General features: G+C 39.5%; 6 protein-coding genes across 7 annotated transcripts; 3 read left to right on the top strand and 3 right to left on the bottom strand.

Annotated features, from left to right (window-relative positions):
* Positions 1 to 7,111: 7,111 nt before the first annotated feature.
* Positions 7,112 to 13,515, bottom strand: ppme1 (protein phosphatase methylesterase 1). The gene is made up of 14 exons (XM_078266318.1): positions 13,170 to 13,515; positions 12,020 to 12,113; positions 11,661 to 11,753; positions 11,452 to 11,509; positions 11,088 to 11,139; positions 9,599 to 9,753; positions 9,309 to 9,399; positions 8,954 to 9,019; positions 8,738 to 8,861; positions 8,377 to 8,506; positions 8,162 to 8,206; positions 7,974 to 8,038; positions 7,723 to 7,790; positions 7,112 to 7,463 (listed from the first exon to the last, which is right to left on the bottom strand). Exons 1-14 carry the CDS (start codon positions 13,256 to 13,258, stop codon positions 7,460 to 7,462), a joined length of 1,134 nt encoding a protein of 377 aa, XP_078122444.1. The 5' UTR covers positions 13,259 to 13,515; the 3' UTR covers positions 7,112 to 7,459.
* Positions 13,516 to 17,303: 3,788 nt separating this feature from the next.
* On the top strand, positions 17,304 to 20,584 carry LOC144527605 (dicarboxylate carrier UCP2-like). The gene is made up of 8 exons (XM_078265767.1): positions 17,304 to 17,393; positions 17,722 to 17,852; positions 18,112 to 18,246; positions 18,346 to 18,553; positions 18,647 to 18,844; positions 19,015 to 19,116; positions 19,214 to 19,394; positions 19,486 to 20,584. The coding sequence occupies exons 3-8, from the start codon at positions 18,121 to 18,123 to the stop codon at positions 19,598 to 19,600; spliced, it is 930 nt and encodes a 309-aa protein (XP_078121893.1). The 5' UTR covers positions 17,304 to 17,393; positions 17,722 to 17,852; positions 18,112 to 18,120; the 3' UTR covers positions 19,601 to 20,584.
* Positions 20,585 to 22,746: 2,162 nt separating this feature from the next.
* On the top strand, positions 22,747 to 24,985 carry ucp2 (uncoupling protein 2). Its single transcript, XM_078266554.1, has 8 exons — positions 22,747 to 22,835; positions 22,934 to 23,087; positions 23,364 to 23,564; positions 23,685 to 23,901; positions 23,987 to 24,184; positions 24,280 to 24,381; positions 24,478 to 24,658; positions 24,836 to 24,985. Exons 3-8 carry the CDS (start codon positions 23,439 to 23,441, stop codon positions 24,948 to 24,950), a joined length of 939 nt encoding a protein of 312 aa, XP_078122680.1. The 5' UTR covers positions 22,747 to 22,835; positions 22,934 to 23,087; positions 23,364 to 23,438; the 3' UTR covers positions 24,951 to 24,985.
* Positions 24,986 to 25,196: 211 nt separating this feature from the next.
* On the bottom strand, positions 25,197 to 28,387 carry dnajb13 (DnaJ heat shock protein family (Hsp40) member B13). The gene is made up of 8 exons (XM_078266746.1): positions 28,320 to 28,387; positions 28,105 to 28,208; positions 27,533 to 27,694; positions 27,316 to 27,464; positions 27,113 to 27,226; positions 25,776 to 25,889; positions 25,605 to 25,681; positions 25,197 to 25,347 (listed from the first exon to the last, which is right to left on the bottom strand). The coding sequence occupies exons 1-8, from the start codon at positions 28,385 to 28,387 to the stop codon at positions 25,197 to 25,199; spliced, it is 939 nt and encodes a 312-aa protein (XP_078122872.1).
* Positions 28,388 to 30,001: 1,614 nt separating this feature from the next.
* Positions 30,002 to 39,257, bottom strand: LOC144527597 (ras-related protein Rab-6A). Of its 2 annotated transcripts, none has more exons than XM_078265752.1 (8): positions 38,878 to 39,257; positions 36,287 to 36,345; positions 36,143 to 36,196; positions 35,365 to 35,470; positions 34,935 to 35,046; positions 33,051 to 33,144; positions 32,279 to 32,345; positions 30,002 to 31,544 (listed from the first exon to the last, which is right to left on the bottom strand). In XM_078265752.1, exons 1-8 carry the CDS (start codon positions 38,945 to 38,947, stop codon positions 31,480 to 31,482), a joined length of 627 nt encoding a protein of 208 aa, XP_078121878.1. In that variant the 5' UTR covers positions 38,948 to 39,257; the 3' UTR covers positions 30,002 to 31,479. The 2 variants fall into 2 exon arrangements, with proteins under 2 accessions (XP_078121878.1, XP_078121877.1); XM_078265751.1 differs by lacking the exon at positions 33,051 to 33,144 and adding an exon at positions 33,595 to 33,688 and having other exon boundaries at positions 38,878 to 39,256.
* A 4,645-nt stretch (positions 39,258 to 43,902) lies between these two features.
* LOC144528086 (gap junction delta-2 protein-like) lies at positions 43,903 to 61,348 on the top strand. Its single transcript, XM_078266516.1, has 2 exons — positions 43,903 to 44,240; positions 59,170 to 61,348. The coding sequence occupies exons 1-2, from the start codon at positions 44,170 to 44,172 to the stop codon at positions 60,029 to 60,031; spliced, it is 933 nt and encodes a 310-aa protein (XP_078122642.1). The 5' UTR covers positions 43,903 to 44,169; the 3' UTR covers positions 60,032 to 61,348.
* Positions 61,349 to 63,045: the final 1,697 nt, after the last annotated feature.

Here is a 63,045-nt window from a genome sequence, read left to right as displayed (position 1 = left end):
TACTTCCTGTGTTTGTCCACAACATTTATATCCCTAAGGGGTATAATAATGTGTCTGTATTCAGGAGTTTATGGTAGATATTTTGAATGTCCTATGCTATCACTGAATTATCTCATAGATGGTGTAGTGTTTTCCTGTGATGCTTGTAAACTTAAAAAAAAATGATTAGGCCTATATGGTCTAATTTTCCCAACTCTATTTCTGAGGTGATACGTAAAGGTTGATGACAATTTTAACAGTTGATCTTGCTGGTCACCCATGCTGCGTGGGTCTGTCACATGCAGACATGTGTAGTTGCTGTTCATAGTCAGTCTTTGCAAAGTAATGTGTGAGTGGGATGGGGGTTGGGCGAGGGGGGATTAGTGCTTTAATTTGAGTCTCAGTGCAGTCTTCTGGAGAGCCACAAGGGATACAATTACTCTCCCACTATCCCATTCATCTGCAACTCTATAGTGCAAACATCTGTGTGTGTGTGTGTGTGTGTGTGTGTGTGTGTGTGTGTGTGTGCGCGCGTGTGCGTGCATGCGTGTGCGTGCATGCGTGCATGCTTTATTATCTATCTCAAAGTGGGTCAAATAAGTGCATTGAATATTCCCATTGGTCTTAGGTGCATCAACATGAAAGCTATATGTTGCTGTTGCAAATAATTTATAAGAATTTAAAAGAATTTGGGAGAATGAAGTGCAGAATAAAATTCAATTTAGGGGATTCTTCTAAAATCACAGCCATATTAAAGTTACATCCTAAAGTTTCCCACTGACTTTTCCACAACCCCCTCCTCATGGAGCAGTAGACTTTTCCATTAAACAATATTTAGCTGATGATGAGCCCCACTATTGTTTCACTTTCTTTTGCTCTTTGTTTCATATTTCCTTTTTCTTTCATCAGCAGCTTAAATTGAACTATCATGTCTCTCAATTGACTCATGAAATAGCTGGACATTACCAAATCAACAAACACAGTCACATTTTTTGTAACCATTACTGTTTCAAGATGATACATTTAGGGGTAGTAGGCAATTTAACAGAAACACACGTGCAATCAGTTAAAAAAGCCCTGTAAATTGCACATGTGTTTCTGATAATTACAGGCTGTAATAAATAATGCATTTGTGGAGGTACAGTGAGGTTTTTTAGGTTATGGTGTTATTGTACAAGGATGCATTGTATTGTAATGTGTAGACTACAAGTCAATCCCCTGTATGTATACCATGAGCAACAGAACAGTAAAATTACAAATGACTTCACTCATTTCCTCTCTGACAGACAATCTCAAGAAAATGCAACATTCTAGACACAATCAATAAGTTTTTTTAGTATTTCGTTTAGGCTACTGCACTGGTTTGCATTATATTGTTTATGGATTCTTGGTATATGATCCCTACTTTTTTTTTAAATGTTGGTTTTGTCATTACTTTCAGATTTTCTAATATAAGAGTTGTTTTTTTACTTACATGTAGCCCAAAAGTACACAATAGACATTGCTTAAACAGTTTTGTCTGCAACATTCTTTGGACTTTTCTTTCAAATCACATCTCAGTTAATTAGCAAAGACAGAGATACGCTTTCTGTACCTTCCTTTGTTCATTTATTTGACTCAGAAATAATTGTCTTTTCTGGATGCACAGTAGACTATGGAAACACCACAACACAGTGGAAAGAGTGACACAAACTAGCCATTATTAATAAACCAAAACCATGCAATCCATTTTCTTGGTTGAGGATGTGAAGGATATTGTGATCAACCTTTTCCTTCTGCTCTCGCTCTAAACTAAAGCTGCTCTCTGTCACCAGGTACTTTCTCTCTCTGGAATGTTTTTCAACCCTTCAAGTGCTCTTTCATGAAGGCCAGAGAGGTATTGAGAGGGCTTCAGGATTGTGGCGGAGTAAAGATCGGTTAAATTAGTCCACCTCCCGCTCAGACGCTTCTTTAATTCTGCGGTTCAGCATCTCCCTGCCTGTTTATCCACGTAACTTGGTCTCTCTGTGCTTTCTGTCTCTATCCTTTCTCCTAGACAAGCATCCATCCCGACTGTGAGAAAGAGGAGGGGACAGGAATTTCATCAAAAACATCACAAGTTAATGAAAACTCCTATTTTTCACAGCCTCGTACAAGTTTCCTCAGGTGCCATTTGCTTACATATTAAAGACTCAAATTAAAGGCTGCAGTTACAGCCACAGTGTGCACTGTTGAACTATTTACAAACCAAAGGTGACATCTGCTGGCTGACAGAATGAACTCTTTTCATGCACATTCAGACTTAACATCATGCTTTTAAAATGTTTCTTTTCAACTTATAAAATCACTCTTGTGTCAGTGTCACATTGTAACTTTCAGTCCAATCATTATGAAACATGGAACTTATTTTATGTTTCCATATTTGAGGCTGTTGACATCACAACTAGGCCTACTTTAAAAATGTTGACTTGTCCTGTCAGATTTAATGATATTTGGTGTCTATGTTTTTTACAAGATAAAATATCGTAGCTATTTTTATCAAAAGCTATAGTAATGTGTATATTCCATTCATATTTGTTATTAAACATTAAAACATTAAAACATGTAGACTAATCTACATTGATGGGATGTTCCAGAAATGTTCATAGAAAATTGACATGGGAAAATCATTTGGTATGGTCTTTTCATCAATCAATGAAACATACTAAATATGGAATTTAAAATATGATATATTCATATGTGTGTAAATCTGTTTTGGTCAACTTGTGCCATATTGTGTTGTTGTTGCAAAAAATGTTTTTAATTATTTAAAAAAAAAGAGCAGAAAGTTAATAATATAATTATTTACTATTACTATTATTTATTAATGACAACTGACAACAGCATACTTTGAAGTGTTCTTCATAGAATTCTTTAGATGATGAATGCGCGATTAAATGACAAACAGGGGTGTGTGCATGTTAAAACTGGGATGACAGTGTTGGAAAAACATTGTTCCCCGTCAACTGAGCAACAAATAATGTGAATGAAACGTTAATAAACCTTAACCAAGAAAATATGTCTGTGCTTTTTATTACAAACTATTCACTGTAGGATGATAATGACACAACTTTAAAGGACGTTTTGAGAAACACATTTACAAAACAATACAATCATACTGGACATGGATCATTCATTTTATGTTAGGGTTATATAACTTATATATAGCTAATTGTGTATGAAAGAGAAATAAAAGATACTGTGGCTTGAAACTGTCAATTCTAGGAAATCATACATGATTTGCATCATTGAAGAGTGATTTATTAAAAACAAATATATTTATACGTTAGTATATAATGTAAGACATGGAGGGGAATTATGATTTTTATTTTGTGAAATAGTCTAGATATTTAACACAACAATGTGTCATCATTTCCTACAGTGGAATATCAAATATCTGTCTACACATGTGGTTGATGGCTTTAATAAACACAAACATCACCAAAAAAGGAGTACTGAGGGTGAAATTGATTTGTATGCAATAAGAAAAGAAGTAATTGAAAAGCTGCTGCACTTTGTGTCTTTGTAATCAGTAGATTTCCAGTCCATCCTTCACCACAAAAATACATATGGTTTAGAAATGGTCTTAGACAGTAATCCTCAGACTTTACTTTTTGAGAAAAAGTGGCTCTATATTGTAGTGTCTAAATGTACTTAAAATTGTCATAAAGGCATAAAGAGAAACAGACAAAAAATAATGATTTAAACTACTTTTTATAATTTTGACCTGAAACAATTTATCATACACTTTGACATATATCCTACTAAAGTAAATCACACAAAAAAAAACTTGCCTACTGCAAATTTAAGGTGGCATTTCTACTCAACGTGATTGTGCAAGCAAACAAAAAAAGCATAACACAATTAGCCTACTGTATTTGAATTCAAAATTTAGGAAATGGTTTAACAGTGGTTTTGAAGCCAAAAGTGAAATAATATTTGAAGACATGTCTGAAGGTGTGATTTCTAAGGCCATATATATAAGTGAGCTCAAACACTTAGGGAAAATGTTAAGACCTAACAAGAGCACATACTGAATAAGACTGGCCATAGCAGGATTAGTGTTCAATGTGCTGCTGGGGTTCATATTAAACAGAGTGAAGGTGAGACACAGACATTAAGCAAATGCAACAGCACTGTCTTATGGGTCTTACTGGCATTACGGACATTAGAAGAGAATTATGATAGAATTGTATGTGTAGATAATAATCATGCTCACTAATACAAAATACACAATGCTAAAGGCCATATTTACAGTTGAATACATTTGTAGCTGGAAGACAGTTTGTCTGTGAGATAACCTTGGCACAGTGAAGCCTGTGTTCTCCAGATTGACAAATAGGAAATGCTGGTTGAACGAGTCTAAAGAGGCCACTGTCCACATGAAAGCAATGGCCACGCTGGTTGTCCTGGTGGTGGCAATATCGGCATGCCTCAGTGGAAAACAAATGGCAACATACCGCTCTAAACACATCACAGCGAGGTTGAGGGGTGAGATTTTTAACAGTGATGCCTGCAAACAGTGTGACAATAATACAGACGTAGCTGATCATTCTGACCAATACTAGACACATTTCATAATAAATACAACCTCAAATATATACAAATCTTACATTTGTTAACCTGATTTATTTTGCAACATAGTCACTAGAAGCTGCAGAGAGTCAGTAAGGAGTAAAAGACCAAACAGGACATAACGGGGGGGACTCCAGGAGGAGAGGCTTCCTTAACAAGGAAAACATCATGACGCCGTTTACATACAGAAAGAGAAGACATGGCAGTATAGACAGCAGAACGTTGACAGGTGTCTGAAACAGCATCACTTGGGTTACTGCTGTGTCATTCATGACCACAGCTCCATGCAGCATCTCTAAAGCCACGGCACACAAACACATCCAACTGATCCTTGATCAACATTATAAACAGTCCCCAATCTTGATGCCTGTTCAGAATGATTCTGTCAAATAATATCTTCAATAGGCATGTTGGCCTGAAACAAAGCTACAATTTTTTAGAAGGTAAAAATACTAGACAGGCAGAATAAATAAAAATATTTCAGAAATATATATAATCTATATATCACATTACCTACATGTTACTTGTTTAGTCATTTAATTTGACAATACAACTTTAGTGGACAAATCTGAGGACCTCACATCCTTTTCATATTTTGTCTTGACATCATCACCATCACAACCAGCCAAGGCTCTGCATTGGTTATGGTTTCTTAAAGGAGAGTTTAAGAAGGTGTGTGCTACTAGAGCAATAATATGTACTTTTTCCTTATATACTGTAGCATAAAATATATTGTATCTACTTTGTTACTTCATATTGTCAAACTTAAGTGCACAGTTTGCCAAAATCCATAGAAATCCAATGGCTGGATTTCTAATTGGCCATTGTGACCCCTTTCCTTATTCACAGCATGACACTGAAATAAAGAGAACACTGACTGCATTTTCAACATTTAGCATGCTATATTAGCCTTAAACTCATAGTCCAGCTAGCTGAGGCTGACAGGAGTTTGGTCTTTAGTCTTGAAGGTATGCTGTTATAAACTTAAAGGAGACTATTGTTCAAAACGGACTTTTTCAGTGCTTGTGCACATACATTGGGGGTATCTGCAGTGCCTACCAACCCACAAACTGAAATAAGACAACCCAGTCAGTTTTTGAGGCCTGCCTACATCAGAAAACATGGGATTCTACAAGCCATTCAGAATTGGCTCCCCTTTCACACAGAGATTCCGCTATAGCGCTGCAATAAAGGTCAGCTGTTATGCCGGCTTTGTTTATTCACACAGGACCAACCAAGCAAAGATGGCATAACGCTGACCCAGTGTGCAATTTCCCATATCATGTCGGCATTCTGGGAGCAAAAGAGGCATGAAGTGTAACACAACAGCGTTGGCATCTAGTCATGCAGACTGGGCTTTTGGAGGTGGGCTTAAAGAGACAGGCGCTAAAACAGAGCATTTCAGACAGAGCGGGAATACAGGTAGACAGACAGTTTGAGAAAAAATAATGTTTTTTGACCATTAAAGCATGTTCTAGTAGAAACCCAAAATACAAGTATGAACCTGAAAATGAGCATATGCCTCCTTTAAGTGTTAAATGAGTGGACATTTTGACCTGTTAGTGGCTAGATGAAGTCAGTTTACATCCTTTAGGGACCATGAACGTTTGCGTGAAATTGCATTCAATCCATGTTGTCGAGACAGTATTTCAATTCAGGATTAGTCTGACTCACCAGACGTGGACTGTGGGTATAAGTCTGCCATTGGCAGGCTATTTTGGCTGGCATTCGCCTCCCTTTCCGCTATCTCCCCTATTATAAGGGCACGGCATCCAGGGCTTAGTTAACAAGTTTCATGAAAATCAGGCCATTCATCCATTCTTTCCGTAATCATGCCGATAGACAAACAAACCGAAAACATAACCTATAGGCGGAGGTAATAATCATAAAAGAAATGGTCTCCCCGTTTGACTACCATTTGTTCTTCGTTTAATAATACAATTTTAATAAACACTACAAGTTTACATTCACAACACCAGTTATTTTGTAGCGTGAGAGCTTTTCCTTAATCTGGCTAAATGTTTTCGACCTCGAGGCCTGCATCATTGGTGCAGAACAAAAAGCAAGCACTGTCCAGTCAGGCATACATTGTTCAATGAAGAGGAATTCAAATGTGGATTGGTCATCAGAATTGTATGTAAAACAAACACCTACACCATAAAGTAGGGCTGCAGAAACAACTAAGGGCCCAGTAGATCTGCCCTGTTTGCCTAAACCACTCTGGTGTCAGCTATGGTCATTTTCTTCCAATAAAAAGTGACAAGTAGAACTTCAGCAAATCACTGAAACCTTCATCTTCGCCTTGGAAACAAAAGCCCTGATGTCTAAACACATTCAAATGATTCTAATGTCCAGTGTTGTTTTAGAAGTTATAGTGCGTGTTGTAGTATTTGGGGGATGCAAATGTGAATTTCAACCCAAGACTGTAAGGAGGTGATAGAAAACTATTAATACTCGTATTTCATTTCACTATACATTTATCTTGCTACATGCATGTTAAACAAACTTTTAATGCACATACCAAATATACAAGCATGGGTGACATATTTGCTGCATCCATCTTTAATCATTGTTTGAATTCAAACTTTACAAACACATTAACAATGATACAATCACTCAAAATAAAGCATTAAACAAGGAGACTATTACTTAAAAAATATATATCGTAAAGGAACAGTACAATCAAATCCCAGTATATTAAAATAAAAATAAGGCAAAGCTGAAAGGCAAAGTATCTACATAACAAAAACAACATAATAATAATAATAATAATAATAATAATAATGCTGCCTGTCATAAGTTCCTACATTTGCTGTTAAGTTGTACGAGGATGTGGATGAATCTTTTCTTCTATGGCTGCTGGCTTTATTTAGACAGAAACAGGAACTTAGCTGTGGAAAGAAAATTATTACACAAAAATCAGACAAAGTGAATTATTTTAAAGATTCTTTTTAATTTAATGTAATGCAAATGCTTCAACATTGCGGCCCTATGTTCTGTAATGGTTCAACTTAAACAAGACTGTTAAACCATTTCATGTAATTTTCATTGTTTTTGATCAACATTTCAACAGACAAAAATGGTAAATTATTAACTTGTGTGGCATACAATCGATATGGTGTATACATTCTTTGGTAGTAGTTTGCTTACCACAGGTATCCTTCCTTAAACTCAGTGAATTTATGCCGGACCATAAATGTTGCAAGAGCATCTGCTACCTAGCAACAGATTACAGAGAACAAACAGAATCTGGATCAAACAGAGACAGCTGAACTGAAACTGAATTGAGAAGTGACACCACAGACAGCAATATCACAAAGTGTGCATTAGGTTTGGCAAATCAACAAGCGTCATACAGTAATTCGGAAAACATAGGACATGTTTAGGCAAACACCCCTTACTTTTTCAGGCGCGTCCTCATGGACAGCATGACCGCACTGAGGGAGGACCTGCATCTGAAACTTCCCTGTGTACAAACAGTGAGATTATGGATATTTTGAGGTCTGTGTATTTTACTCTCTAGGACAACAATCAAATGTGGGTGGAGAAAACGGAAACCATGCATAAAATCTCCATTTTTGCTCCTTACCTTGCATCTGCCCAATAGTAAGGTCTTTGTCAAGCCTGTCCACGCCTGTACAATGGATGAAGTCAGGGGTGAAATTGTGCAGTCAATGGCAAAATTTGAATTCATCTAAACTAGCAGGGCCTGCCCCGAAATTCTATCATAACTGCCTACTGAGACACTTTTTTATGTATTTGGAGTACCAAATAATGATGTGCCATCACTGTGAGAGATCTTACCGGCTAGCAGTAGCAGTTTTGGCACAGGGCAAGTGAGAAAGAGGACAGACAAGCCTCTGAACCAGCCCTCCCAGTATTTTTCTGTCTTTGAGAGGTCCACTCGCCAGGTAAAGATGCTTTCCTTTTTGATCTGTTTGGAAGAAAACCCTGTTTTTAGGACATGGACACGCACACGGACACACACAAGGACACACACAAGGACACACACACGGACACACACACGGACACACACACGGACACACACACGGACACACACACGGACACACACACGGACACACACACGGACACACACACGGACACACACACGGACACACACACGGACACACACACGGACACAAATAGAGACGTGTAGAATAGAAACCTCCTGGTCATCCTCCTTCATCCTTTTCTTATTGGATTCTTCCTCCACTTCTTCCTCTTCTTCCTCTTCTAATACACCTTCAATGCTATTAGACACGCCTGGACTGCTGCTGGATTCTTCACATCTGTGAAAGTCAGAACAGACGGAATAAACACACAGTTCACATAAAACTTGCAAAACTATGCAGGACCGAGATGAGAAACAGAACAGACATACTTTTTCACCTGGCCTCCCATTGACACTCGTGCTGACTCAATGTTTCGGATCTGGCCGCTCTTCACACTGTAGGCAAAGGAAAAGAAAAGTTGTGTACAAAAATGATACCAGTTAGATGCCATGCAAACTTGAAAATTCAAACTCTAAGAATGGAGGCCATTAAAACTGGACAATCAAAAGCTGTCCTTTCCAAGCTGAATGTTGTCCAAAACATGGCAAATGTTTTCAACAAGGCTCCTATTGGTTTTTAGTAAATAATGTTTATGACTGTTTGGGAGCAATAACCAAATTGCAGAAGAGTATAATTTGGTCCAATCATATTTCCAAGATGTAGCTATAACTGTTGTATGTTTACCTCCACTCAATGGCATTCTCCAGAGACTTAAATGTCTTTGGCCGACTTCTGAGGAAATTCTGCATACTGTTCAAAGCATCCATTGCTGTACCTGAATGCAATTAACAACATTATTTGCCATTACTACACCCAGTAATACTATACTAAAGGTAATTTGATTTAATTATGAACATTTATGCAACTTAACTGCTAATTTAAAGTAGTAGTAAAATCAACCTTCTATTTGGTCAACTTTGCGTCATAAATTGAAAAATATCGATCTATGATGCTCTGTCCGAGCAAGCACTTACCTTCTACAACGTCAATGACACAGAGGCCAAGCAGGGATGGTATATGATTGGCAGCGGCTGTGTGAACTGCAACAGCCCCACCCATGCTGTGTCCAATAATCATGATCGGAGGCGGGTTCTCTCCATAGAGCCCCTCCACCACTTTGCCAATATCCCTTTTAAAGGAAATGCAAAGAAAACCTGTAAACCTCGTTACATTTCTATCACATGTCAGTGTTTCTAAGTATATAGTAAGAAACCTGAAGACAGAGTGTATGTACTGCAATTATCTTTTTTTTTTATTTTAAAGCACAGTCATTAATCCAAATGTAAACAACTAACTAGAACCCACTAAACTCACAAATCACTCCCCCCCCCTTCCTGGATTGAAATGTGAAAGCAAGACCTGAGGCCTGTACTACGAAGCGAGATCAACATGTCCTGGATTTCTTTCAGTTACCCGGCTTCACCTAACCTAACACCCGCGGTCCCGCATAAGCTGTATCACGACGCTGGTTATCAACTAGTTCAGTCAACCCAGGGTTTCCCAATCCAGCGGCGCGCGCGTTCAGATAAAAGAGGCGGTGTTTGCACAGCACGACCAATCGCAAACATCTACCAGAGCAGCATATTTTACATAAGAAGAGGAAATTATAATTCTACATAAATATGAATAATACAGACACGGTTTTGCAGGCAAAACGCAATACAGTCGCTGCTTCCTAAAACAGGAAGGAAAGCTGGCAAAAAAATAGCCGACGCTGTAGATGCGTAAATCACAACGCTTATTAATATCACTTCCCCATCAGTCAGGACCAAGATCTGACCATAATTACACTTGTGCACTTTCCATAAACTGTCGTTGCTTTAGCCTATTATTTCAGTTGCAACCCTGGCAGTGGGAAGCCATCGTGAGAGCAAATAAAATATATAAAAACAAAATTCAAACTGATGTGCGCCATTACAATCTATATATTTCTTAAATATACACATCAGGGAATGCTAACGGGGTTGTCGGTCTCTAAATGTTTTAACTTTTATGTGCTCTCTCTCTCTCTCTCTGCGCACCGAGCTCCGCCTGATCTTCTAAGAACGGTGACGCCGTTATCAATCGGGTATTGATTGGTCAGTAGGCGGTGCTTTTACATCAGTTGATCTCCAACTTAACCTACTCCCGACCAGGTTAGGCATTCAGCATAAGTTACCACGGCGACTGAACCCGATCACAAGTGATCCACCTTCGTAGTACAGAAAACCCTGGGTTGAACCTGAAGTTAGCTCGTTAACGCCAAATCTTGCTTCGTAGTACAGGCCTCTGGTAAAGATGCAACAAACATTCTCTTTAGCTGGGAAGCTATAGAGAACAAATCTGACTGTGACTCAACTCCTTTAGCTTTTGACTGTCCTCCAAGCCTGCAGGATCATTGCTGCCCCCTCTGGCTTCCCATAGTTTTCTCAACAAAAAAAAAAATCAATACAATCTGTGTTAACTGCACACACAGCAACTTACTTGGCCATTGTGTCCGCAGAGAGATCATCAGGATTTTTCACTTTGGTGTCGCCTGCAGGTGATAACAGAGAAGCAAATTACGTACACTATTAGTTCCACCGGAGCACATGAATATGCAAAGAATGAGCTGCAAAATGATGTAGGGAAAGCGTTAGTACAGCAATTTCACTTGAGCTGCAATATGAACAGCAAAAAACTGATTTAGGACTTAAGTTATTAATATTTTTGCAAAGCATTATTCAAAAGGGGATTGATAATACTACCTAACCAAACTGACAAATCCCCATCAAAATCTCAATTTCCTATACTATATATAAAATATGATTTGTTACTAATTTTGTGTCCTGTGACTACTTATATTTACCATGAGCGCGCAGGTCCATAGCCACCACCCTGCAGTGGATCCTGCTGCATATGACGGCCTGCAAAAACGCATACGAAAAACGTTTGAATCAAATAGTGTACAGCAAGCATGCCGAAAGAAAAGAACAACTTCATGAATATGCCACATTATGTTGGTGTGTATTTTAAACATACGATTCACAGAGTCTCTGTCATAGTTATTATGCTCACAGTGAACACAGCCCAGGAGAGTGCAGAGTGGCCTCCTCCATGGAGCAGAAGCAGCACAGGACCATTGGCACCACTGCAGTAAAGTCTGAAAATGTTCAAGGTAGTCAAGGAAACGCATACCAAAGCTGTGCTAGAGTTAAAAAAAGTAAATGATACTGCTCAAAATAGAATCAAAATAAACTGCTTATCTTCTATACTAAGGTAAAGTTAGATAGAACACTGGTACAAAGAAGTGGCCACATCTGAAACGACCTAGTTGGATTTAAATGCTCTGGGTGATTGCCACACAAAAAGTTTCAATAACTCGTGCTTGTTTTTGTTTTTTTTTCCTGACAAACAAAAGCAGCAGTCAAGGATATATCTTTGCCATTTTCATTTTCCACCTCAACATCTTCCATGGTTTCAAAGTACTGACTCCAGAGCAGGGGGGAGAAATCTCTCTTCCGTCCAGGTCTGTATCAAAAAATAAAAGCACAAGCAAAATGTAAACTAATCTCATATTGCAGCAGGATTATTAAAACACATCTTTGAATGCGTTTCCGTGAAAAGGGAGGCTTTTATAAATTGTGAAATTCAATAAAATATTATTCAGCAAGACCACACAGTGTCATTCCTCCTCAAATCATTATGTCTTTAACTCAAACTTAAAGCATGTAGCTGAGTATTTCTAATGCTCCGTCTGCTGGATATTTAACAGACTGGAAAACTGAGGACTTTTTTTAAGGGTAATGTTTTAGGGTTTGTGCGTTGGTGTAATTTCAGTTTATCGCACACACCCAAGACAGCTTGGATACTGCTCGATACAAACCCCATATATACACACATCACTGTCAATGTATATAATATATATAGTTACATGTCTAACAAAAGCAACAACTTGTTCATACAAGTATTGTAACATGGTGATGTGAACAATCAATAACAAGCCAGAACGAGCACTGGCCTTCACTAAGCTACACAAGCTGTGCTAATGAAAACTGAATGTGGCCCAAACCCTGCAGTTGGACTTGGACCTGTTCACAATAACATCTAACATATCTTTGGAGACTACTCAAGATTATGACAGATTACTATGTTCAGAGACACTGCTTTTCATGTGTCTCGTATGCTCACTGACATATAACGTTATATGGTAATTTTGGTTAAAATCAACAGATACTGCCAGAATGAACTGAGTTTAACCTTATATATATATATATATATTAAGGTTAAACTCAGTTCATTCTGGCAGTATCTGTTATATATATATATAAATGCTTAGGTTGTATTCCAAACATATGAGCTAAATCGCGCTTGATCGAAGCTCTAGTAGCAACAGCTAACGTTAGCTTAATTAACTAGCTACCGCGATCACTTCTGCTATCCTTTCCTTTAACAATCTGTTAAGATACGAGTCCAATGTAACAGAGAGCAACTGATGTGATGGCGGATAATATAAAATGTAACGTTAGACAGCCAGCAGAGTTGAAAGCATTCTATTAAGATACTAACGTTAGCTAGCGAACTCACCCCATTTTCATTTTGGAGCCGCCGGACTGGAAACCACCTGCCATCGGAGGTCTGGATGGTAACAGGTTTAAATGCAACTGTTTCTCCATGTTGTCGAAAGCGGGGTCTGTCTCTGTCAGGAACTGTTTATTAAACAGTGTTTAATACGACCTTCCCTCTATTTCGCAGCATATGATTTCCTACGACACCTGCACGACGCTAGACTGGCATTGGATAGATTCAACTACGTTTCTCTGACAAGCTGCTGCTGCTGCTGCTGCTGCTGCTGCTGCTGCTGCTGCTTCTTCTTCTTCTGCTGCTTCTTCTTCTTCTTCTTCTTCTTCTTCTTCTTCTTCTTCTTCTTCTTCTTCTTCTTCTTCTTCTTCTGCTTCTGCTGCTGCGTTTGGGTGGGCGTCTTCTTCTTTGATTTTCTTTCTTTGTGTGGATCTTTTAAAGCATTACTGCCATCATCTGCTGACTGCGAAATCACATACAACACATCAGTCGTTTACAACAACCTTTTATTGTTTGCCCACTGTTTGAAGACTGGGGACAGCTTGTTCAGCTTGTTCATAGTAAAAATGTATCATTTTTCATTGGTCATCATTTCATCAAAAAACGGAGAGGTGCTTTTCTGTACTGTACTTCCACAAACTTTCTCAGCAGAGAAATGAGAACATTTCAAGAACTAAAAAGTCACATCCAAAATACATTTTGGTTATACATTCATCCAGCTGGAGTTTACACATAAGTAATGAAATGACTACACAAATTGTGTTGCTGTCAAAAGCTACAGCTCATTTTAGGATTACGTTACATGCATATATTCTGGTTGACACTATTTTTAAACACAAGGTGGCACCAGTGCTCTCTTTACAGACAATTTAGTTAAATTGACACTCCATCTATTTTCCACATGAAGTTCAGTTTATCCATCACGGTTAGTCCTACACAGTCTGTGAAAACATTTGTACATTGTCTTCTGTGGCTCTGAAGGAACGTTGTCAGCTTAGACTTGTTTTTGTTCATTTTTTGTAGTGTCTTTTATATTTTCAGCTTGATGCCTGCATTCTATGTCTGTTGTTCTTGTCTTTATTTACTATTTTGTGTTCTGTTGTGAAGCACTTTGTGACATCTGCTCTTTAAATGTACTATTTGAATAATCTTATTATTATCATATTGTCAAGTCTTAAATAATAACTCTGGTGATGTCATAATAGTGAAGTCATCAGGGTTATCTCTCAGCTTGCATTTGGAGACTACACATGTATAACAGAAGACCTGTGTTATAAACTAGAAGTGTGGAGTTTGAAATATGTGAGTGTTTACCAGTCAGGGAGGGTCTAATGAAAGACACTATTGAGTTGTTTCATGGGAAATGTAGTTTTATTGTAGTTTATTTTATATATATATAAAATTTAGTTTTTCTAAAGTCTCTCTTGACTTGTGAGAGTCTCTCACAAGTCCATCAACTTTATGGTTTTGCACTTTAAACCACTGGAGAACCCTTTGAAGAACATGTCAGTATTTTGAAAAGAACAAACATAGCCTAAGTACAGTGCAGAAGAGTGTGTTCGCTGCTAGTGACCTCTTGAGGAATATCTAATAATAGTAGTATGAATAATAATGGTAAGAAAAAAAATCAGCAGGGTTATGGTATGGTTATGGTTGTTATGATTACTGGGAACTGCAGTTTATTGATCACTAACGTTTCAGTTTCAGTCTTGTAATTTGTGTCACTGTTATTCAATAGGAGACATTTGAGAGACTTGTTAATGTGGTTAAATAAAGAGTATGTTGAGACAGCTGATGGTCTACAGTTGCAGAGACTCGTTAATTTGATTGTGAGAAACACAAGATCAGACACGATAAACATTGGGAATAGACATAATCAGTCACATACACTTTTACCTTAAACTTTGGGACAAAGATGCCTTCAGCGATCATTGGGAGGACTCAGGTGATACTTATCTGTGATACTTATCTTATTCAGTCAACACTAACACAAATATGAAGCATGTAGGGCGAAGGTCACAGTGTGCAGATAGTTTGTCTGTCTCCTCCAATGAAGGCTGAAATATAAGCTTTTAGACCAACAATACCAGTAAAAGCTAAGTATGAACAAACAGCAAACAGCTGAGTTATTTCTCAGTGAAATATCTCTCTACGTGATCGTGAAATACTGTATGTCAAAACAAATTTCAAAATCTTTTGATGAGGTTAATTTAAGACCCTAAAATCTTTAAGATGATACAAATAGATCAGATTTGGTACTTATCTAATGTTTAAAAAAAACATCTAATTAAGATTAAAAGCAACAATTGAACTCATTGAAATGAATTGACAGTGAAGCTGGTTCACTATCCTTTCCTTTATCCCTTACTTATAAAATTAGTTGAAATAAAGTTAAGACCGAGGGTCACATGCAAATGGTTCTGTGAATGAAGAAAACAGGCCATATTTGTGTGCTCCACTAACCTTTCCAGTGACACAGTGGCTGAGTTTATTTATTGGCCTTTATTTATAGTGTAATGGAGATTAACTGTTTCAAAGTTCTTGGTATTCAAAGTGGCAGGAGGACAGAGTGGTGACGATAGCCTGCATGCTCAGTTTCCTTTTCAGGGGCTGTCTGTGAGGTCACTGTGAACTGGTTGAAGCTGGACTAGCGAGCTGTTTACTGGTCTCACTGTGCTCAAAGGTTATTCACATAGTGTTCTCATGAGCCTTTTTAGCATAGGTTCATCCTTTTCTGAAGGTCGCTGGTAATAATTTAAATAATTAAATAATGAAACAATTGAAAAAGTAAATATAATAAATACAAAAAAGCAAAAAAGGGCACACACCCATATATGCACCTAAAAACCACCTCATGCTAGTGGAGCCAAAATCCTAACCGGCAGCCCACATGAGGTCCTCGGTCAACACTTATGGCCACTTTAGCTGGAAATACTTTAAATAGTGGAACATGTGTCAAAGGTGAAGATCATTTGCAAAAGCAAGACTTTTCATCAGCATTACTTACAAGAACAACTTCATGTGTGTTGGGAATATGAAATGAATTCTATCAATAGACAGTAATGTCTATACATTATTGAAATACTCAGACACAGTATTAAGACAAACAGATAAAGCAGCAGTAAATGGGAAAAATGCCTGTGTCCATGTCACAATGTAAAGAACTAGCAGTGCAGTTTTGGGAATAGAACAACATGTTCGTACATGAAGCAGCAGGTGAAACATTAGATATGAGAAGACAGCTTTGCACAGTCAACCGCATGGCGTGACGTAAGCTTGCTGCTGCCTTGTCCTGGAGCTGTTATGGAAAGTCACATGCGTAGAGGCATGCAGACACCCATTACTGACAAAGTGTCTCTCTTACACTTTCCATTCAACATCCAGTCCTCTCTTTGGGTGCTGCGAGTTTGCCTGTACATATGCTTACTGTATGGCTTGAATGATAACAGATGCTATGTGCATTCACCCACCCGCCCTCGTTCACCATATGGATTGGCTGAGAAGCATGGCGGTTCCTTTGCCTGGAACATTTTGTAACTTTAATACTTGCAGAGAGGAGGAATAAAGGAAAAATAAGGAAAAATCCACAATTAGTATTGCATTTTGCTGCGGGGCACTAACACTGAGAAAAGGATGTGGAGCAATTGTTATCCACCACAAAGATCTGTCAGCTATTTAAATGCCCCATGAAAACATTTAGAGAATCCAGACAGGCCTCTCTGTCTTATTGGCCACATATATCAACCAATAGAAACATGAGGTATGTTCCTTGATGTTCGTGTAGTAATATGAGCTGGTATCCCCACATGTTGTGTGAATTGTTGTGTAAACTCCAAGCTCTGAGTTTAAAACTTTAATATATTCATGTCAGCAGGTTTTACTGTGAAATTAGCTGTGAAACAACTATAAAATATTCTCAATGTTCTTATGTGCTCATAGAGTGTGAGTCAATGCCAGACTACCATAATAACACTGTTAGGAGCCGATCAACAAGTGCTCAAATATCTTGCTGTGTCTCACAGACTGGTAAACATGAGATATACATAACAGGTGTGTACAACTTGTCAGGCTACCCCGCAGTCATGTGCAAAGGTGTCTATAAATTCAACCGCTGCTTATTCAACAGAAAGCACACAGCACGAGACGGGGACACTGAAGGGACTAACTGCCCAAAGGATTGTATATTCTCTCCACTGTTCTGGATTATAACTTTCCTGGGAACCTATTTAGGTAAACATTTACACAAAGATAACAGTGATTTTTATAAAAAAAGAATCATGCACCTTTTTCATGAGTTTAGACTCAACCTATGTTGCTTGATATTTACGTAGTAGATTAAAAACCAAAGCAATGAAAAATATCATTACTGCATTTTAGATCTTGATATTGATTTTATTATTAATATTTAAATTCATGAATTATTGAAAATGTTGTAGGTCTGAACTTAGGTATAATGTATCACTCAGTTATCATAACGATACCACTATTAATGAAATGCATGTAACCAACAATACAAATTCTCCTTGGATGATAAGTAGATAAATGCTTGTTTTTGCAGTGAGTGGTGGTATGCTGGCCGACTCACTTCGAACAGAGTTTATGGCCCGAGGCATTTCCACAACAGAACCTCTTCCAAAGACTAGTGTACTTCTCGAGGAAACTTGAAGCTTTTCTTTACCATCATTACAGGTACGCACAATGTTTAGCATGGACACAAATGTTAGTAGACTCAGTATTACAAGTACAATCAGGTTTTACCACAGTTACTGTACTGTACAATGAGAACAAACAGAAGTGATTAAATGTGAGAAAATAAGAACAGTTATATTCTGTGTGTCTGTCTTGAGCTGAGTAATGACTTTCTTTAGTGTGTGTGGTTTGATATACACAGAAGTCCTGGGAAATAGCATTAAGAGCAGATTTTTCCATTTGTGTCATCAACCTATAGGTGTAAGAAATGGTTGGCATGAAACCCAAAGACGTGGTGCCCTCTGCGGCAGTTAAGTTCTTTGGCGCAGGCACGGCGGCTTGCATTGCTGACCTAATCACCTTTCCATTGGATACCGCCAAAGTCAGATTACAGGTTAGAAGCAGGAGGCTTGACACATTTTACCTTCAGATTTTGTTCCAAATATGTCTTAACCTGCTGCTAACAATCCTTGCTTATCATTCTATTACCCAGATTCAGGGGGAGTCTCAAAAAGTTGAAGGGGCTAGTACAATGAAGTATCGGGGAGTGTTTGGCACCATCACCACCATGTGGCGTACAGAAGGGCCCAGAAGTCTTTACAGTGGACTGGTGGCAGGACTTCAGAGACAAATGAGCTTCGCCTCTATCCGAATTGGCCTTTATGACTCCATGAAGCAATTCTACACTCGAGGCACTGAGAGTGAGTTGCATAAACCGAGTATCATTGTGTCATACAAACAAGGTGGTTTCTCTCCCACTGCTTCATTGTGACTAATACACTCATGCTGCACAGGTGCTGGGATCGTTACTCGGCTTATGGCGGGCTGTACCACAGGAGCCATGGCTGTGGCTTTAGCACAACCAACAGATGTGGTGAAGGTGCGTTTCCAAGCTCAGGTACGACTAGCTGATGGTGGGAGAAGATACAACAGCACCCTGAACGCCTACAAAATGATTGCCCGAGATGAGGGAGTACGGGGCCTTTGGAAAGGTGCTTGTCAAGTTACTTGTTAATATATATATATATATATATATATATATATATATATATATATATATATATATATATATATATATATAGGAAAATGCATTATATCTATTTCTAATCATGAAAAGCCCCTCCACTGGTTTTGAAGTAACTGTCTCTCTCCTTTCTCTTAGGTTGTATGCCCAACATCACTCGTAATGCCATTGTAAACTGTGCAGAGCTGGTGACCTATGACCTGATTAAAGAACTCATCCTGAAGTATGGCCTAATGACAGGTGAGCTGGTAAAGCAAACACATGATTGCAGAAACTGCAGTTATTACTCCAATTTCCTCCACATATAGGATGTGACTCAGCTTCTGTTCTCCTACAGACAACCTGCCGTGCCACTTCACTGCCGCATTTGGTGCAGGCTTCTGCACAACAGTAGTTGCTTCTCCTGTGGATGTAGTCAAAACACGGTTCATGAATTCGGCGGATGGCCAGTACAGGAGCGCCATCAACTGTGCTCTCACCATGGTGAGAAATGAAGGACCTACAGCCTTCTATAAAGGGTAAGCACACGCTTACATAACAGTGAACCGAACAACACTATAACCTGTTTGGGGGCACTTCTTCACTTTAATTTCCCTTTGTCTCCTTTAGGTTCATGCCTTCTTTCCTGCGACTGGGGTCATGGAACATTGTGATGTTTGTGACTTATGAACAAATTAAAAGAGGTATGACCAAGACACAACAGTACTGGGAGTCGCCACTTTGACCTCAGCTTGTCAGACTTTCTTCACAGCCCAACCTTCACCACGAGGCAGTGGTGACCCAGGATTGGAAAAAGATGTTCTAAAGACTCATGGCAGGAGGCTGTAGCTCTTCAACCTTCAAAAGGAGCACAGACTCTAAGGGCATTGTTGCAATACAGAATGATTTAAGGATGCACGTATAAAGAAAGCATTCAAAATATGCTTATTTAGCTGTAAAAGACGGATGTTAAATCATTATTCCAGAAGATTACTGTATGTTTTTATCTCTTATCCACATATATACTAAAAACCTTGATCAGCGGACTGTTACATAGCTTTGAGATGGATTTCCGTGTTTACAAGAATGAACTGTGAGATAATGTGAATAATGTTACTGTGTCATTTTATTTTTTAATTTAGGGTAGGTTTTCCATTAGGGTATTAGACAGATTGAGTCTGGCTAGCCACAGACCTAAACAGTGACCATTTCTATGTTCCTTACGTTGCTTTCAGTGTTATGATTTACAATGTTTACCACTGTTTGTGAATGTGTTCAGGGGTTTAAAGGTAAATCAATGTGCTGCTCATTGTAAATAGCATGATTTATTGCTGGTCAATAAGTTCTAAATATGTTGTGCACAGTGTCAAATAATGTCAAAATCATTCATGTCATTTTTTCTCCTTTGTCTATTGTTGAATTGTACTGCACCTTTGTTATTTGTGTTACATCAAACAACCCTGGAATACAGTTTAAATAGTGTGATTATATAGAAAAAAGATGATAGATCATCAAACTAGATGTAGACTGTTTACAGAAGGTGGAGCATCTTGCGATTTAAGTGGGACAATATTCAATATTTAAGTTGCATTGTGGTAGAAATCAGTAGTGTACAACATCTGATCTGTGCAAATGTGACAATTACACAGGCTTTACTTCCCATCTTATAATTTGATGATTAAGACAAGATGAGGAACCCAGTTTGTCCACAATGAGCCACTAAAATAAATTGCTATCAAATGATCCAATATAATATTTGATTCATATTTGATTAAATAATTGTTCTAACTTTTTGATTTGGGAACGACAGTAGAAAGCAAACATGGCTTCAAAACGTATAGGCGTATTTGTCACGAAAGTACAAATTACATGTAGCATAGTATTTAGGTTCAGTATCAGTGAAAAAAACATATGTATTGACCAGACTTACATCATCCTGTCATGACACCACAGTCAAAAAAAAGAAGAAAGAAAAATCAGTGGCCACTTTAGATCAGAGAGGTGTTTGTCTAGTGTTCCCATGGGAAAAGATTCACTCGTCTGAGACTCTGAGCCTTTCAGGTGGTGCCCACGTGCCCTGAAAGCAGCGCTGTAGAATGAGATAACTTCTGACTAACAACTGAGAATGAAATCAAGGTCCTCCTCTTGCATTGGGCCTTTTGAATGAAGGCAGTTTGGTTTAGAAGGCCTTCATTAAGCCTGTAATATTTCCAGAATCACCAGCAGTTTCCCACTTGGGTCAGTCAGATATATAGAGGCCTCGTACAGCTACGTGTACAGGACATGTAACGTACCATTCATTCACATTGCAATTTGCAATACATATATTCCATTATTATTAGTGCTGTCAGTTAAACGCATTATTAACGGCGTTAACGCAAACCCATTTTAACGGCGTCAATTTTTTTATCGCGAGATTAACGTTCTTTTTGGCCTAGCAAACTTTGTAGTTTTTTTCACATGCTGTTGCAACTAGTAACGTTAGAAAAACTACAACACCACACCGGATCTAGCTAGACCGGAAACAAAACAACAGGCACGCCGCACACACTTGTTTGGGCTTGCGAGCTGGCAAAAGAGTAGTAGGCTAACGTTACGTTTTGAGTGAATGGCGAGACACCGAAATGGATGCCAATAACATTCTGAATGGAAAGTTTACTTTTAAAAAGTTGCCAAATGGTTCCATTGACAAGACCAAAGTGATCTGTGTGTTTTGTCGTTGTGAACTGAGCTATCATTGCAGCAAGTCCAGTCTGAAATTCCACTTGATGGCCAAGCACACAGCTGATGCGAATTCTCCGCCCCCGCGTCAAAGCCGTTACATTGTGTGAGAGATTATTTGCTCCAAGTGTGAATGACCGCTCCAAGTGAGAATGTTAGTGTGAAATTGAACACTACAGTATATGCCAATGTTGTTTTCAATAAAAAAAAACATTTGCACAAAGCAAGCCGATCCACTTTTCCATGTTGTTTAAGAGCATTAAAATGAGAAAAAATAATGGGACAAAAAGAAATCAAGGGACATTTAGAATAGATAAAAATGTGTGATTAATTGTTAAATTGAGTTAACTATGACATTAACGCGATTAAATATTTTAATCGTTTGACAGCACTAATTAATATCCGTTATATGACTTTTGTTTTACAACTTCAGCAACCTTTAACTAATATAATGCTGCATTGCTTTACAGAGCCCTGTTCACACCACTGTGCAGATAACCAATGCAATACTTTTTTAATGAAAACACAAAACTGTATACTTGTGGTGTTACTACAGTAACAGTACTTTTTTGACCATCAGTCATTGCACACAACAATGGATCACGATTAAAAAAAAGCTGTGGTAAGAGGGTTAACGGTCTGAACATACGGATCTAATCTGGGGGTGAGGTTCTATGTGTTCTTGTGTTTTCAGCATGACTCAGCATTTATTCTCTCTGTACTATAATGTGATGTACAGACTTTCAAACAGATAACAGACTTACCTAAATTAAGCAAGTTAAAAAAATCCAATTTAGCAATGCAACTATATATATATATATATATATATATTGTTGAGCCTGTCTAATCAATCACAACACTGCTTTTTAATGTTTGATGATGCTGTTCTGGTCTTAAGGAAAAAATATAGAGGAAGCTTGATTATGAAGTCAAGAAGAGAGAGAGAGAGAGAGAAAACATGGCCCAACACATATCAGACAAAAACAACCACAGGCATGCACACAGGCATGTTTATAGTCTTCCACTGGACCAGCAGGCAGCCTCTATAGATGAAGTGGGGGTCGAGATGTAGTGGGGGTGGGGCTCCACCAGTAACACATGGCATGATATAACAAGGACAAGGCAGTATTAAGGGAGGGCTGTATTCTCCACACTACTGCATCCTGTTCAGTCACTGATTCATTCGGCTGTTGTCACTTGGAGAGGCATTTTACCAGGCATTTTAACTTCAACAAATCAAAATCACGGTATAGTATAAGGTATATATATATTTTGTTCTTGGCATATTTATACTATTGTTAATACTGTTCCCTTGCTATTGTTTTTTTTTTTTTTACCTTATTTCTCTCTTTTCCAGGATTAGGAGTATGATTTTAGGGCTCATCACTTCTGAAAAATCTTCTATGGAAAAACAAGGAAACCAATTTATAGCTGGGACAAAGTTCAGCCAGAGGGACACCTTTAGAGAATCCTGATCTCTAATATTTCTGTCCTAAACTGCTCCAATAAAGGTAAGAATTATTAACCAAAAATCAGACTTAAAAATTACATGTAAAATGAGAGAAAATATTTATTTGTACTATTGAATTCCCAAGGCATTTTTTTTAGTCCACGTGAGCAAGCCTTTCCTTGTCGGCACAGAATGTACTGAACAGCTGTCTTTCATTTAGCATCACTAAATCCTCTACTTTAGGATGTATTTCTTGGTTAATGGAGGTGTTAAACGAACCAGCCACAGCTGGAGCAATTTTACATTAAATACATCAATATTTGGGTATGTTTTTCAGATTTTGGAGGAGCCTCTTGTCCTGTCTGCATTAAGAAGCCACTCTTCAATATATTGATCGAAATCATTCTGGAAAATGGTTGGATTTGGACCTGCGGATGTGCCTCCATCAGCAGCTGTGAAGTTTGTGGGAGCAGGAACTGCAGGCTGCATAGCTGACCTGCTCACCTTTCCCCTGGACACAGCCAAAGTGCGGCTGCAGGTAAACGTCCACACCCATAAAGCATTTTGTGCATTATTTAGTGCCCATAAACATGAAGAAGCTGAACTGAAGTCCCCCACCCTTTCTAATCCTCACCTATTTACATTTCATCCTGCATAGATCCAAGGAGAGGCCAGAGCTTCCGCAGCTACAGGGAAAGGGTCTGCAGTGAAGTATCATGGAGTGTTTGGCACCATCACCACCATGGTGCGTACAGAGGGGCCCAGGAGCCTTTACAGTGGACTGGTGGCAGGACTCCAAAGGCAGATGAGCTTCTCCTCTGTGCGCATTGGTCTCTACGACTCTGTTAAACAGTTCTACACTAAAGGCTCCGATCGTGAGTATCTATGAATGCGTTCTAATTGTTTATCAAGGGAGTCCTGCACCAATCAGGCCTGACACCTCCCTCTTCTGTGGTTCAGATGTTAGTATCGGCAGTCGGCTGCTTGCAGGATCTACCACCGGTGCCATGGCGGTTGCTTTTGCTCAGCCTACAGATGTGGTGAAAGTTCGCTTCCAGGCACAGGCCAGGTCTCCTGGGCATGCCAGACGCTACTGTGGCACCATTGATGCTTACAAGACCATTGCTAAAGAAGAAGGCATTCGTGGTCTGTGGAAAGGTATAGCTTAAGTTTAAGAGGATTTTTCTTTTTAGGTAATAAAGCATGCACTTTCATTTCTAATGATAAATATTTCATACTACTCTGTCTCGCAGGTACAGCTCCAAACATCGCACGGAATGCCATTGTTAACTGCACCGAACTGGTGACATATGATTTTATCAAAGACACACTCCTTAAGTCCACTCCCCTGACAGGTAAAACAATGTCTGCAGTACATCATGCAGAAGCATGACATAGTGCCCCCAGTGTTCTTCTCTTTGGAGCAGTAACTTTTGAGCTTTACTCCACAGATAATCTGCCCTGCCACTTTGTATCAGCCTTTGGTGCAGGGCTGTGCACGACAGTGATTGCCTCTCCAGTTGATGTGATCAAGACAAGATATATGAACGCTGCTCTTGGCCAATACAACAGTGTCCTCAATTGTGCTGCTGCCATGATGACCAAAGAGGGACCGCTTGCATTTTATAAGGGGTAAGCATTGTCTGCGTGGACAATATTGAGAGGTTTATTGATAATATAAATCAAACATTTATAGAGGAGGGGGAAGAGAGAAAATGTTGTTAAACTAAATGTACAACTAAACACCTATTAATATGAAGGGATTGCAATCAATCATGTGTTTCTGTTTTTGTTTTTTTTGCTCTTGAGGTTCATGCCATCTTTCTTACGCCTGGGCTCCTGGAACGTGGTGATGTTTGTGACATACGAGCAGCTGAAACGAGCCATGATGGCAGCGAATCACAACTGCACAACTATACTGTAGTCATTATTGTCGGTCAGAACGCTGATGTTGTAGCACAGTGGTGTTGTTTAAAAAAAAAAGTAACTTTTTGTTGCATCCTAGTGTATATTTTATATTTCAATTATTAACGTTAAACAAATTGTGTTGATACCTCTCTTGCTCGCTCTCTCTCTCTCTCTCTCTCTCTCTCTCTCTCTCTCTCTCTCTCTCTCTCATGACCATGTTAGTCATCTGATAGCAACACATGTATTAGAATGTGATCAATATTTAAGCTAGAGCTTGTTTGATCAGATGCTTCCTCTCGGCGGAGAGCTTCTCAGGAAACTGGATGTCAAAAGTAATGACGAGGTTTCCTCTCTGGGAAGGATCCTGGGACAGCGGCATTCCCTCTCCGGTCACCACTTTGTTGTACGCAGGGCTGATGTGTTGTGACAAACAAATCAGAGACAGAAAGATTGTAATTGATGCAGATGATGCAAAACCCCAAAATATATCATTTTAGAAATGTCTATATTTAAGGGTACTGTTTTATATAAAGTGCTTGAATTTGTTATGATAATCTCTTACTGTTTAAATCATTAATTCAGCTTTTAGAGTAGTGGAGATTAAAGTCAAATTACAGTATTATACATGGATGGTATTTAGTATTTGGCCCCAATATAGGAAAACGCTTACTGTACAATGTCATTGATGGGAATACTGATTAGCCTGCCATCTAGTGTCTCCACGTCCACAGAGAACCCAGTCAAGGCCTGTGGGAAAGGTTAAGTGCTTATTCTACTTAAACCAAATCAAGTTTAACTAATAATTAAAATCATTATTCTGGCTCTCATTAACATGACTCACCATCTCCAGAGTGATCTGGGCCTTGTAGATCAAGTCATTGTGTTGTCTTACGAATAGGGGGTGACTCTTCTGTCGCACCATGAACACTATATCTGCAGGGATGTTGTTTGGTCCCTTAAGGTAAAATACAGCAAGATGAGTACCATGCAGTCAGGCTCTTTCCCTAAAACATGGCTATGTAATAAGTTGTTACTATGCATAATTTGTTCAAGAATAGCTTTGTGCCCATACTTTGTTTTGACAAAGGTAAGGGAGACAAATAATTGTTCTCCCTCATTACTATGTGGTTTTATTCATATAAGCATGTGTGAGCACACTGAAAGAGATCAGCTGAGGCCACCTACTGGTGGAAAAGCAGAGGACCCAGTGGAAAGTATAACCCTTCATAACTATGTTATTGAATACACTTTGAGAATTTCCCCAAAATATTACCCATTCACATTAAAGCATTACTTTCTGTTATCTTTCCCTGATTCAAAACGGCCCAGTCCTGCATCCTGTGGTCAACAACATGATTTTCAGTCATGTTTCATCAATATCATCTCAAACACTTATCCATCAAACATAATTACAATATACATTCAGACTTGCTCAAAAAATACATTTAGTATTATATAGTATATAGTATATATTATGATATTAATTCCTTTGATGGTGTCTCCCCTATGATCCAAGCATTTACCCTTCTCTAACAGAGATGCCTACAAATGTTACTCCTCTCGATATTCCTTATGCTTATACATACATACATTTGCACATAGTTGCACTGCCTAAAATGTATATACTAAATGCTGTAATCTATACTGTAAACTGTGCGTTTTATACATGTATCAGTTTTTATACTTTATGTCTGCTGCGACAAGAATTGCCCTCTGGGACAAATAATACATTGACTGATTGATTGATTAATTGATTGATTGACTGGTTGATTGGTTGATCCTGAAAACAAAACATATTTTCAACTTTAGGGACATGTTTTGTGCTTCCAAATCCAAGATTGTACATACAGTACTGGTATATTGGTCACTTGCTAGACTTTCCTCTAAAGCCTATAGCACACTTAAAGCTGGGGTTGTATAAAATGAGGTCCCATTAGCTGAGAGATCAGCTCTAACAGACTGTGCGCTCCAATACCCATACTACCATACTATTTAGTATGCCAGAAAAAGATTTAGTATGTCCCAATACATAGTATGTCAAATGCAGTAATTAACACTTTTGCAAGGCACTGTATAAGTGTCACATTCTCATTAGGGGCTTAGCCCCCCTAAAGGTCTGATCCTAGAATCGCCCCTGGTTTTAAAACTCAATAGTAAATGGATGTATTGTTCTTTTACCTGATCTCCCTCTTTGGGGAAAATTATTCTTGTGCCTTCTTTCCATCCAGGCTTCACATCTATAGTCAGGATCTTGTCTTTGATACCAGATGTGAATCCATCCTCATTCATAACCTGTTAAACAAATGAGGCAAACATGAATATATGTATGAATAAGCTGTTGGATGAGAGAAGATAGTTATTTCACATACATTAGCTCTTACCCGTCGTGATATCTTAATCTTTTTTGTGCATCCGTGGAAGAGATCGTCCAGGGACAAATGCAGATCTCTCTCTATGTGAGAATCTTGGGTCTTCACCACTCCTGGTTGCAGGCCACCGAACTGAAGTGGTGCATCGTTTGTATGAAAGTCTAAAAAAATGAATAAATTAGTATGACATTTAAATAAGAACATTCATCGTATGGTCTGTTTTTCTTACCTGCAAATGGGTTGTCGCCTCCAAAGAACTCTCTGAATGTTTTGTCTGGGTTCCCATGGTAGACATATTTAGATGACCAAGCCCCACTGCTGCCAAACTCAGGTGGGATACCAGCTTTTAGACCCTCCTCACCAAACTTGTCATAAGTTGCCTTTTTTCGAGCTGTCACAAAGAACATAGATATCGTTATATAGACACAAACCGCCAGTCTCCATGCAGTTTATATATTATATAGTCTCCATGCATTATATATATTCAGTCAGATGATGATTTTGAATTGAATATATATGCCCTGTAGACTTTTAATAGAAAAAGTACATGTGCACTGCACGTTAGCTTCAAATAGTGTTCATCACCTGTTAACAGAACAAGCTTTCCTTTATTCAAGCCTCATAATAGTTTCCTCTCAATCTTAGCAGTACAATGTTATAACTATATTTAGTAGGCTATTGCTTATTCGTTTATCCTGACACATATATGGGAGCAGATAAGATAGCAATGAGTTTTTTCCCTATTAGCATGAGATAAAGCTGAAAATAAAATATAGCCTACAACCTCTCTGTTGTACTTACGGTCGCTCAACACATCGTAGGCTTCACCCAGCTGACTGAATTTCTCACTGCTTCCGGTTTCTCTGTTGCTGCTCGGATGGAACTTCAACGCAAGACGTCGATATCTAGTTAGATAAAAGAGGAGAACTGAGACAATAAGCACAACATGCCTGATATGCTTCAGGTCTGAACGTCTATCAAGTAACGTTAAGTTAAAGGTTGATAGTAAAACTTACGCCGTTTTGATATCTGCGTCTGTTGCATTTTTGTTTATTTCCAGCGTCTCGTAGTAATCGCTTCCCATCATGTATCAAATGCTTAAAATTAACTTAAAAAGTAAAAGGAAAGCCCAATGTGCCCGCAAGCTTTACCACAATTTAAATTCAGAGCAGTTGTTTAGCTCGGTTTCCAGGGTAACAGATGCTCGGGAGACTCTCGCGGGAATTGCAATAATGGCCGAGCCAATCTGTTAAAGAAAATCTGACAAAATATATGACTGCTGAGTTTATGTTATGTTGTGTTAAAAATACAACAAAGCTATAATTTGGTGATTTTGTGTGAGCTGTAAAGTCACAGTGGAATAGCTAGTACTATTCAGCTTCTCAAACACGTATATACTTTGAATTGCCTATTACATCTTCTATGCAAAAAAAAGTTAGTTTGTTTGATTGCTGCCCCACATCATACAAAGTGAGCTTTTTCTTTTTAAGTAAATACCAATGGTCATGGCTAGATTAACCTGTTTTGAGGCCCACATACACCTCCTGCCTTGTGCATTATGTACCCTGTCACTGCAGTTTAAGGTCATTTGATTAAGCACAATTTTAGATACATGCAGCTGAACTGAAAACAAACTAAAATAATCACGGCCTTTAGAACTACCATTTTGACACAGGGCCCCTTCAAAAGACAGGGCCACACGATTAATTATTATTATTATTTGGGGTGGCAGTAGCTCAGTCCGTAGGGAGTTGGGTTGGGAACCGGAGTCCGTACGGATGTGGACTGGTAGCTGGAGAGATGCCAGTTCACCTCCTGGGCACTGCCAAGGTGCTCTTGAGCAAGGCACCGAACCCCCCCCCCCGAACCGCTCAGGGCGCCTGTTCAGCAGTCGCAGCCCACTCACTCTGACATCTCTCTATTAGTGCATGTAAAATGACCTGAGCGTGCGTGTGTGTGTGTGTATTTCAGGCCTGTGTGCAGTGTGTAATAACAACAGAGTGTAAATTGCAATATCCCCATTGGGGATCAATAAAGAGTATAAATTATTAATATATGATTCAGGACCTAATTTAGTTAATATTGTACCTTAATCTTGCCTAAAATTCACAAATAATTAAATTATTTGAAACTAGTTGACACACAGTGAACCTGGGCTTTAGGGGCCTTGGGACAGTTGCTTTGCAATCTGGCCTTGCTACATGTGCATACAGAAGGCTATAATTGCCCATGATTACTGTACTTCTGCAACACCATGCATTTAATGCGTCATGGCTCGATTCTATTTAGGTGTGGCAGTTTAAGGCCCCGCTATTGTGAATGCTGACTCAGTGGCATGGCAAACTTTGGAACCACAATTACAGCCATTGGCTCAACCTGTGCTTTTCAAGTCAACATTTCTGCAGTGAAATAGTCCAGGTCCAGCATATTGATGTTCAGTCCACATGACTGATCAACATTTAGAAGTACAGACACTGCTAGTGCTGTTCTGTTCCTATTGTTTATACCTTCTTGCCACTGCTGAGAGCCACGCTGAAGATATAATACATTTAATTTGTATAGCACTTTTCAAAAACTCAAAGTCACTTATATAGTATTGCATCTTTGATTTATTTATAATTCAGATATTAAAAAAATAACGTGCAAATAATAGAAGCCAAATCTTAAAGCTGTCAAGAAGACATTGATAAGTTCCAGCAGCGGTCACAAGTGTATCTTTATTCTTTCATTTAACACAACTCCAGACAGAAACGTTAAGGACTACTATGCTATTCAAATCGGACTCTCCTCCATAAGTTCACACAAAAATTGCACTGTTTTATCAGTATGATCAAATTGCCATTTAGAGGTGACAGAGGGAACAGCAGAGGCTCTCTACTGATTCTGTTAAAGGTGGTCCAGATGGATGCATATTTTATTAGCGATTGAGGACTTGTATACCAAAAGTGAAGATATTAACAGCGATAAAAAAAAAAAAGAAACACAAATCCAATAGAAATAAATATTACAACTCATTGTGGATTAAATACACATGTAGAATAATCACTAGTCTTTAAAGTGTTCATAAAACATACCAAACTTAACTAAATAAACCCAAAGCCAAGGAAGCCCTCTACGATAAACTCTCAAAGGCATACATCTCCATATCTAATGTTTACAGTGGGTTTTATGATTATGCCTCTTAATATATGAGAAAATCCTTCTCAAACACTATCTTCATAGAAATAGTTTTAATCTATCATAGCTGTAGTCTTTAGAAAAAATAATTAAAGATCTATTCAAATAAAAAGGTAATAGAAAATGGAAGCCAAGGTAAAAACAACAAATCTCAAGGGACAAATGTGGAAGAGAGGAAGGACGGTAACATAGATGACGTAGTACTAGTGTTGCTCTTGTAGTGGGTAGGGGTCATGTGTTTGTGCTGGTCTGAGACCATGCAGTGGTGTGTGACCGTGTATTGACTTGTCATATCCTGCTGGTACATGTTGGGAGAACTGGGACTCTGCTGGTACAGACAGCACAAAGCACACATTCCGTTTAAAAGAAGCTCATGCCTGCCACGTCCAGCTTCAGCTGCATCCTGGGTGTACAGTATACGTGTCAACAGAGAGAGGGTCCAACTGATTTACTTCAACACAACTTTGCAACCTTTTCCACAAATCATTCCAGACCGTTTGTTAGCACAAATCATGAATAACTCATTGCCAATCAATTGCAACAGCACACGTTATGTTAACTGACAAAAGCACACAACATCCACATTGTGCTTATTAGGCTTAAAGCAATGTTGTACTTTTTAAAGAATATTCTCACTCTTAAACACATACTTTGATTTAATGTTTTAAAATACACATTTTCATTCTTTCTGTTTGGTTCAGAGAGTTCTCTTTAGAGACCCACCACAGCAACAGGATTATTGTCTGTTTGAAATGACAGACAACAGCTGTTTCAACGTATGTGTTGCAGTAGAAATATTCAATTTAAGTGATTTATGACTTTCAGAGCGCCCTGATGAGAGAGCAGCTTTCCATAATGGCAAAAGGACAACAGCTGTAGTGTTCTTTTTCAGGCTGGGAACAGAGGCGCAGTGCAGTGAAGGGTACAAATATAGAAAAACCGAGCGGGTTTGAGGAAAAAGCCAGTAAGAGAAATATTTAGTAATGACATAAGCCGGCATTAGCAGGAACAGCCTCCGTCACTGACAGGTAGCTCTGGTGGCTTCTCCAGCTTAATGTCAATCACTGAAGGGTTTAGGCATTAAGGAACATCACAGAATGGACAAAATGTTACTCTTAAAATGTACATGAGAGATTGTTAGAACTAAAATACACCCCACAACTGTTTTCCAGGCGTAAGTTATTGGGGAAAACATATTCAAGTTTTGTATGCATGTAGAACATTGTTTTTGTAATTTCTACTGAGCTCATAATTATGACATATTCCACACACTGCATTTAAAAACCAATGGCATTCCATTGAGAAAGATCATGTTTTTATGTTACTTTCATGTGATACTTAACTCCACAGATATTTGTAAATGCTGTAAAAATGATAAACCTTAAACTATTAAAGTACCAAAGAAAATCTTGAATTTCCTTGTGAATATAAACCATTTACAAGTTCTTAGGCCATACTTATTAACATGTCAAACTGAGGTCATAAGGTAGAACTCTTATCTGCAATCTGAATTGCGAACTGGTGTGAATCCAAGCGGACTACACCTAGAGGTGGTGAGTATTTATTTATGATTATACCCACAGTAAAATAGTCAGTGAGCTGGAGCACAGTATGTTCTACCACTGGTAAAATAAATAATAATAATGGGTTAAACAACAGCCGCTAGCTGTCACACTGTTGCAGTAGATTTTCCCTCTGGCAGGGACTATCCATATGACACAACATACAAGAGAGAAGAGACTTCTTGACTCTTTTCGGTCATGTCAGACACAGACGCTGACATGTGCACAAAGGATACTGTCCTCTCTACTCTTGTCCTGTGTGTTATCCATGCCAGGGAGGGCGGCTGCCACGCGACGGAAAAGCTGGAGGGAAAGAGAACCAGGTGTATTCTGTCAGACAAGGAAATATACTCAAAGCATGACAAAAGCACAAGATGAAATCAAGATAGCGTGCGGTGTATATTCCCATTACATGATTTAGCATGAGGTTCGCTTGAAGCTTGCACAAAGGAAGACAGCCACCAGAGCTTTTTCCAAATTTGATTTGAATTTAGCAGCATCCGTTTGAGCTACTGCAAGGCCATATTTCTGCACCGACTTGAAAAGAGGGTGTAACTGTGCCTTACTGAGACCTTCCATTGGTAGAGCTTGGAGGATTTTAAGTGATTGATGGATTCAAATGAATTTTAAAAAAAAAGGGAGAGTGTTGAATGTATGATGCTGCTCAACATACCCACTTCCCACTAAAAAGCATCACATAAAACTAGACTTGATACACATGCAAAAGTACTGCCAATGTGCTAATCACTGTAGTGGGGAGTATTGGTTTGCAAACCCTGACCCACCTCTGGGGCTGTATGATCAAAGGTTGGCCAATAGAGAATCATAACTTCTAGCAAGTGGGAGAGGGCTTGAAAAAAACAAATCCACACAGCTCACTTTCAATCAGAAAAAGCCAATGTTTAAAGCACACCTTTATGCACGCATGCGTGTGTGTGTGTGAAATAGAAGCAAATCAGAAGAGAGCATGAGCACTATGAACACACACAAAAGGTGCACACGCTCTACCTGTTTGACATTGTAGCCTGTCTTTGCACTTGTTTCAATAAACAGAACATTCATCTCTTTCGCTCTCTGTTCTCCCTCCTCTGTGGTTATCTGTCTGTGATGAGCCACGAGTCACCGCGCAACAACACACAAACACCCACGGATCACCACAGACATCAACAAAAAGACAGGGGAAAAAAAAAATACAGACTGTGATCATGTTGAAGTGGATTAACAAGCCGTGCCCCTTCCTGACGCTACTGCCCCCTGTGCTCGAGACCAAAAGTTGTCCAGTAGAACCTGTTCAGTTTGTTAGAGGAGCTCCACAACAGGGACAGAAGGCTTTACATTTGGACAGAAAATTAACAATGATTCAGCTGCTAAGTTTTAAAAATGCCTGTTTGAGAAAGTCTAAATGAATCTAGGATTACTCTTTAAAATCACTGATTAAAATCCAACTCCCCAAACCTCTGACCTCTGATTTTGGCAGGCAACTTTTGGAGGTGGAACCCAGGCAGCAGCATCCGCAGCAGGGCTACAGAGCACGACTCACACACACTCTTACCTGCTTTACGTTGTAGCCCGCTTTCGCACTAGTCTCAATAAACATTACATTTAGTTCTTTGGCTTTCCGCTCACCCTCTTCAATAGATACTTGCCTGCGGTAGATAAGGGGGTTAAGAGATGCACAGCTAAAGACATTGCACAACTTCATTAAACAGGTGGATAATCTGGATCACACAGTAGACACTTTCAGATCAAATATTATCAAACATCACAGCTGACAACTAGGGTTGGGTACCGTTTGAATTTTTACGATTCCGAACCGGTACTTTTAAAACGATTCCGATTCCTAACTGATTCCTAACCGATTCCTAAACCGATTCTTGAAAAACTGAACAATGACATCAAAGAAAGGCTCTGAAATGGCTCTTTTATGGAGTTTTTTTTTTTTTCATTGAAAATTATTTAAATGTAACAATATATTAACGTTTTAAAGTACTTAAATATATAAGTAAACCTAAGTCACCTAACACATAACTACAATAATTTAACAAATAACAGTTACACTATTAACAAATAACAACAAAATAAATGTTGAGTTGGTATGCCAACCAGCTTCAAACTTTAGCAGTTCTTTTGCAAAAAAATGACCATATTAGCCTTCTCTGGCAAGATAAGACACCTCTCCTGACTAATGGCATGTCCTGCATAGGAGAAAACAGGTATGAGTTTGAAAGGGCAGACAATTTGGGGAGGCTGTCCCGCCTCCCCCACCACCAGGCTACAGGGTCTTGTCCTGAACGATAGACTAGCAGAGCAAGTGTAATATGTTTACTAGCGATCACGTGCAGTGAATGGTTAATATGCCTTTACGAGTGCATGTCGGGGGAATAGCGCGGACACGCGCTTCACACCGCGAGCGGGCACGTGCACCACTCGGCAGAAAAGGGAGAAAGAAAAAGAAAAAAAGAGTCTGCCGCTGTCCGGAGCGACAGAGGGAAAATATTTCAGTCGGGACCGAAATGAGGAACCGAAATTTGCGTTCCAATCCGGTCCGAATACTACCGTTCGCGTAGGAACCGGATCCATAGTGGAACCGGGTTTCGGTACCCAACCCTACTGACAACTACCAATGTATTCATGAGATTCATCTGTTAAAGACTAAATAATCAATATCTACAAAAACAATGTGGGTTGAAACAAAGAGAGAGTGCATATAGTATGAAAAATCCAATGTGAGCTTTGATTAAAAAAGGGCAGAGATAACTTGCTTTGCCTCAGAAAGGACTGAGGAACTCAGAGTATTGACAGGCCAGCAGCGACAATCAATGACTTCATTAGTATGCTCTAAATGGAGAAGGCCCACTTACACAGAGGCAGGAGGAAGGAAGAACAGATTACCTTTTGTCTGCAAGGTCTGTCTTGTTTCCCACCAACATGATAATGACATCACTTCCTCTCTCCGTTCTCACATCATCAATCCATTTTGTGGTTTGCTGGAAGGAGTTGACGTCTGAAAGAGAGACGAGGGAGAAACATGAAGCGGAGCATCAGTAGTCAGGGGGGGGCGAAAAGCCTCAGCTGTGAAGACGGGAAAGTTTGTGACAGCGAGGAAGTAGAATTCCAAGTCGTTCACATCTTGACCAAGTCTGATTTTTTATTTTAGGAATTTTTCATTTAAAAAAAAAAAAAGTGTGCAAAATGTGTGCTAGCATCACATTATGCAACAAATATTGACCGACTGTAGTTAGCATTTAAGTGGTTTTGAACAGATGGTGAGGCAAATGTGGCATGTTTGTAAAACATCAAAGTGCACAGGTTTTCCACCTACTTGTGATGTCGTACACTACGACAGCAGCAGCAGAGTCTCTGATGTAACTTGGGATGAGGCTACGAAACCGCTCTTGCCCCGCCGTGTCCCACAACTGCAACCTGATCTGTGGGGCAGGAAGGGGAAGGGGATGGGAAGAGAAACAAAAGAAGAGAAAAAGAAAATAGAAAACAAAAGGGATGAAAATAAAACAAGAAAAAAAAACGAGGTCAGAAATGAGGTAAGTTATGGCGACAAAAAGCAAATTGAAAAAATAACTGAATAAAGTCAGACGAATGGGAAAAGATAGAGAGTTTAGAGAGAGCGAGTGCATGCAGGTAGTGAATGACCACCAGGGGAGGAGGGGGGTTGGGGGGGGGGGGGGGATAAATAAATAATCACCCTTTACTTGTCATCAACCCTCCTCTCTTGATCAACTGGAGGTGTTTAATTTCAAAACAGGAATAAAGAGAATAGTTGGAGGGGTAGGAAGAAGAGGAAGAAAACTTGTGTTGAGGGGAGAAAGAAACAGAGAGGGAGAACGGTCCATGGGGTACGGCATCCAGCTCACACTTGGAGGGCAGTACAAATGCTATGTGTGCTTGTTAGAGAGAACGGAATTATTGAAGAAAAAATAGAACACCACGAAATGATGTCAGCAATCAGCATCTGAGTGCCCCTTGATATTACCTGCACCAAAACAGTCAACAAGAGAGTTTCCCAATCTGGACAAAGACAAAAACAACCAACAATCAAGGACCGACTAAACACTAGAAGTAAAAAATAAAATAAAACTTACTGTTCGGTCTTCAAGGTACATGGTTTTCGACAGGAAATCTATTCCTATTGTGGCCTGAAAATGGACGACAAGTAGTTAAATATGCATAACCTTCTTCAATCAATTAACGTTTGATGGTGCTTTAATCAGGTGGAGGTGTCTCACTTGGTAAGTGTTGTCGAAGCTGTCATACATGAACCTGGTGATCAGGGAAGTCTTTCCCACTAAAAAAACAAACAAACAATAAAGTACTGTAAGTGCAATGGTCATACTTTCATTTCAGTTTTGTTGGTTAATCAGTTCTTATTCAAAATAACCAAAATAATCTCTGGCTATCACAAGTAGAGCTGCGACTAACTGACTAATTGATTCACCTATCGAAAATGCCCTTTACAATTTGTCAGAGCCCAAGGTGACGTCTTCACATTGCTTTATTTATCTGACGAACATTCCAAAACCCCAAAATAGTACATTTATAAAGATATAAAACACAGGAAAGCAGCATTCTCACATTTGAAAGGCTGGAACCGGTGGCTGTTGGTATTTTTGCTTTTATAAACAACTTAATCATACAAATTATGAAAATAGTCAATTCATTTTCTGTTAATTGACTAATCAGTTAATCAACTAGTCATTTCAGCTCGAAAATAAACAATACTGCAGCCTAAATGCAACCCCTGACCGATTATAATTGAATAATCTGAAGAGAGAACCCTTTGTCGGCAAATAACATAAAAGGATGGATTATTATGTAGTATATTATCTATTGTATACCTAAAACTAAGATATACAGATATGAAAATAAGAAGCAACATCAAAGTTGTGTACTAGGGATGTTTGAAAAAAATAGATTCATGTAAGAATCATGATTTTTATCTTTCTGAAAGCAGCATGTCATGCAACTCTCGCTACCCTCTGAATATTCTGTCCATTAAAGGGTGGGGTGGTGTACAGTCATTTGTACAGTAGGAGAAACTGGAGGGTTGAGGTATGTTGAAAGACAAGTAGGGTTGGGTGCCCTTATTATTTCCATATTTAAATGTTTTGCCTTGCTGTGCCCAGCCCTGGACTGATCAACTTTTGAGAATGTCTGGTGTTCCATAACTATGCTCACTCTTACACATTCTTTAAACATGGCATCTGTAAAAAGGTTCATAACATTTCGTCCAACCTTGCTGTAAAACATCACTTTTAGCACATTATTACACTACAGAGAGACACTCATACGGTTGCTTTGAGCATCCGCACAGCAGAGCTTGAGTTACATTATATCAGTTACACTGTGCAACCAGTGATGATGACATGGCCAAAGCCAACACTGCTGTTTACAAGAAACCACAGCTGATCATACACTGTCTGACTAACTCAAAGTCCCTCTTATGTTGATGGGAGTAGAGAGTCATATTACTGGACACAATACCTTTAGAAAAATAATCACCGGCAGAGGAGACATTTTCTACACTACCTTATCCTGTTTCAACACTAGGGATACACACAATCACATCAGCTGGATCAGTATCAGTGCTGATACTGACCTTATTAAACCAGATTGGGTATTGTCAGACCAGAAGTGATGGATCCACATGATATGCAGTTTCTCCATTGAAAATAATGTTCTATATAATAATACTAGTTGTATTTATTTATTGGTATTATTTTATAAGTAGAGGCTACAGTAACAGGCTAAGTTGACTAAAGGTGACATACTGTATCTGCTGCTGTGTTCATTCTCATTCAAAGTCCACAAAAATGATGACAGTGATTACAGATGAGTGTCTCTACCCTGGGGGCACTTCTGCGGAGAGGGGATGCATGCATCCCAATTACCAAACCTGCCCAGTAGCATTCCTACACCCTCTCTACTCACGTTCCCTCTTTCCAGCCAAACTGAACAGAGTGTGTGCTTGTACTAGATGAGAAGAGGGGGCAGGGGAGTTGTTCACTGTAGATCCATACTAAACAATCATATGTCTGTTTTTTTTTTGTTTTTTTTAAAAAGGTAAATGTGTGGGGTTCGTTATTTTGTCCAACACCATACTTCCACAGCTTTCCACTGTTTGCACAGCTGTGCGTTTAGCATGCCAACACAAAGCAAACAGTGTAAGCTGAATTTGGGGCTTCATGTAGAATTGGGATGCACCGATTCCACTTTATCTCTCCCGATACCGATTCTGATATCTCATTTTAGGGTATCTGCTGATACTAAGTACAAATATGATACCAATTCTCTCTATCACAAATTTAAAATCTGTGCACCTCACTGCATGGAACTCATTCGGATAATATTTGTCTATGTTAACATGAGGCCAGTCATTGTTGTGTTGCTTAAGGTAGTTGGTGACCCGCTGAATAGAACGGATAGTGAAAACACTGAATTGTATGACATTAATTGACACGTGTAACTCTCTACTTGCTGCTCAGTTATGTTAATGTATGCTATCACAGCTCGCCACGGAAGTTAGCTAACAAGCGAACAACTCCATTTCCACAGACATGACTATACCCTATCAGGGAGGAAATAAATTGCAACGTAGACAAGCATTCACTAACAAGTTACGATGTCGCAATGCTACCACTGTGCCAAGTTTAACGTTACGCAGCTAATGTTAGCTAACGTTAGCTAACGTTAGCTAACTGGTTGACGTTAATCACCTTACCAAAGCAACCAAACGCTGGTGTTGGCTAACTTACATCTCTTGCAGATCATCATTTAGATGTGACATACAAACAACGTTTAACGTTAGCATCAGACTTACCACTCTGTTCCCCGAGAAAGACCAATTTAAATTTTCTTAAAGGGTTTCCGAAGTCTCCGGCCGCAGACATGACGGTATGAAATATGAAACAAGCCCTGGCGTTACTTTTCAGGAGCTCCCCAGCTAGCCAGCTAATGCTAGCTAACCAGCGTTTGTCAGATATCAGAGGTCCGGGATCCGTAACGTTTTACCGATCTGCCAACCTTCTACACATGCCGCCTGGCGAGGTTTCGTGCGTTAAAATCCCTCCTTTAAGCTTCCAGGCACTTTTTAAAATAACTCACTAACTACTGCGGCCAAGTTAGCATTGCTGTCAGTTCTTTGACATGTCTAGACCACTACCAGCCTCCCTGGGCAGCTGGGCTTCTCTTCTTCTTCTTCTTCAAACACAGAGTTGGCATGTCAGCCATATTGTTATGCTGCCCTCTACTGGTGGAGAAAAAAAACCCCGAAAAGGTCCAACTCGTGTTAAACAAGTGCTTCTATAACACTATACATCCGAATGTGTATAGTGTTACATAAGGCTTAAGGCTAAACCAAAAGAAGGAGCCTGTGAATGTTGCGTGGTGTGTCTTTGTATGCCCACGAGAAGGCGTAGGCCCACCCCACCGGCTCATACCCAACCTTTAATCTTGACGAGCCTGATAGTGGCCCATACTGATATTGCAATTACATTTTTGAATTTGTAAGTATCGGGTTTCTTATTGAATCACAATTGAACATGAAATAGGCTACCTACCACACATAGGCCTATGTTGTCTTTATATTTTCTGTCAATGCTCCAATTCACCAATTCAGGCTATATGCTTTGTATTCATTCTTTTTTTTTCTTCCACTAGAAGTTTGTAATTTACTTGATCTGCCCAATCGCTGTATAATCTACTACTACGGTAATAATGCCTGTGTAATACATAACAATTCTATATAACACTTGTATAATATTAGACAGCAATGCTTTTACGTTTTGACACACCCTCACTTGACAATATTAAGCCAACACCTTGGTGTTGAAAGAATGCCACCTCTTTTTGTTCATGACAGACTATTTGGAGACATCACTTCAGTGTGCACATGTACAGTTCTATATTAATTCCAGGTTTTGTTTGCAACCTTACAACATCAAGCCAACTGGCATGATTATCTTTGTGAACAAAATTAAATCACAGTTATGGGTAGCAGTGTAGGTGCGAAAGTAGAAAGTCTAACTTGTTAGGTTTGATATGTCATATTACAGGGCCCACTGTAGCTCTCATTCGATTTCTTTTGACCTCTAGCTCACCGGACAGCTGCTGTCCAGAAGGTTGAAGCCCTGTGGCAACATACAAGGTGACTTCATTCACTTGCTTCACCAAAAGACAGACAAACCCATAAATAAACTGGTGTAAATGGTTTATAAATCATGTAGCCTATAGAGTATTGCCTTTATTTACTGTATGGTCAATACATTAATTCATGTTTTACTGATCAGTAACAACTTGTTAAATCAGTTAACCTTGAAATTGTGTTTTTGTATTAGCATTTACATGTTTCATAAAATTTAGAATGAAACCATTTAAACATATAATAGTGATCACATACCAACTTAAAGAGTTTTTAATTTCTTACAACATATCAAACTCCGGATAAATCGGATAAATGGGAGGTGGCCATGAAGCGATGAGAGATAAACATTGTTTTTAAGCCTTCAGAAAAGTGAGGTATGGATTGTGTGAGGTTATAGTGCCAATATTTAACATACTTTATTTGTGCACAATATAGGTTTCCTATATTTGTTTCACTATTGAGGTTTCTTCAGCTCAAGACAAAAATAATCTACTATGATATTTTTGTGAATTGAAATAGCAGGGATCTTGCTGAGGCATTGACAAAGCTGGGGTCTGCTCTTTCTACCAGCATTCATTTGAATACTTAACCACAATTCATCATGATCATACTCATATGTATTAAGATTCACTTCTGATTTCCATATTTTCACAAGTACCCTTGTGAGGATATTGCCACTTTTACATAACTCTTACAAGCATTACATGGGTTTAAATATTGATTATCCTGACAAGACGTAGAGTAGCCTATATGTGGACATATATGTATAAGGGACATATACTGTATGGGGTATGTTTATGTGGGCATCTTTATAAGATAACTGAAACAAAAATTATATATTTTTAAATATTGGATCTGGACTGCAGAATATGTAGGTAAGCATGCCATATTTTACATTTGCAGTTTTTTTTTACTAGTATATTCACTAAGACACATTGGCTTTTCCCTAGGACCCTTGTTGTTACACTATTGTGAACTGCATTTGTGTTATCATTAATGCTATTATATGATGATGCATGTGTTTCAGTACAGTATATGTGCTTATGCATGCTTGACGCTGGCTGTTCTAGGTCACTGAAGACACACCTGCGCCTCTCTTTCTCTCACTCATGTGCCATCTAGCTCTGAAATCTCCTCTCGGAGCGCCGACCGGCTGATGCCAACGCTTCAGCTGCTCTGCTTGCGACCCAAGCCTCGCCAAACTAGAGCCATAATCACACTCCACTGCCCGCCTCCCCTCCCTGCTCTCCCCAACAGCACTCCTACACCATATGTCCTTGAGAAAGGAAAGACCCCAAGTCCCCTTGCTGAAGATGCTGAACTAACAAAATCCTCTTACACTCTGTCTCCCCCACTCAGTCTTTCTCTTTCTCTCTTTCACACACACACACACACACACACACACACACACACACACATACATGCAGGGCGATTTTGCACGTGTTCATGCACATACACAACTAGATAGATCAATCGATCACTAATGTACTGTAGAGGTTGTTGTGTAAGGACTGTAAGTGTGCACACCTCACTGCTATTTGCTAGATGTTTTCAGAAATACAGCAGCACAGGATTTGAGGATATCAAGGTGGTATCAAAATTTCCAAAGCACCCCAAAGGCATGCAGCTTATTCTGCAACAAATAAACTGTCAACTAGAAAAGCATGTCATCCAAAATCAAAGAAGCGTAACTAAAAGTAATTGCAGCACAAATGAATTTAACTTGTCACCTCAAGCCATGACTTAAGTCTAGTGTGCTGGTCTTATGTCATGCCACTGCATCATTTACTTGACTCAGTCTTCTAGATGGGAAAACCTTGCTATGACTCATATCTTGGAGAAAAAAAACAACTTGTGGTTCTTTCTTTTCTCTTATTATCCTCTATTTTCTTATGTCTTAGATGAGGATATAGACATGTATTCTTTTACTGTATAGGTGTGTGAGAATGTTAATTACACCTCATACATCCACTTGTATCTGTATGTGTAATGAAGGGGAGACCATCCCGTTTCCACACCACCTTAATATAGATCTAATGAATGCAGCTTTCAATGTCACAGCAAAGTACAATACGGCGCTCATCTCTCCTGAGAGGGAGAGGGAGCACTGGGGCTGTAATGGAGGATGGGGGAAATGGACAGAATGAGGAAGAGAAAGAGAAGATAAGGAGAGGAAATAGAACACGGGCATGAGGGTTGGGTCAGGGTAAAATACATGTGCTGTCATCCCCAATACAGTAAGATGGAGAAAGGGAGGAGATAGATGGGCTATGGGGTGGAGCAGAGCCACTATTTCCCTGTAATCCTCCTCCTGGAAGCATGGGCTGGATGTGTGACAGAGAGAGTGAGGAAAGAGAGTACGGGAAACACCACCGAGCTTCCAGACTGAAACAAAGGATTGCAGTGGAGACAGTGCAGAAGGCACGGTTAGATCTCAAATCCCTTTGCAACATCAGGCAGGAATAGACACACCAGTACAGTGGGAGGCATTCTTGCAAGCATAAGTAAAGCAGCGATCAGTGTAGCAATCCAAGCACATTTACCAGAAGGAGGCAGGGAGAGGGAGGAGAGAGAGCAGATCTATTAGAAAAGGAAGGGGGGGGGGGGGTGTTGCATGCTCACAGTGTGACAGAGATAGAGCGATTCCATGAGCGAGAAAGAGACAGAGAAAGAGAGGGAGAGCACAAAGCAGAGATGAGGACCAAATGCTGAGATAGAGGTAGTTGGCAAGACTGAGATCTGCACACAAACGTGAGCAAAGGAGGGGAAGGAGGAAGAGAGTGGCGGTTGATGGAGAGCAGGAGGAGGGGGAGAGTGAGATGCAAGATGATGGAGCCCAGAAATAGGCTTCACAGGACAGCTTTTCATCCCCGCTCTCTGCGGCAGACATGACTCTGGGCATTGGACTGTGCAGAAATTAGCCAGGGGGACAACGCAGGACAGCAGGTCTGCAGCACACTGCCTTGGTTCAGCCTCACTGGATGCAGCAAGGCAGCTGATTTATTACTGAGGGGCTGGGTGGCTGTGTGTGTGTGTGTGTGTGTGTGTGTGTGTGTGTGTGTGTGTGTGTGTGTGTGTGTGTGTGTGTGTATGCAGGTTTTTATTGGTCCTTATAGCACTGGGAGCTGTGGGAGCAACCATTCCTCCAGTCTTAAAATGACATTTAGCAGGCAGGAGCTTTGTGTGCTGGTGGGGATCTGCAGTCCTCAGTAGGAAGTGGGTCAGTGGGATTCAAAGCTGTGTTCGAGTGCGTGTGTGTTTACGGTGCTGTTTGCTGAGGTGAGCCAAGGAGGATCAGATATGCAGTGTGTGTGTGTGTGTGTGTGTGTTTAGGTTAGAGTAGCAAGGGTGCAGCAAAGGCAAATTCCTACACAATGCAAGGACGAGCGCAGAATAGCACTGATGGCAGGAAGTGCAGGTAGAGTACAAGGAGTGCCCTGGGGGTAGGGTGGAGGACGAAGGCGGGCACAGAGGAGGAAGAGGCAGAGGAGGAAAGAACAAGGGGACGGAGAGAGGCAAGTGGAAAAGAAAGGGTGATCATGGCTGTCATACAGTGAGCTATAGCATATGCTGTAGTGCAGAACAGAGTGGTGCGGCAGGGGGAGGACAAGCATCACCGCGCAGGGGAGGGGGAGAAGGGAAGAGACTGAGGGAGAGAGGAGGGGGAGGCAATCAGCACAGCACCTCTCTTCCACCAGGAAGAGAAGCACAGCAGGACAGGCCCAGGAGAAGACACTCACTCTCCCACACACAGTCAAAGACGCACTGACGAGCAGCCACGTCAACGTGTAGAGGTCAAAAGGGAGCTGGTGCAGGACGGGGGTTGGGTGTACCCCCGCTGGCCAGCAGGTCCACAAGAGGGCAGGCCGGTCCTGGGAAGAAATAGAAGAAAAAGGAGTCCGCTGGAGAAAGAGGGGTCGGCTTCCCAAGTCCTGTTTCTTCTGACAGCCCTGCCACCTCTCCATCACCATGGGGGAATGGACCATTTTGGAGAGGCTGCTGGAGGCTGCTGTCCAGCAGCACTCTACCATGATTGGAAGGTAAGACACTGATGGATTTTGTTTGTCAAGGTTTTATTTTCTGGTTTTGTATCTGTGGTTTTGTTTATACTGATGACCTGGGGTGTTTTTATGTAGCTTACAGTGTATGCTTTTCTGTATGTATCAGTTAATGAACCTCCCTCCTCAGGCTTGTCCCAGTGCTCTCCTCTGTTCTACAGTCCCCCACAGTCATCACTGCCTCCCCCGTCCTTTCCTTCTCCCTGCTCTCCTCACCCTTATCCTCCACACCCATCATTAGTGAAGGGATAAACTAATTGCACATAATCAATAGCAGGCTTAACTGGGCATTATGGTTAATTCAGAGAGGTTCCTGTGTTGATACTACCTATTAGCCTAGCTATTGACAGATAATGCTTGATGCTGTTGGCCACAGACCAATAGGACAGAAGGAGGAGAGGGGAGAGGGAGTGAGAGGAGAGCAGAGGTGCAGAAGATGAAAGGATGGTGAGCAAGCAGGTGTGGGAGGTAGAATCAAAGGGGGAGAAAATGGCTCTGAACTCTGCGCGAACTTGAGACAAAAAAAAACAAGTTAATTTGTTCTTAACTTATTTGCATCATAGTGGAAGTCTGTTCAGACTTTTCTCATATTTTGTGAGAGAATGGTTTGTGGTGGAGGGTTGAACAGATGAGCTTTAAGTTTGATTAGCAGTGGAGACATGCCATGGAGACATGCTGTAAAATCTGTGTGAAAAATGTGCTTCACATCTTCTCTGTGTGATTAAGTAAATGCAAAAGTGAAATTTTCCACCCATTAAGCGCAATCCAAATATCACGCTGGGATGCTCATTTGGAAAATTGAGTCAAAGTGGTTTAGCCTGTGAAACCCAGCTTGTAGATTTGTAATTTGAAAATTGCTTTTTCAGAAAAAAGATAAAGCCACGAGAGACTATGAATTTGACTGCACTGCTGTGCTTATTAACCCAGACCTCAGGTAGTCCGCAACAAGGGCATGGCCTAAACTTCTCTCTGCTCCAGTGGATTTTTGTGTGTGTTGCTCTGTGTGTAAGTTAAAAGAGTGAACATTGGCCTCATGCCTTTATTGACTACACTAAGCACTGTGTGCACAGCACCATAAGGCTGTATCCTTCAAAATCAGCGATATTGTAACTGCATCAGAGCAACAGAGACGATGTGAGCCGCATTATAGCAAAACCTCTGTTGACCAGGGATCTGAAACCATGTGTGATGGAGATTTTCCTTCCCATCAAAACACTACACCAAGTCATTTCAGTGAGTTCTTCCTCTGTGGTTGAAAGTGCTTTAAACAATGAAATCACCTGGTATAGTCCTCAGATGGAATGAAAACCTGCATATAGTATAGCATGTTGACTTGATTTAAAGATGCATTAAGCAATATTCTGTGCCATTAATGATATGACTCCCTCCTGCTTATGGGAGTCACTCACTATGAAGCTCGCAGCTTTCAGCCATTTTTAGCTCATTGTTTTGGTTTCCGGAGCGACAAATCCAAAACAATGTCGGCTCGTATACAACTGTGGGCAGCCGCTCCCAAATCAGAAGCTAAAACAAGCTAATTGTATGCTAACTGCCCAGCGCGAAATGGCAAAGAGCCGAAGTAACTGGGGAAGAAACTCGAACATTTAGCAAGCCAAAAAGAGACAAATATTTTTCTCATGCGCTGGAAGACCAAACAAGGGCTAAACGCCAGTGAATATTGGAATTACATTCAACAGGTGGCCAGAAAAAGGAGACCAAAGGGATGTCCGTGTTGCTCTGTTTCTGCTGGATTTGTAAGTAGGCAACTGTTTGCTAACATGTTAGCCATAACAACTTCATAAGCTAATTGCTAACTGTTGTGAACTTGTTCTGGAGTCTTTCCGCCCCCTAGTGGTCAAAAATTACTTAATGCAGCTTTAAAATCCAGTCCTGGCAGCTGAATCAGTAATACCCTGTGAGCACAGGGTACAAAGAATGCTGAAAATCAATCTTTGGATGATTCAATGACTGTAAGCCACCTACAGTTTTTCAGAGGCACAGAAGCAACTCTCAATTTGTCTGCTACCTCTTTCAAAAGCCATAATTAACACTCTGATGATGTAATGGCTCCCTCTTGAATGCTTAATTTGAGCTATTTGTTGATCATGCACGTCACTGGTTTAACATACCTAAAATACATTTAGGCAAATGAGCAGTGCTTTTTAGAATAGTCCTTTGTGCACCAGTTTTTGTTCCTAATATGATATACTCTACTAGATTAATTACCCGCTGTGTAAACTTCCAAAATAACATAACATGAGATAGTGGAATGATATTATGTAAAATAATTCCCTCATACAGTAAGTAGTTTGTGTGATGCCCAGGACACCAGCTATGTTCTACTGTGCTGAATACAGTGAAATGTTCTGTAAATGATCCCTATGTGTTTTGGCTTCCCTCAGACTTTGTTTGTCATACAAGGCTCTCTAGTTGACCCTAGGGCATTAGCTGTAACATTAGCTGCTTCCCAATGAGGTTCCCTTTTTCTACTCTGCTTGTCTATGCTATGCAAGTCAAGACACATTGTCTCCGGAATCACTTTGTACAATATTTTGTGAGTATTTTAGGTTAGAGATCCCTACATTTGTTTTTACCCTTGCACAACCCAGCAGTGGAGCAGTTTTTATTGTTGTCCCTGTTAGCTAGCTTGTTTGCAGGATATCTCAATAAATGTACTGGAGAATTCTTATACAGTTTGGTGGACAGAGACATTGGGTTAGGATGTAGCAGTTTATTATTAGGTGGTGGTCTGGATCTTGGCTTTTTACCTGTAGACAGACATTTTCAGACATGACACATTCTTAGACAATACAAATAACAAAAAACAACTAAAGATAAAGACTTGATTCCTAATCCAAAGCATGTGTCTGCATGGTCAGGAAATCAATGACACTTTACATTTAAATGATCAGAATGATGTTTTTGGATGTACCAGCAAGTTGGAGAATTGTTCACCACTGGCACCATTTTGTGCTGTAAAGATGCCTCCTAGATTGTTAATGAGCAACTCCACACTAAATCATGTATGGAGTAAAATTGTTGCACTGACCTCTATGGGTTGAAAGGTTCAAGTCTGTTGCACTACTGACTACACCCAACAACCCAGTTGGGTGTGGTCAGGTGTGGTCTGTTGCACTTGTGAACACAACCAACTATGATGTAGTGTTGCACTTTTGTGCATTGTGAAGTCCTGCACTTCACAGGGTGTGGCCGGAGCATGCAGCAACCACTAGATGGCATCACATGTAGGATGTTCAGCCTGTGTGTAGTTTCTTTGAAAGAGTTTGCATGTGTGCGCTTGCAGTTCAAAGGATGCTGTTCCAAAGAACAGAACAGTGATGTCTCCCTATGGCTGAAAAGTCTCCCCTGCATCAAAACTTTGGAACATGGTTGCATGTCAGTCATCTGTTTGAGTGCCAACCCTCTCTCTTGCAACTTGAGGATATAGTTCTACCATGAGACACTGTTAGATAGCATTGTCGGATGTCTAGACTGTCTAATCCAGCTACAATTAAGCTGTTTCTTAATTGTAGGTTTTAAGCTAACCTATGCCCTGGCATAGGATAGACAATTAAACTAGGAATACATAACAGTGTTAAAAATAGAAATGGACCATCTTTACGCAGTGGCATAGGTTAGCTTAACTTTGGTCTTTGAAAGAGACAGACAAATTGAGAGTTGCTTCTGTGCCTCTGACTAACCACAGGTGGCTTGCATATTATGACTCATTCAAAGCTTAATGTGTATGTATTGTGTAATGTGATTGTTTTAATAAGCCTGACTTCTAACTCGATAATGTACAGCGTGTGCATGGATAACCAATGACTGTAATCATGATAACACAGTAGAAGAAATCATTGTCAAGGCTGCATTAACCTTATTCTCTAGCCCAAACCACATTGACTTTATATTCACAGTTATAATGACTCTTGGACTTTCAGCATTAGATAACTGGCAGTTCAGTATGGCCTGTAAAGGGTCTGAATGTATCTCAATCAGTGTGTTAATTAAAGAAATTAATTGTCTGTTCTTGATGGGCAGAGGTAACATGCTAACTGGTGAGGACACAACCAGTGCTATAGATATAGTTGGTGCATATAATAAAGTTACAGGGTTTTTGGGCTTATTTGATCAGAATTTGTAGTGGAACATACTCATACTTGTTACAAATATTCCTACAAATATTTCTTTGCAGAGACTGTTTTGACTGACTTTCAAAGCAGCATGTTGCTACGCAGCAGCTACAGATGATCATGCTTTCTATTGACTTCAACATACCTGATTTTTGTCATCCAAATTAATAAATTGCTTTTCTGTTGATATGCTGATGATACACTGGTGCATGTGTTTAAAATATAACACCAGCAGCCTTGATAATGTTTGCAGTTGTCTAATATGTCTCATAATGATTCATACACTTATAATAGGTTTGCAACCAATATTAAACTGACAGAGATTTGTTGGTAGGTCTGGTGTAGCACTTTACAAGAGCATCATGTACAAATAGCCAAGTCTTGTTTCTACAATTAAAAGTGTTATTCATTTACTTTTCCTTTCATGCTCTTTATTATTGTTGCTTATGATACTGGTACTTAAAAACATTGACCATATATATTCTCATGCACACAAAACAAGTTTAATCCAGTGGGACAAACAACTGCTTTTGTAATTGGCCAGTCTGCCAAAAACAGAGATTTGGCTACACAACACTGCAAACAATTGAATGTTGAGAGCATTTGTCTAGCATCTCAGGACATCCCATTATTTTTTACATTTGAGAAATCGCTGTTATTTTCTTTAAAATAAGTTCTATACATTTTCGTTTAACGTCTCGGACTGCCCTAAATATTCTATATAAAATTCTGAATGTTCTGCTATTGAACATAATTCTGTGATGCATACTTCTACCTGAGGGCAATAATCACATATGTTATATTAAAACATGACATACTACATCTTTGGTGCTCAGGTGTTTTGCAGAACACAGGTGTGCTTGTATGTGTGTTCTACCATGAGAGGATGAAGCCTTTAGGTTTGAGATATACACCTTGCAGGTAGGAAGGAAAAAAGAAAGGAAGGATGTGTGTTGATGCATCTTTCCTTACACTGCAATGCTGTAGTGAGGTCAGTGCCAAAGACAAGCAGAGCGAGAAAAAAAAGAGGCAGAGATAATGGAGGACTAGAGTGATCTAAGGGAGATAAAATAATAAAGACTGCTGGATGGAAGAATAGAGAGGAGAGAATGTGAGCTGTAGAACAAAAAGGGTACGGGGGGGGGGGGTGGGGGGGAGGAAGGAAGAAAGAGAAGTTTTGTATCTGTGTCAGAGCTCATTCCTCTGAAGCTGCTGACTGACCCTGCTACTTAGGAAACAGTCTGCATACAAACTTGATATGTGTCCTCTGCATTGATGGAGATATCTAAAAATACTCAAGACCTTTGTGTTTTTTAATTTTACATTAATCTGAATGTAATGCTCAAACTGTAACCCTCATAAAAGGTGAGGATGATGCCATCTTGAGAGAAATTTCAAGCAATATTCACCATCTATGCAAACACAGCAGTGCAGGTTTGGCTGAATAAACAACTGCTTTAATAAGCAGAAGTTCTCTGTTGTTAAAGGTGTAATTAACTCATCATATATTTTGCATTACATTGTATACATTGCATTTCAATCACAATAGTTATGTTAGAAAATAGAATTTTGTTCATATTTAATTTACGTACTCTATGAAAAACTCTATATCCATTTACTTTATATTAATTTTTTCATGTGTAACAGAGATAGATCTATTATTTAACATCTATCACTCCCCACTTTAGCATTATAAGTACTTCATAAAATCTTAATAAATGTTATGTGACTCTTGTTGCAAGTTGCAACTGATGTCAAGTCATTCATTAAAAATGTATGCAGATTTGTCCAGCCTTTTAATATAATGGACAGAGTGGTTCTTTGTTTATATGGTAAAACAACAGCACTTGAATGGACAGTCCTGAAAGGTTTGAAGAAACTAAAATATCTACAGCCTTTGCTCTAAAAGCAAAATACAGATGAAAAGTGGTTCACTGCCGTAGTTTTTTCAGAACATTGGGGACTATGAGTATTTTTTGTGTTCTCTCTCGACTTTGCCTAAATAGGTCAGGATATTGACAAGAAGGAGGTACCCTACTTTGAGAAGGGCACCCTACTTCTGTCAATATAATTTAAGATGTAGGAATGCTCTGCTTTAATTGAGGGCATCATCCTGTCTATTAGTGAACCAAAATGTATTTCAAGTATCATTAATAATAAGCTTCCTGGATAAAAATCTATAGTGTCTGAAAAGATTGTGTTGCAAAGCAAAACAGTGTAAGCAATATTTCAGCGTTTGACAGGATTAGTAATCCATCATGTTTTGGTGAGGAGCGGGACTGTCTTTTAAATGAAACCATTTTTCTGCACATCTAGAGTTGTCATTAGCTTATTTGTGTAGCAATCCCTGATGTTCAATGTTATTGATTATACTGTTCGACAGGGGGATTTCGCCAGTAAAGCTGAGCTCAGCTTTCATTCAGCGTAGGCTATTATTCATTCTAGCAACATATTGATGGTGTGTGTATGAGCTTTACCGGGCGTGTAATGTTTCTCTATACATGGCCTAAATGTTCTTTATTTCAGTTATTTCCCCACATATTGGAATTCCTTAGTTAGGTTAGAACAAGATGTATTAACCTTTTATGGCCAGTGGCCCCATTGTCAACTCTCATAAAAGTACAGTATTATGTTTTCGGGGCATAATTTCAAGATCATAAAGGCAGCTACAAGTAGACTGTACAGAGATATGATTTTAAACATTTGTATTGTGCAGTTAAGATGTATCCAGCAAATATGAATATATCAATCTTAGAAATCTATAATTAAATTAAAGTTAAACTTACTGGTTAGTTAAGATAGACACATTTTTTGAAGATCTGTGGTTTTGTATTCCAAATAAAAACACATTTTAAATTACCGTAGCAGTTCATTAATGTTTAGAGTGCATTTTTTATTACAGTGCGTTATCTTGAAAATGATAGTACGTGACTACAGTATTACATGAGGGAATTGCAGTGTCTGGTCCATGAGCCATATTTTCTTTATGTGGTTAGTGTGCTTTTGATTTTCAGAGTAGATCGCTGATGAAAATGTATGCTGCATACCAAAGTTAAAATCAGGATGGGTGGCAAATCACATTAAAAGTATGATGGAATTAAAAGTATCAAACTCAATTAATGCAACACAGAAATTCACAGCCAATTCTAGTGATCAGTGACAGCCAGGTAGCATCACATTGCCAGAAATATGAATAATCTGCCATAAAGTTGGCAGAGTTGGTAGCCATAAGACTTTTTACATTTTTTTCAGTCAGAACTTGATGTTTTTGCAGCAACAGTTCACCTTACATCTGATGACAGCTACTGTGGGTTATGTTGTTAAAATAATTCACTTTAAAGCTGCACAAATCAACATTTTTTATGTTAGCAATAAATAAAAAAAACTATGTGTAATGTGAAAGGGGTTGCTCATGGTGACAAAACCACAGAGAATTATCACCCGACTCTGCAGGTCCCATCAGCTCTACAGAGCGCTTTAGCATCTTTTAGCTCATTGTTTTGGTTTCACAATCCTCATCAACCTTGTTTCCAACTGCAGGCGGTTGCTCTGTACACTTCAACAGCAGTGAAATGAAAACACCTGAAATGTGACATTGTGGTTACCATGGTTAACTCTGCAGCAAATATATAATGTATATTTCATCAGTTGTTCACATTAATGACTCTTTATTATTATCAGTAGACACAGTGTAGTGTAACATCAACTATGACGATATTAACAATATCAAAGATATATAACAATATAAACTATCGATAGAAATAGATTTAGTGAGAAACTTTGTGTAGAACAAAAACAATTACAAAATGTTCATGTTCACATCAGGTCATTTCTTTCTACATCCTTGAATCCTACATCTTTTATTTTCTTGCACACAAGCTGGCTAAGTGGAACAATGCCTAGTCAGCTGAGTCAGTGACTATTATGACTGAGGAGGTTAAGCCATGTCAGTCCCATGTGCTTCTGGTTAACTGCCAGCTATTTTAGTACATTGTGACAAATGTGACAAAAATGAATAAGGAGCCTGAGACACTTATTTCCTTTATAATCAGAGTGCAGTTTTGCATCACATTCACTCCACACACAATATTAACCACTCTTAATAGTCTACATCACGTGACTTGATAAAACATGACAACAACTCCAGCAGCCATGATAAATTAACTGTAAGGTTAGCCATGTAATTCCAGTTAACTACAACTGAAAGAGAGAAAAAGCTTGATAGAATAACATAGTATGTTAACTTACACATTTCAACAGAACACAACAGAAATTTAACTTGGGACGCATCCTGTATTTACATCATCTACTGATTGGTTCCCATGTACTATATATATATGATTCCTATATAGGGTTTGCAGCCCATTTGCCAAGGAGCTTAAAAACATATATAATTTCCCACAATTTCCTTCATTTACTTGCATCATTATAGGCTGACGTAACATACATTCAGCCAAATCTGTGTTCAGATTGGTTAGTTGTCACTGTGGGATGATCACAATTTTTCACAACAAGGTGGAAAAATGTTGAAGGCATCAGGGAAAATTGGCCCTAAAACCCCCACAAAAATGATGGACCTTGAACTTCTCGGTCCACTTTTTTTGTTGTGTCTAATATTTTCTAACATATTACTTGCCAAACATTCTGTAAACACAGCGTAGGATTTTGAATACAGCTCCAGTTACCTACAGAAACTGTATGAACAGGAAACATCAGGTTTTGTTATCAGTTCCTCAGAATCAAAGAGAAAGGGATTTTCTCTAGTCTCACTAACTATCATATATATGAGTCATTGCAGGGCTGGCAGAGATTTGGCTGATACGTGTCCTCAGTTGTGCAGAATGCAATGCAGCCACAGAGGCGATTTACTACACCAAAAAACAAGGTGGTTGCAATAAGTCCAGTCCTGTTGGAAGGGGAAATAAATTTGACTGAGCTTAATTTTCCTTTAAGGGCTGCATGCAGAGTAAGGTATTTCTGCAAACTAAAATGGGTTACAGACATAAAACGAGTGGGCTGGGTGTAAATAACACTAATCTGCACTGCGTCCTGCTGGATTAAAACCCATCTTCTGCTTTTATTTTTATATTTGTGTTGATCGTGTACCTTTTGTCATTGCTCCAAATACTGAATGGAATACTGTATTCTAAAATCACGTATTGATGCAATCAGCAAAATATGCTGCTTATGAACATTCATTTGAAGGTTTTCAAGTTATTTTAGAGATAATTGCTTTTGCATAATGTTTGCATCCCTTAGCTAGAATTGAGATGAATGCCAGAAAAAGACAAATGGGATGGAGGAAGGCTGCATCTGGTATACACTGACATCATCACCACGCATGGTTAAGCTGTGCAGTGAGTTAATAGAAAAGTTGTGTGTAGAATTTCTTCAAACATAATATCCTCTAGCTTTAGGCAATAGTTGTGTTACTTGTTTGTTTCAACAAAGAAGTCTAGATTTAGAAAAAAAGATTTTAGCATAGGTTATTACTGATATTTTAATTGTAAATTGTAAGTAAGGTATTATCATAACTCTAAACCTGTTCATGTCTATCTCAGCCTTGGTATAATTGAGGCAGTTACCTGTAGCGTCTCCCCCAATTAACTTTCTCTGTTTCCTCCTTTATTCCTGAAAAACAGCTGGAAGTCATTTCCTTCAGAGTTGTTGTATGAGCAAGTGAAATAATTAGATTTCTGCACGTGTTGTGGCACAAAGGAAATTCACAGTTTGAAAAGGCCTCTATGATGTGTAAAATCCCAAACTTTGAAGAATCCTATTTTTAAAAACCATTCATCTTTTATACTCTTAGTAAAATACTCCTGAAGTGTTTAAAGAAGAGGCCAGAAGTAAGTAAACCACCACACAAGCTTAGCTTTCTATGAAGGTATTCGTCACGCCGACTCTTAGTGGCACCTCAGGCGGTTACGCACGTCTGCCTCATATGTGGGCAAGATCTAAACTATTAAAACAGTTTGATAGAGGAACAGTGGATGAGGGGCGGGACTAAAGCAATGTCTGCACTCTGATAATTAAGCTACCTAATTTCTATGCCTGGTAAGGTCTTTATTCATTATGTTCTGCCATCAGCAATCAGTGGAGCTTATTATTGAGAGCATGTGGGTGGAAGAATATTTTTACTCTACATATAATAGTGCACTTAGCCTTTAGAGGACTGTCAGAGAGCCAGTATACCTAAATGTGCAGATATACTTTTTATGTTTGTTGACTCATATACAGTAACGGGTAATTTATATTCACAATGTGTATACGTATGTGCGTGTGAGAGTAAAGTGTGTGTGTGTGTTTCCCAATGCATCTCTTGTGCTCGAGGCAATTGTTGTCCCTGGAGGCTGGCGACAGCAGCTGCAGTATGAATGAATGTATGTGTGTTTGTGTGTGTGTGTGTGTGTGTGTGTGTGTGTGTGTGTGTGTGTGTGTGTGTGTGAAAGCCTCTGGGAAAGACACAGCCTGCATGTCCAGCCGACACACCAGCTGAAGAGCAGCTATCATTACACTATACACACAATCTTACAGGTCAATCAGCTTGTATAGTTATGCAGCAGCCAAGTATCACGTCCTTATCCTTACTCGCTCCTCTTGTCGTGCCTCTCGACATCAATGCTTGTCTTTGAGTGCTGTTGATCTTTGCACTTCATGAAAATACCAGTTGTCAGTGATGAAGCACAAGGAAATTGTAAAAAAAATAATAATAGGAACTTACACATGTGAGCCCAATTCAGGTATTCAGACTATAACTTTCTTCGAAATCTTATTAAATCTCTGGCACAGTGTGAAGGATTTAGAACCGACTCAGCCAGTGGCTTTATTTTAGTATGCTGCCCTGAGGTTTGCGATACTAAAAATGATAAAATCCTTTTCATCATTTATGGTGGTTATTGAATATTCTGCAGGATCAGGCTGTCCTGTCCCAATCTGCGCTAACGTACAGTATTGGCTCGTTATTCTGCAGGACTTAAAACACTGATGTTTGCAGATAACCTTCGTCCACTGCTTTCTGCTAATGCAGCAATCTGTCCGGTGCTGATTATCCTGTTATCCAGCAGTAGAGTATACACACACACACACACACACACACACACACACACACACACACACACACACACACACACACACACACACACACACACACTCAATACTTGCAATGTCTTGACATTTTTTAACGACATAAATCTGCACAACAAACAAAGTATAGACGGAATATCTGCAGTACAGTACTTAAGAAAAGTTTTGCTATCCATAAGTGCGTCTGGAAATTCTTACTGTTGAGGTGAGCAAAGCTGCAGTGGTCACCTGTAATTAGGCTTCATGGCGCAAGATGGACCTATGCAAGGCCGCTGCAACATGAAAGGGAAGCCCGCCACCATGAACAGCTTATTTGTTCTTGTGTTTTTAATCCCTGCTGTCACATTATTTGCACAAATTAGGAAAGAACATTGGGAATTACATATTTATAATTAATTTACAGGGTGCCAGTTGTCTATGCAATGAGGTAAAGCATCACGACCAAATTCTCCACTGGTATTTGTCTACGTTTGAGGTCAACTTCATGGCAATAAACATGGCCCTTTTGGACTTAACAAGTTGATGAGGACCGTCCTGATGCATCATTTCTTTTGGTTTATGTTAAATTTAGCAATGAACTTAACTTCATTTATATATCATGTAGAAACAAGCAGAAAACCAGTTGCTGATGTGGGGCTTTCACACTGTGTCTCATGAATTCTTAAAGCTTGGAATTAATTATATTTTCAGTGATTTACAGGCATACGTACATAGACTTTCAATGAAAAATGAGTTGGGATTAAATTGGTTCATATGTAAATATGCATTATAGTTTATTTCTTTGGTTTCCAGCTGTATTTGTGCCTATAAATAGTGAAACTATATTTTTAGAACCTTGAACTGTCATTTTTGGATTCCTGGTAGCTTTATACTTTGTCAAAGAAATGATAAGACCGACTTTTAGCCGAGTATGTGCTGAAAAAAGGAGACCGTGCATGTGGGGAATAGACAGTTCAAAAGGTGCCAAACAAAGACAAAAAGCTGGCAAAAATTAACCAAAATGAACTCCTGAGGGAGCAAGCCTCACATACAGTTTAGTCTTGTGTGTGTATAGGATAGGGAATAGTCAGTGTCCACTGGTCTGCACAGAACATAAAGAAGAGCCTGTTTCCAGTTGATTGCAAACTGCTTATACAGAGGTGTTGTATGTATTTTAATCTGCAGAGATTCCATCACAACAGCTGTAAATAATAAAATTAAAACCATCTAGTAGGTCTGAATGATTAAAAGTATTTGAGAGAAAGAGGATCATTGTAGTGGACACTTTTACCTTGAAACCCCTGTCCAATCTGTGAGCTTGTGTCACTACACAGAGATGTGGATAGCAGGAAGACTTGGTGACATTTAGTTAATGTTATTATGATGTAGTAATTATGACTGGCGAGAGAAGAAGCAGACCTTGAATAGTGAAACAGACAGTGAATGCAGACGTGCTGTAAGCTGCTTTCTATCCTGTAACATCATTTTTAAATCAGCATCCAGAGCCACAGATTCTCACACTGACACTCAGTATGAACTAGTTTTGTGTTTCCCATATTATCTAAACAAATATTTGCATATAAATGAGCAGTGTTGATCGAAGATTTCTATCTCATTGAGCAGTATGCGTCAAATGACTCCTTGTGGTGCAGAGAAACATCAATATCAGCCCTTTGGTCAGATCCACACTGCTGTCAAACCACCAGTGAAGGTAGATACATCCTGCACACAAGGATCAGAGAGTGACCGAATGAAAATAACGTACACAACCCGCATCTAACTTCTGGAAGACCAAAGGTGCAGAGAAGCTTTATTCTGTTATATTTCCCAACATACTGAAAGTCAGCGTAGAGTGTATGCTCACAGCTGCTCCGAGCTCTGACGACCGGACATGTTTGCCATTTTGCACAAGTCATACACATGGCTGACTCTCCCTTTTTTTCTCTGTGTCCTTGTGTCTGTCTTGCTGCTGACACAAAAAAACACACAGGCATGCTCTTGCAGGTGGAATAGAGACAATCCTACTGCGGCGTGCTGCTCTATTTCAAGTCTTTTTCACACTAACATGTGTTCCACTGCTATACCTCTTACCTTTTCATGAGCTCTCTTCAATTGCCACGGAAGACATTTATTTTTTCACATCCCAAGAAAAAAATAAACTTTTCAGATCACTACTTATTTTGTTGCTGTGATAACTGGCCATGGAAAGCGAGTGTGGGCATGTTTGAGACCTAATTAAATGCTACACTACGGAGTCTCATTTGACATAACAACAGACAGAACAAAGACCAACTGCATTTTAAAATGCACAGGAATCGTATAATGTTACATTACCTGAATTAAAGGCTATTGTCATATAGCTGCCATTTACCCCTGTTCTTCTTACCCACCTGGGACCACCTCCCATCTATGTCTGTCCCTCCAGTTGCCTTGGGTGGCCCTCCTGTGCTTGGAAACAAGTGTGTTCTAAGTAATTGGCTCCTCCACGCAGGGAACATGCACATCCACTGCATTGTGGCATAAACACCAGGGAGCCCCATGATGTGCAGGCTTTCCTTGCTCATTAGAAAGAGCTGACAGTGCAGCCTTAAAGCCCCAGTCCTCCTCCGCAGTGCTCATGCTGGATCGACACCAGAAGATAACAGTACAGCAGTACTCAGAGGGCATAAAAAGCAGCTGCACTGCTCTCTAGATCCTCCAGACCCTGGACACATCTCTCTCTAACTGTAGCAATGCACTAATGAGGCTCAATGGGAAGTCCCCCCAGTTTTTATTGGATGCCATATATGCATATATGGTTCAGCAATAATCAGCACTCACACTATGACTCTATTTTGCCAGATTTGAGGCAACTGACTTTTCTTTTTTATACCTGAGCTTTTAAAGACACAGTGGTTGACCCACCCATAATATGGTGCCAGTGAAAAGAGGTCAAAAGGTATTTTAACTAATTGGTACAGCAGTTTAATATTTCTTAAATAGCTTTGCAACAATGATAATATTTATGACAGAACACAATGAGGCAGAAATGAATATTTTCGGAAATTATGTTTGGAAAAATGCTTACCATGGATTTTACAACACTAATCCTTAAATCAATGGATTGGGGAATGACAATCACTGTTTAAGCATGTACAGTATGTGCAGTCACGCACGCATGCAGGCACGCACGTACGCACGTACACTGACACACACACACACACACACACACACACACACACACACACACACACACACACACACACACACACACACACACACAGCTGCGAAGATGAGTGTGAAATCACCTTTATCTTCTGACTACCACTCCTGTTCTTTTATGAGTAGTGAGCTCATGTGTGCATGCTATCTAGAGCGCAATTTGTTTGTCACAGCAGCCGAGTGATAACACGTGCAAACAGACATACATTCATGCATGAACATACCCATGCACACACAGGCACATAGATAGGTCCGGCAACTTGCCTGAAATTGTTTCTTTCTGTTGTTCTGAAATGGTTTTAGGGTACACGTTGAACATGAACAAAGCAGCATCCAATCAACAGCTAGATTATGTCGAACCAAGACTTCAATCAATCAATTTTAAATTGTCAGAATCATAACCAGATATTTCTTGAATCTCTGTGCATTTGTTCCCCACTAACTGGCATTGCCTGTCTCCCTTTCGCCCCCTCCCCTTCCTGCCCTTTCCTTCTCCTTCTGTCTCTCTGCAGGATCCTGCTGACAGTGGTGGTGATTTTCCGTATCCTGATAGTAGGCATAGTGGGGGAGAAGGTGTACGAGGATGAGCAAATCATGTTCATCTGTAACACCATGCAGCCGGGCTGCAACCAGGCTTGTTATGACAAGGCCTTCCCCATCTCGCACATCCGCTACTGGGTCTTTCAGATCATCTTGGTGTGCACGCCCAGCTTGTGCTTCATCACATATTCCGTCCACCAGTCTGCCAAAGCACGTGACCGAAGCTACTCTCTCCTGCATCCTTACATGGATCACCATGGTCACGGTCACCACGGCCGCCATCATGACCATCATGCTCGCAAGCTACACTCTCGCAACATCAACGGCATCCTGGTGCACCCCGACAGTAGTAAGGAGGATCATGACTGCCTGGAGGTCAAGGAGATCCCCAACGGACCCCGAGGTTTCCCTCAACACAAGAGTGCCAAAGTGCGACGGCAGGAAGGCATCTCCCGTTTCTATGTCATCCAGGTGGTGTTCCGCAACGCGCTGGAGATTGGCTTCTTGGCCGGCCAGTACTTCCTGTACGGCTTTAATGTGCCAGGGATGTTTGAGTGTGATCGCTACCCATGCGTAAAGGAGGTGGAGTGTTACGTGTCTCGTCCCACAGAAAAGACCGTGTTTCTGGTCTTTATGTTTGCAGTAAGCGGCGTATGTGTGCTGCTCAACCTGGCTGAGCTAAACCACCTTGGCTGGAGGAAGATAAAGACGGCCATGCAAGGGGTGCAGGCCCGAAGGAAGTCCATCTGTGAAGTGCGCAAGAAGGATGTTTCACACCTGTCCCAGACCCCAAACCTGGGCAGGACCCAGTCTAGTGAGTCAGCTTACGTCTGACAGAGGCTTCTCTGCCTGGGGGCTCAAGGACCTCTTACATTTTGGAGAAGAGCTTTTCCCTGGCCCAAGACCCCCGATCATTAGGGCACAAAACTTTATTAAAGTATTATTATTCAGGAGCACAGACGGACTCAGACAGACTGTGTAGTCACGAGGAAGCATCAGTTCACAAAGTCTTTGACACTTCAGGAGGGAAGAATCACCTTCTTAAAAAGGCAACTGTCTTGCTTTAACAAAGCCTATACCTAAAACTTACACGATGGAGAGTTCTGCTCTGCCTAGGTGACACTAGGTGCCTTCAAAGAACCCAACAGATTTAACTGAGCAATTACTAACAATATTGAAATACTGTAAAGATAGTCTGAGGTTGAATTATCTGAAGTTCTTTATTATTTGCCTTTGCTGTAGGTCAGAAATAATCCCCTCATCTTCCAATTATATGTGCATATGCAAAAGCTTAAGCGTGTGCATGCATACGCATGTGTGGGAAAAAAAGGTAATGTCTGACATAAGTCAGAAAATTGAATGCTAAGCTAATTTGAGCTACTTAGAGAAAGATGATGTTATTTTGCATTGTCCATGATCTTCAAGTAAAGTCACAAAGTCGGACAAACAAGCACCTTTTTTAACATGTTCTGCGAAACAAAAACAAAAAACCAACAGCATTAAAACTATCAGCAGACACTGGAACACTGTATTTCTTGTCAGTGTACCAGACTTTTTTCTTAAAAAATTGTCTCTTCTTCATATTCTTTGTTTCATTAGGTGCCAATCAGACAGCAGACTGACGTTGCCTGGGAGCTTTTGTTCAAAGTGAGACACATGGTGCACTAAAGATGAGTTAGATTTACTTTCCAACACTGTGTCACGCACCACAATGCTCCCAATGCCTGCAAGGCATGCTGTCTACTCTCAGAACCCACTGAAAACAGTCGGGGAAAGTGTTTCCCGTTTCCAGTGTTTCCACTTTGGCTCTTAAAGTGTGATCGCTGTCTAAGGGGCTGAATGGAGTTATATAAAAGATTTTTTCAGTTAAATAGGAAAAAGTATTGTAGTCACAAATATTTTAACGTGTAACCTCAAGCTTTTTTTCACAAGCAGATTTGGTGCCATATTTCAAAGTTACTGTACATAGATGAAATGTAATAATTACACTTAGCCTTTTCCCTGTGCGGTGTAGATGGGCTTCACTTGGATGGGGAAACAGGGGTGTGGGTGGTAATGAAGATTAATCATAGATTGCCAGCTTTAACAATATGTATTATTAATGTGCCCTTTGTTAAGCCTTCGCCCTCTAATGGAGAATCTATGTTCCGAAAAGTGTCCCCCCGCCCTCCCCTCCCCCCCTCCCTCCCTTATGGACTTTGAAAAAGGCATGTTACTGAAGTATTAATAGAATGGATAGATTATGCCGTGTAACTTAAAAAGAGACTGTTTTATTTATTTGCATCCTGCTCCTGTGAAATGTAATACTCAGCATGCATGAAGATGAAAAATATAAAGAGATATTAACATAGAATCCCATTGAGGGAATATTGAAAGTGAGTAACTGAAAGGCTCCAGAACTGCAGCAATAATAATATAATATAGTATGTGAAAAAATATGTGAATAAATTATTATGCAAACAGAGATTTGGGCTGTGCTGTGTTTAACAAACAAGTGGGAATTACCGTGTAATGCTGCCATTTTACTTTTATAAGGATGCTGTGAGTGTTAAATGACTGTATCACAGTGACACATGCTAAGGACATCTTACCACTACTGCCACGACACTAATACCACAGTGTGAATATTACAAGGAAAAGTCATGCATTCAAGTTGCTTCTTAAGTAAAAGTACAGTAGTAGTAGTAGTAGTACAAGTATTATCAGCAAAATATTGTGAAAAGTGAAAGTACTCAGAAGAAACTCCCCTGTGAGTGTTATAGTATGTTTTATTATATTATATTGGATTGTTAATACTGATGCATTAATGTGTAAGTAGCCTTTTACTGCTTTAACTGCTAATTCCATCAACTTTACATACAATTGGGTAGTAACAGCTATAAAAATGCATCACATTTTATAATTCAACATATGTTTTGTAAATTAAATCTTTATCTGCAAAGAACTGTCAAATCAGTTAGGTGGAGTAAATGTTTATTTTACACCAATATGTTGTGGAAAAGAAGTATTAAAGTAGCAGAAAATTGAAATACTCAAGTATAAAAAAATTACTTTATTACAGTAAATATTTACTTGCCCCCACTGGTGGTGTACGTGGCAGTGTGGTATTACTTTAACATAAAATATACATTAGCTTTTCGTGCTCTATATTATACATAGGTATATACAACACAGAGTGCAATGCAGTGCTTTCAGCTGAGGCAAAATCTGCTTTAACATTTATCATTCATCACTGAGAAATGATACATCTCTGAGAGATACATTAGTGCAATCTCTAAGTTTCTGTTGATAAATTATTGAAATTATTGTATTTCCATCATATAAAACTCCTGATTTTCAATTGTGCTTTTGTACATTTACTCATAACTTGTAACATAACACATAAACACATCGCATCATAACTGGTGAAACTGTATTTTCTTTTACTGTAAAATGTTTCTGTTACCCACTGTTGTTTCTCAGGCTTAACATCACGTGTAGGCAGATAAGTTATTAGAGTGGACCTGATAATTTCAGTAATGAGCGAGGTTACTGAGGGAGAGAGAAGAGATGTGTGGGGGGCGGTGAACCTTTTAGTGTTATTAAACCTCATGTGGCCGTGTCCTGGAGAACATTGAAAGCATAGTGGGACTACAGGAAGAGGGACAAGGGTGATGAAGAGGTGTGTTAATAAAGCTGATTGTCTGATAAGATGAAAAGTAATGCATTTCGTCATTGTTCATTCACTTAAAGGCCACACGGTGTTCCTATTGACATGTGGGTAGCCGTGATTGACTCTCTGCTGCGTGTAATATACATTCACATCAACAAGACACCCCCCCCCCCACATGCGCACAAACACACAAACA

Source organism: Sander vitreus, chromosome 13 (genome assembly GCF_031162955.1).
Source record: "Sander vitreus isolate 19-12246 chromosome 13, sanVit1, whole genome shotgun sequence".
NCBI lineage: Eukaryota > Metazoa > Chordata > Actinopteri > Perciformes > Percidae > Sander > Sander vitreus.
Note: the sequence above shows the minus strand (reverse complement) of the source record. Positions and strands in the feature narration are given on the sequence as shown.

Excerpts from the sequence above, each read along its gene's own strand:
- LOC144527597 (XM_078265752.1), bottom strand. The coding sequence starts at position 38,947 with ATGTCTGCGGCCGGAGACTTCGGAAACCCTTTAAGAAAATTTAAATTG. Across the intron at positions 35,047-35,364 it reads CGTAGTGTACGACATCACAA|ACGTCAACTCCTTCCAGCAA; the intron begins GTAGGTGGAAAA and ends TCTCTCTTTCAG. Across the intron at positions 32,346-33,050 it reads CAGGCTACAATGTCAAACAG|CTTTTCCGTCGCGTGGCAGC; the intron begins GTAGAGCGTGTG and ends CTTTCCCTCCAG.
- ucp2 (XM_078266554.1), top strand. The coding sequence starts at position 23,439 with ATGGTTGGATTTGGACCTGCGGATGTGCCTCCATCAGCAGCTGTGAAG. Across the intron at positions 23,902-23,986 it reads CTACACTAAAGGCTCCGATC|ATGTTAGTATCGGCAGTCGG; the intron begins GTGAGTATCTAT and ends TCTGTGGTTCAG. Across the intron at positions 24,659-24,835 it reads CCGCTTGCATTTTATAAGGG|GTTCATGCCATCTTTCTTAC; the intron begins GTAAGCATTGTC and ends TTTGCTCTTGAG.
- LOC144528086 (XM_078266516.1), top strand. The coding sequence starts at position 44,170 with ATGGGGGAATGGACCATTTTGGAGAGGCTGCTGGAGGCTGCTGTCCAG. Across the intron at positions 44,241-59,169 it reads CACTCTACCATGATTGGAAG|GATCCTGCTGACAGTGGTGG; the intron begins GTAAGACACTGA and ends GTCTCTCTGCAG.
- ppme1 (XM_078266318.1), bottom strand. The coding sequence starts at position 13,258 with ATGGAGAAACAGTTGCATTTAAACCTGTTACCATCCAGACCTCCGATG. Across the intron at positions 12,114-13,169 it reads GGCTCCAAAATGAAAATGGG|ACCTGGACGGAAGAGAGATT; the intron begins GTGAGTTCGCTA and ends TTTTTGATACAG. Across the intron at positions 8,207-8,376 it reads AAAACTGCTACTGCTAGCCG|GCGTGGACAGGCTTGACAAA; the intron begins GTAAGATCTCTC and ends TCCATTGTACAG.
- dnajb13 (XM_078266746.1), bottom strand. The coding sequence starts at position 28,387 with ATGGGAAGCGATTACTACGAGACGCTGGAAATAAACAAAAATGCAACA. Across the intron at positions 27,465-27,532 it reads AGGCGACAACCCATTTGCAG|ACTTTCATACAAACGATGCA; the intron begins GTAAGAAAAACA and ends TCATTTTTTTAG. Across the intron at positions 25,890-27,112 it reads TCCCCAAAGAGGGAGATCAG|GGACCAAACAACATCCCTGC; the intron begins GTAAAAGAACAA and ends TTTTACCTTAAG.
- LOC144527605 (XM_078265767.1), top strand. The coding sequence starts at position 18,121 with ATGGTTGGCATGAAACCCAAAGACGTGGTGCCCTCTGCGGCAGTTAAG. Across the intron at positions 18,845-19,014 it reads AGTACGGGGCCTTTGGAAAG|GTTGTATGCCCAACATCACT; the intron begins GTGCTTGTCAAG and ends CCTTTCTCTTAG. Across the intron at positions 19,117-19,213 it reads GAAGTATGGCCTAATGACAG|ACAACCTGCCGTGCCACTTC; the intron begins GTGAGCTGGTAA and ends GTTCTCCTACAG.